Source organism: Bos mutus, chromosome 5 (genome assembly GCF_027580195.1).
Source record: "Bos mutus isolate GX-2022 chromosome 5, NWIPB_WYAK_1.1, whole genome shotgun sequence".
In the NCBI taxonomy this organism is placed as follows: Eukaryota; Metazoa; Chordata; class Mammalia; order Artiodactyla; family Bovidae; genus Bos; species Bos mutus.
In genome coordinates, this window is record NC_091621.1 from 74,059,048 (window position 1) to 74,129,892 (window position 70,845).

At 42.5% G+C, this 70,845-nt stretch overlaps 3 protein-coding genes and 1 pseudogene across 9 annotated transcripts in view; 2 read left to right on the top strand and 2 right to left on the bottom strand.

The window, feature by feature from the left end:
- The first annotated feature begins 2,098 nt into the window (after positions 1 to 2,098).
- Positions 2,099 to 21,885, top strand: PHC1 (polyhomeotic homolog 1). Of its 6 annotated transcripts, none has more exons than XM_070371039.1 (15): positions 2,099 to 2,451; positions 5,245 to 5,402; positions 6,547 to 6,657; positions 7,751 to 7,831; positions 8,410 to 8,559; positions 9,456 to 9,611; positions 13,526 to 14,021; positions 15,703 to 16,472; positions 17,016 to 17,163; positions 17,412 to 17,623; positions 18,373 to 18,487; positions 19,175 to 19,283; positions 19,485 to 19,635; positions 20,075 to 20,306; positions 20,914 to 21,885. In XM_070371039.1, the coding sequence occupies exons 2-15, from the start codon at positions 5,289 to 5,291 to the stop codon at positions 21,066 to 21,068; spliced, it is 3,000 nt and encodes a 999-aa protein (XP_070227140.1). In that variant the 5' UTR covers positions 2,099 to 2,451; positions 5,245 to 5,288; the 3' UTR covers positions 21,069 to 21,885. The 6 variants fall into 6 exon arrangements, with proteins under 6 accessions (XP_070227140.1, XP_070227145.1, XP_070227143.1 ...); XM_070371042.1 differs by having other exon boundaries at positions 2,100 to 2,451; positions 9,480 to 9,611; XM_070371041.1 differs by lacking the exon at positions 2,099 to 2,451 and adding an exon at positions 2,532 to 2,548.
- Positions 21,886 to 21,947: 62 nt separating this feature from the next.
- Positions 21,948 to 34,748, bottom strand: M6PR (mannose-6-phosphate receptor, cation dependent). 2 transcript variants are annotated; one of them, XM_070371046.1, is made up of 7 exons: positions 34,731 to 34,748; positions 27,669 to 27,848; positions 26,270 to 26,436; positions 25,154 to 25,263; positions 24,597 to 24,727; positions 23,932 to 24,058; positions 21,948 to 23,503 (listed from the first exon to the last, which is right to left on the bottom strand). In XM_070371046.1, the coding sequence occupies exons 2-7, from the start codon at positions 27,845 to 27,847 to the stop codon at positions 23,381 to 23,383; spliced, it is 837 nt and encodes a 278-aa protein (XP_070227147.1). In that variant the 5' UTR covers position 27,848; positions 34,731 to 34,748; the 3' UTR covers positions 21,948 to 23,380. The 2 variants fall into 2 exon arrangements, with proteins under 2 accessions (XP_070227147.1, XP_005898520.1); XM_005898458.3 differs by lacking the exon at positions 34,731 to 34,748 and adding an exon at positions 34,317 to 34,498.
- LOC138987955 (small ribosomal subunit protein eS6-like) lies at positions 27,855 to 34,303 on the bottom strand (annotated as a pseudogene).
- Positions 34,749 to 54,957: 20,209 nt separating the features above from the next.
- Positions 54,958 to 70,845, top strand: part of KLRG1 (killer cell lectin like receptor G1) — a 17,666-nt gene continuing 1,778 nt past the window's right edge. The window contains exons 1-3 of the mRNA XM_005898465.2: positions 54,958 to 55,107; positions 58,083 to 58,187; positions 60,187 to 60,347. Of these exons, the coding sequence (XP_005898527.2) occupies positions 55,026 to 55,107; positions 58,083 to 58,187; positions 60,187 to 60,347 (348 nt within the window). The 5' untranslated portion in view covers positions 54,958 to 55,025. The remainder of the gene's footprint in view (positions 55,108 to 58,082; positions 58,188 to 60,186; positions 60,348 to 70,845) is intronic.

Here is a 70,845-nt window from a genome sequence, read left to right on the forward strand (position 1 = left end):
GACTTATACCAGAGATTCAACAAAATTATGTAACATCACTACCTTATTCCCTAACATCATCTAAACGTATAACTTTTAAATGTATAACTTATACAGAGGGGTCCAGGAAAAAGAAAAAAAATGTTTAGGGATGGAATAAAATTATATGCAAAGGTAGTGCTTCTGTTCTACTTCTGTGTGTGCGTGCTAAGTCGCTTCAGTCATGTTCAACTCTGTGCGACCCCACGGACTGTAGCCTGCCAGGCTCCTCTGTCCATGGGAATCTCCTGGCAAGAACTACTGGAGTGGATTGCCATGCCCTCCTCCAGGGGATCTAATGGCTTTGGAATAGCCAGGTACCCTCTAAGTACGAAATCCCACAGGTTATTGGAAAAATGAGTGCATGCACTCTGGCATCTGCATTCGTCTCCTTGGGATATATTACAGGCCTTCTTTAAACACTTCACAGTGATAAAACTGCCATGGAAACATGAATAACGTTTCTCGACCTGAATGTCTTAGAATCTAAAAACTGTCTATAGATAGAACTTTTTCATTGGTGCCAGGAAATTCAGCTTAGGCTCAATCTATTCATTCTAAGCCTCCGCAAGAGACCTTTAAACTTCTCAGGCATGCCAAAAATCTAGGTTTGAATTAAATGACTAACGCTTTACCTAGTTTCTACCACCAGTTCTTTGCCAGAATCTTTTCGATTCATCCTCAGCCAAAGCTGTTACCCATCCTGACAACATAGCCTTTCACCTCCTCACACCTCATGTCTTTGCTTTTCCAGTCCTTTGGCTGCCCTCCTTTTTCTTCCCTCACATACTTGTCTGACTGGTTTCTAGAAGCTTGGCTGAGATTTCTCTCTGACATAAATCTGGCTACCACAAATTAAGCACCACCCCCCCCAAAAACACACTTCTCAATGCAAATCTAAATAGATCTAATTTATAAACAAAGAGAATACTTCTATTTTCTTTACAAAAATAAATCACGTCTTGGCTTTTAAAGGAGAGAATGAAGAGCTAGTTGACAGAAAAATAACTGACTAGAACGGTGATTAGGAAAAGATAGAAGGTTAAAAAAAATAGCTACTCAACTATGATAACATCAGAAAAAGCATAAATTTCGTTATGTATCCGCAAGGCAGCCCTGGCTCGATCCGTACAGGTTAATGAGTTATCTTTGTTCTGTGCTCTGATGTAATTTAAGCCTCCAAAACCGGACTGCACTTAGTAGGTGCTCTAGAAATATGTGTTGAGTGTTCAAAGGCTAAGAGAATTAAAAACTGATTTTTAAAAAAGTGACAAAAGCCACAGCTTCATCAAATGTTTAGCCTTCCCAAACAGCCCCATTGTTCTACTCTCTTTATACTCCTGCCTTCTCCCTTGTTTTTGTCGTTCTTTCACATACACATTTAAATCTAAGAATAGAGACGAACACCAAACCCTGAAATAACAGACTTAAACACGTTATTCAAAGCAAGTTATATTAGGCGGAAGCTTTTGAAGGAATGTCAACTCCTAACGGGTTCACTGTTTGCCGTACAGCTTTTCCCGCCTTCTCCGAGTGGAGGTGAGGGGTGCGGAATTAAACCATCAACATTCTCTCCCCTTTGCCTCAATTTTTTTTTTTCCTGTCCTTTTCTCTCCTTTCCTCGGCTTTATTTCCTTCCCCCGTCTACCGTTTCTCTAGGGTCCTTGCTTGGCTTTCTCCCGCTCAGCCTGTTGGTCCCTTTGATCCTTTCTTTCTATCCCTTATTCCCAGAAGCTCCAGAAAATACCTTCTTTTTCCCTCTTCTTCACGTCACTTCCCTCCCTTCTCCCATCTCCCTCTCCTTTTCTGAGAGGTGAGTTTCCCCCGCTAGAGGCCACCACTTTCTCGGTTTCTTCCCTCCCACCGACGAGCAGCGCTCGGAGAGAAAGAAGGGAAAAAAAGAGGAGAAAGAGCGAGAGAGGGGGAAAAAAAACCCCGAGGCCTAGAGCGCGGAGGCCCGGCAGCGGCGTCGTCATGGCAACGGGCGCCGGCAGGAAACGAGGGACGCGCGGGAGGGAGGGGGGAGGCCACGGAGGGGAGGGGGAGGGACGGGGGAGGGGTCCGGCTGCCCCGGAAGCACCTCCCCGCCAGCCCCCTCCTCCAGCCGGGCCCGCAGCCCCCGGCCTGCCGCCCCCACCCTCTCCGCCCGGCAGGAAGTGACAGGCCCCGGAGCGAGCCCCGGAGGCCTGGCGGAGCCGCGGCCGGCCCGCACCCGGAGCGGCGGGAGGGGCGGGGAGCCGCGGCCGCGCCGGGCGCCTCCCACCCCGCCCTCGGCGCCCCCGCCCCTCCAGGAAGGGGAGGAGGCGAGGGGAGCCCGCCGCGGAGGCCGAGCGCGCCCCCCACCCGGCCCGGCGCCCGGGGACCCCGGCACGTGAGGTGGACGCCCCCCACCCCCTATCCCGGGAGCGCCCGGGTGCGGAGCCAGGCGCGGAGGTAAGCGGGCGGCCGCGGCGGGGCAGGGGCAGGACCTCCGGGGGCTTGGCCGCGCGGGGATGTTTCTGCAGCCGCCGCGGGCTGTGGAACGCCCCAGGTACCTCCCCCGGCGTCTTTCCCTGCCTACCTCTGGCGCTCGCCCTGCGGTCCTTCGCTCTGCTGCCCGAGCCTCTCGCTCCTCTATTCATTTTCACACTGTGAGCTGTGCTCACTGCTGTCCGTCCGTCACCCTAGTTGCTCCTGACCGCTCCTTGTCTCATTCATTTTCCCTCCTCTGACTTTGGCTTTCCCATCCAAGCGTGCCGTCTACTTCTCTCCCTGCTTTTTTCTGGTCCCCTGGGTTCCTCAGCCTCCCAGTTCCTCGATTTCTGTCTCCCTCCTGCCTGTCTCCCCGCTACCAGTAAGCACACTTCTCCGCTCACTTGGGGTCGGTTCACTCCTGGCACCACCGCTCCGTGAGCCCCCTTCTCCCGGTGGGGTTGACTCCTCTTGGGAACTCGTTCTCATCAAGGTTCTAGATACAAGGACCCCTGGGGGCGTCTACTCCTATTCTTCAGATGGCTTCGATTTCTGTGGCACAGTCTCCCCCGAACCCACCCCCTTCTCCTTCCCCCCTTCCTATCTATGCCCCATCTTTCCTGGGAGGCAAGAGTTTCATGCTTGGGGAAATTGATTTTCTCCAACTCTTGGCTCAGGAGGCCCGGAACCTGGTCCACTTCATTATCTTCCTCTAGCTCCTTGCCAAAGATCTACTCCAGCCCAGCCCCACAACCCCCAAATACTATATTTCAGGATGACCCCAGTTTCGTGATTCAGGGGACCTCTATGGTTCAGCTTTTCATGCTTTCTCTTCCAGTTAAATTCTGAAAATTTAAATTGACTGTGCCTCCCAGACTTTCTGTTGTCTTCATTTTCTGTATTTGATTTTACAGCCCCGAAGCTGAGCACAAATGAATAGACTTATGTGCCTGGGATCCAGGAATCCTGGTTTTGATGACAGTTTCTCCTGGTTTTGTTTAAGACTTTAAACTGGTCTCTTTCCACCTCTTTTCTGTTTCACAACCTGAAAAATTATTAAGACTTCCATTTTGGGGGGAGATGGGGATCATATAGTTTATTAGCCTTTTCATCTACGAAGGGAATTCATGTCTCCTCTAGCTAGTAAAGGGGGTCTCCTCCCTCTGAGTCCAGTGAACTAGGTCCCATCTTCTATACAACTATGCCGTGCTGCCTCTAATGCTTACCCACTTTTTTTCCTCCGCATGCTGATAATGAGGATTCATGGGTCTGTATCTGTTTAGTGCTTTGATATTTTGGCAAAAGATGTGGGGTGAAGATAGGCTAGACTTGAAGCCAGTGTGATTTCTCCTGTATACTTCATGGGTTATATCCATGTTTGCAATGACATTTGCTCTTACTGGACAACTGAATTCTTGGAGGATAAGGATGCAATCAGATTATAACTGGGAATGGACCCATAAGAAATCTCCCCAACTCTAATTTCCAAGGCCAAGCAGTTTGATTTTATTTAGTTTCTTTGTTTTGGATGGTATCATTAAAATGGATTCACCTGAGTGAAACTATCGGCACACCTTAGCAGATATTCTAATTTGTTGTTTACATTCCTAAACCAAATTGTGCTGTGCTGACCTGATATTTCCAATGGCTCCTCCATGCCTCAAAAGTAGAGAAAAAATAGCAAAAGAAGGGGACAAAGAAAAGAAAGAACCAAAGAAACTTATTGTCATTTAACGCTGCTTTGATGGCATGTTTCTTCTTCCTTCTCATCTGTTTCTTTGCTGTGTTCTTAGCAATGTTTTCATGTGTTCTTTGCAAATTTTAGAGTAGACCCCAGAGGATAAATTCTGGTTACTTTAGTGGGCGAAAACATTGAATCTTACTTTCTTGAAGCTTTGATTGCTGTCTTTACTATGTTTAATACCTGTAAGTCGTTTGTTACAATGATGTGTTATATTTACTTGGGAATTCTCTGCATCCAGGGGAACTGAGGTGGAAGAAGATAAAGTACCATGGCCAAGGTGTTACTAGTAGCCCCAGCTCCAGCCAGGCAGCTCTTTGGGTGAGATGGGCTATAGTCTAGCTCTTCTACCTCCCAGTTTTATGACTTTTTATGTTGCTTTGGTCCTTTCTGTACCATAAGCCCCTCCTCCATAAAATGAAGACAATGGGTACTCGAAGTGAGTGACACGGCCTTAACCACAGATTGTTTTTGGTTTGAAGACCTGTGTCCTAGCGTAAAGATTTGATACTTAACTAGGACTACTTGCTTAACCTCTGACAACCTCATTTCCACAATTGTAAAGTGAAGATAATTATATTTACCGTAAAGCACTGATAAATAATGGCGGTGAAGGCCTAGCCCAGTGAGAGGAGGCGCCCAGTGACTTCTCGGTACATGGTGCCATTGTTAAGGTGAGGCTGATAGTGGTGTTGCATGTTTAAATGGGATGATTTTAAACTGTTCAAAGGTGTGATGGGGATATAAAATAGCCTTACTCTTATAAGGAACCATCTTACATTCAGGCCATTTTCTATTTAATGACAGCCAGGAGGAAATAGGTTAAAGTTGTGTTTTTTGAGACATCGCTTAGTTTCAAAAGATGGTGGGGAAGATATGGTTATAAGTGTATTGAAGATTTGGTCATTATTAAAACAGAGCAATCATGGCTTCTGGAAGAAAAGGAAGGTTCTTAGGTAACTTGAATAAATAATAACATGAAATAGTCACTGGAGATCAGGTGTACATTTTAACCCGTTGCTTCTTCCATCTAGGTCTGGAGTCAGAGCGCCAGCCGTGGGGACCCTGGACCTCTATCATGGAGACTGAGAGTGAACAGAACTCCAACTCCACCAATGGGAGTTCTGGCTCTGGGGGCAGCTCTCGGCCCCAGATCGCTCAAATGTCACTGTATGAACGGCAGGCTGTGCAGGTGAGGCTCAGCACTGAGGGGCTGTGAGCATTGGCTTGGGGTGGGCAAGGATGCAGGAAGATAATCACCCTTGGTTTCTTTCCAGCAGACTGGGCAAGTACGATCAGGTGATGACAAAGGTCACTTGCAGGTCTGAGAACCTTTGGGGTTTACAACAGTTTGAGCAAGCAGGCAGAACGAGATATCAGTCTTTAAGGTTTTTATATCATTTAGTTCATGTTGCTAGATCTCACTAACCATTTCTCTTCAAGGATTGTCAGGTTTTTATTTTTGGGTCTTTCTTGAAAATCACCCTGGGTAGTGGAAGTTAAGAACCTCAACTATTTCGGCTCCTGGAAAGAAAAAAAAGGAATGTAGTTTTGGCTTTGAAGTTAACGCCAAAACTGAATTACTGATACTGTCTTTATAAACACCTGTTAGCATTATACTGTAGATGTTTAAAAATTCCAGTTACTTGAAAATTTTACCTGATACAGACTTTCATAGTCACTGTTTATTTTATTTTTCATCATTTTCAACCCTTTAGAGCCCTGTCGGGCTTCCTAGGTGGCTCAGTGGTAAAGAATCAGCCTTCCAGTGCAGGAGATGCAAGAGGCGCGGGTTTGATCCCTGGGTTGATCCCCTGGAGAAGGCAATAGCAGCCCACTCCAGTATTCTTGCCTGGAGAATTCCATGGACAGGGGAGCCTGGCAGGGTGTAATTCATGGGGTCGAAAAGAGTTGGACACGACTGAGCACGCACACAGGCAGGGCTCTATCACCTTTACTGTGTCCCTAGAATATGGTCTTTTATTTTCTTCTCTTTACATTAATCAACATTCCATTTATTTTCAGCCAGTTTAGTCCTAATTCGTTGTTATATCAGATATTTCCAGATTCCATTTTGGGAAATACAAGTTCATGTGAGATTATACTGCTGTATTTTTCAATTAATTGTGTCCCTACTTTTTAAGGACTACATGAACTCACTGGTTCTAATATAAAAATGGACATATCAGATGTTGACAGGCTAACCAGATACCTATCTTTTCCTTTGTTTCTCTCCTCCCCATGTGTCCCTTTCCCAGGATCCCAGTGATTTCCACAGTATAGGTGTTAGGAGTGGTTCATCCCAAGTGGAATGATTCCCTTCTGTTTCTCCCTAGGCTCTGCAGGCACTGCAGCGTCAGCCCAACGCGGCTCAGTATTTCCACCAGTTCATGCTCCAGCAGCAGCTCAGCAATGCCCAGCTGCATAGCCTGGCTGCCGTCCAGCAGGTGAGAGGTCAGCAGCCAGCTGGCCCAGGAGGGAGGGGAAAGGCAGTACAGGTGGGTCGGAACACACCACACCCGCCACTGAGCCAGGCTGGGAACAGTGTCCCGTGCCTCCTGTCCTTTTGCAGGAGGATGAGTGGACCTCGGCGTGTGGGCTCACAGTAAGAACCGTGGGAGAACTGTCTTTTAGAGGTAGCACGGCTGTGTGCTAGCCCTGCACTGTCCAGTGTAGTAGCCGTTAGCCACAGGCAGCTGTTGAGCACTTAAAATACAGCTAGTCTCTAGGACTTCCCTGGTGGTCTAGTGGTTGAGAATCTGCCTTGTAGTGCAAGAGACGAGGGTTCAACCCCTGGTCAGGGAAGTAAGATATCATACACCTTGCAGCAGCTAAGCCCATGCTGTAGTTCACTGATACCACACGCCACCACGAGAGAGTCTGGGCTGCAATGAAAGATCCCACGGGACGCAATGAGGACTATGAGTACCGCAACTAAGACGGGACCCAGCCAAATATTTTAGAAAATCTGTCTCCTTAAAAAAAAAAAAAAAACCAACAAATGCAGCTAGTCCAGATGGAGATATGGGAGAAGATTTTGGATCTCAGAGACTTTTTAGTTCGAAAAAGCTCAGAAGTTCGTTTATGTTGGTATGTGTTAAAATGAGACAGATCAGCTTAAATAAAGTAAATTTTTAAAGTTTATTTCTGTTTCTTTTTACTCTTTGAAAAATGTTCATATTAGAAAATGATATAGGTGGCTCACCTTACATTTGTATTGATCAGGCAGCTCTGGGCTGGACTTAGCAGTGACTTCTGATGTGACCTGACCAAAGGTTCTTCCAACTAAAAGAAAGCAGGAGAAAGAGCAAGGGCTGCCAACTGCTCAGGGCGGGTTATGTGGGAGTCGTGGGGTTAGCATATGCAGTAATATGAGGGTGATTGACATAGTGAACATACTTGTCCTTGCTCCACAGTAGAGGCTCACTGCTCTTACCTGAAATCTCAGTTATATTTTGTGCCTGTGATTTGTTCCTGGAAGATTCAGAGCCTTTGCCTTTGTTGTCTCTGTTCTCTCTTGTCGTCTTTGCCCTCTAACAGGCTACAATTGCTGCCAGTCGGCAGGCCAGCTCCCCAAACACCAGCACTGCACAGCAGCAGACCACCACCACCCAGGCCTCCGTGAGTACTGCCTGTCCCCACCAAGGGGCTTTCCTCCCTGGGTCTGTGTCTTTCAGTTAAATTCTTGGGTTTGCCAACATTCAGATTTTTCTGTAAGATATTTCAGGAAACCTGAGTGCACTTTTTGGCCAACCCAATACTTTGTGCCACTGATCTGAGAGTGTTTATTTCACCATTGATGGTATTTACTGATCGTGCGTAGAGAATATCAGTAAAAGGGAGAGTAACCAGTATGGATCTGTAGAGGTGTCTTAAGGAGGAAGAAAATCCTGGGCAGGAGGAATCAAAGGGTCCCAAGGGCTAATCGTTGGATTCTTGACTGAGAAGTAGAATCTATTCCATTTCGTCCTTTGCTCCTCAGCTCTTACACTGGTGATTAGGGCCTGGTTTCTGTACTTTGCTGATAGCCTTTAGAGGCCAGGATAACAGGTGTGGATGGTAAGGTGTTCATTTCCTCCTGACTCTGTGAAAGTGAGATACTCTGCTTTTGCTGGTGTCACTCTGAGTTTGTCAGTCATGTGTATTTCCTTGTGTCTCTTCCCCCATCCTTAGTCCTGGTTCCCTTCTGTACCACACAGATCAATCTGGCCACCACATCGGCTGCCCAGCTCATCAGCCGGTCCCAGAGTGTGAGCTCTCCCAGTGCTACCACTTTGACCCAGTCTGTGCTACTGGGGAACACCACCTCCCCACCCCTCAACCAGTCCCAGGCCCAGATGTATCTACGGGTAAGCCACAGCCACCATTGTCCCAGGGACATAATTGTTCTCTGACTTGTTGAGTGAAAGCCTTTTTTTTTCTGGCTGCACTGTGCACCTTTTGGGATGTTAGTTCCCCAACTAGGGATTGAACCCAGGCTCAAGTCTTAACCACTGGACCATCAGGGAATTTCCCAGAGTGAAAGCTCTTTTATGTCATCATGGTTGAAAGTGAAAGTTGCTCAGTCGTATCCAACTTTTAGTGATCCCATGGGCTATACAGTCCATGGAATTCTCCAGGCCAGAATACTGGAGTGGGTAGCCTTTCCCTTCTCCAGGGGATCTTCCAACCCAGGGATCAAACCCAGGTCTCCCGCACTGCAGGCGGATTCTTTACCAGCTGACCCACAAGGGAAGTCCGTGTCATCATGGTTACCCAGATGTTTTAGGACAAGTGGATCTGCTTCCTATGCCTGACTTACCTCTAGATGTGACGCTCAGTGTTCACAGGTAGCTTACAAACAATTGAGATCCTAAGTTAGAAGATTTCACCTCAGTTTTAAAGAAATTTGCACCAGATATAGTCTAATCTTTAAAGCCATGGCTCACTTGCACAAATCCTAAGTGTTACCTCTTGGCCTGTCTGCTTAGTATATATAAACCCTTGTTCCCGACTCATTGTCTCAGCCTTTTTGATGTTTGATTCTTTGTTGTCAGTGTATAGTTTATACACGTTCCAGGTTTTCTTCGGACGATTCATCACACGTGGAGGATGAGGGTCTCCTGGGTTGGTGTGGAAAGGGGCAGGGCCTAGCGGTTTCGTATCTTCTGTTTATTTTGTCTTGTGGTCCTTCCCTTCCGTTTCTTCTGTCTCTCTCCCCTTTCTCTTGTTCTGTTTCCTCTGCTCTTCATCCTCTCCTTGCCAGCCACAGCTGGGAAACCTATTGCAGGTAAACCGGACCCTGGGCCGGAATGTGCCTCTAGCCTCCCAACTCATCCTGATGCCTAACGGGGCAGTGGCTGCAGTCCAGCAGGAGGCGCCATCTGCTCAGTCTCCTGGAGTCCACACAGATGCTGATCAGGTCAGTGGTGACCACTTGACCTGCGGACGGGCCCTGGGGAGGGCGAATGGAGTGGCCTTGGACCAGGGATCACCCTTCCACCCCATTACAACTTTTCAGAATTCTTCCCCCTACCCCACCCTCAATTTCTGTAGAACTTGAATCCCTTACACCTTTTTAGTTATTTGAATTAGGAAGGGAAGTAGGCTTAACTGAAAACAGCCCTGGGGATATGGGAAGCCACCTCCTTTTTTTTAAAAAAACTTTTTATTTTATATTAGAGTATAGCTGATAATGGTGTGGTAATTTCAGGTGGACGGCAGAGGGACTCAGCCATACATATATGTGTATCCATTTTCCCTCCAAACTCCCCTTATCCAGGGAAGCTTTATTCTTAATATAGGACCGGTGTCCCTGCCCTCCTTTTAGCTCTCCATAGCTGTTTTATTCAGAAAGTCCTAGTTCCTTGTCCTTGCAGTACTCTCTGGAAGATAAGGGGTGGTGGAGGGAATTCTGGTAAGACAGACATCAAGCTGAGTTGCTGGCAGAACACTTGATTTCTTCTCTATGAGTTACTATAGCTTTCAACCTTTAGCAGTCTGTTTCACTCAAAGGTGTTTCCAGTATAATCTTCCTCACCAGTGTGTTTTCTGTGCCTTATCTCAAACAAAAATATATATAGAGAGAGAGCAGTGTTTTAGCTTCTTTTGCATGGCATACAAACTGGGGTCTTATGGTACTTATTTCATTCTTTTAGTTTTTATCAGTCAGCAAGTAAACACTGAGCTCTCCATTTCAGTAAACTTGAGCAGATTCTGAAAGGATGGGTGGCATTTGATTTGGAGTAGCATGAACACTAGAGAGAGAGAATAGCATGTGTCAAAGCCTGACTACTCAGATATGTGACTGTGAGTTGGAGATGAGTGAATAAAGTGGAGACAATAAGCTTGTGGCAGGAAAGGGCATTGTTAAGGACAAATCTGAAAGCCACGTGACTTTGTAGGTAGGAGTGGCACTGCTGACTTGAGCAGCAGATTAAGAGAGTCAGGAAACTACTTGAGAAAGACTGATTTCGGAGCCTGTGCCTGGAGAAGGAAGAGAAATGAGGGAACCTGCTGAGAAACTGTTGGGGTCAGTTACAGATACAGCCTTTGGTTTAGACTACAGCAGTAGTGGTGGCGTCAGGATGAGGTAGAACCTGCTTCCATAGCAGTTCTTTCACTTAAACATCTGTTCATCAGATGTTTGTGTGTTGGTCTGTGGATGGACAGAGTAGTGGTTGAAAGTGTAAATCTTCGTTAGGGTCAGTTCCAACTCTGACTTACTGTGACCCCTGCAAATGGCCCAACATCTTCTTGCCACAATTTCTTTGTCTATTAAATAGCCGTTATAAAATACTTGTCCCAGGGTATGTTGTGAGGACTCAGTGAGTTGATGTGTCTGAGTGTTTGAACAGTGCCTGGACACAGTGAGTGTTTAAGAGTTTGGCTCTCTTTGTGATCACACAGGCGACATTCCTCAGCCTTGAATGTAGGAACAGGAGAGGAGGGTGAAGCTGGGCTTGGGGAGGGGGTTCAGGCTTGCCGGTGGGAGGGAGCCAGCAGAGGAGAGGTGAGTGAAGGGACAGGAAAGAATTGAGGAGGAGGGAATGAGATCCTGAGCCTAGTGAGCCTTTGATAGGAGGAAGGAGAGAAGGTGGCCGGGGTGAGGGGAGAATGATGGGGGCTGACGGAGGTACAGGGCCAGGTTTGGCGGTGGGACCAGAGGTGGTGGTATCATCTCTGTGGGAGTGAACAGTGAGAGGGGAAAGAGGAAGTGGTTCAGAGGCAGGGAGAGGAGGAAAGTTTTAAATAGCCATGACGGGAAGGAAGCTGATGAGAAGAATCTTCGTAATTGCCAGGTAATATGTACGTGGCCCAGTACCCAGTCCTGATGATTTTTGTAAATCTCTCTCGAAAGCTGTTATTTCTCTACTTTACTATTGTCTGAATTCGGGTTCTTTTTATTTTTCACCTGAATTACTCTACTAGTTTCCTAACTGGCCTCAATTTCAGCCTTATTTGCTTCCGTCTCTAATCCTCTCCCATATTACTATCAGGATAAGTTTTTTTAATAAGATATACATTGTTACTTTTTAAAAAAAAACTTTATATTTTGTATCGGAGTACAGCTTATTAACATTTGTTGTGATAATTTCAGGTGAGCAGCAGAGGGACTCAGCCATTCACATACATATATCCATTCTCTCACAAACTTCCCTAACATTTTTAATTGTACCTCTGGCCTACAGAATTTGATGAATCATAATAATCCTTGACTCGTGGCATCCTCTCATCAATGGTTCATTCATGGTCCACTTTTTAAAACATTTACTCTGTAAGTTTTAATCATGTAATAAGCCAGCCCCAGCTCCAGATGGAGCTCCACTGCCTGCCCCTACTCATCCATGGTGACGTTCATTCTGATTCATCCTTCCCTGTAACCCTTTTTGTATATAGCTTTACTGCCTTTACTATATTTCTAAAATGTTCTTTTTAATATGGAACATTTCAAACATTTATAAAAACAAAGAAATACGAATCTGTATGTGCTTAATCATCCAACTTCAGCATTTATTGACATGTGGTCAATTTCTCCAGGCCCTTTCCCTTCATCTGTGGATTATTTAGAAGCAAGTTCCAGATACCATGTGGATATATATATATATAAAAATATAAATTTGTATTTAAATCTATAAGGTACTTACCTTGTATATAATCCTTTGGGGAATACCTTCATTAAATGACTTATTGTCAAAATCCATCTGTATTGTTGCATGTCATTGTACTTTGTTTTGATTTCCATGTAATATTCCACTGTGTGAATATACTAGAGTTCATTCATCCTCTCTTCTGATGGTGGCCATTTGGTTGGTTTTTAGGCTTTTGTTAGGATGACTCGTGCTGCTGTGACCATTCTTACACATGCCTCCCATTGTCTACAGTGAGCCCTTCTCTTGTGGGACTCCTGGGTTAGAGCATGTGTGAATATTTCAACTTTAGGACAAAATGCCAAACTGTTTTCCAGAGTGGCTGTGCTCAAAGAATGGTTTTGACAATAGAGTTGATCGTGGTCTTTCTGATGAGTATTCTTCAGTGGCTTCCTGTGATTCATTAAGAGCTTGTCATCCCTTCTCTCCGTTGATACACTGGACCACTTGCGGTCTGTCAGGCACTGTGCTCGGTGCTGGGAATTTCTCATTTTAACATTCCAAGCCCTTCAAGATCTGGCCTCTTTCTAGCCTCAGCCTACCTGCATAGCTTCATTTCTTGCCACTCCCTGCAGCCTTCCCCAAACATAATGAAATATTTATCATTTCCAAAAACACGGTGCTCTTTCTTGGCTCAGTGGTCTTGCATTGTTGTTACCTGTGTCTTCAAACCCTGTTGGTTCTCAGCTCAGACATCGCCTGTGTTAGCATGTCTTCCCTCATGCGCTTTGTCTGAGTTACTACTCTTCCTCCTCTGCACTCCCCTAGCACTGGGTGCATATCTGTGCATGGTGTAACTTGGTTTTCTTGTCTTCTCGAGTAGAAAGTACTCATTAAAAGCAGGGGCTTGTGTCTTTGATCTCTGCATTCCCAGTATCCAGTGCAGTAGTTGGTAGATGTTGAATGAATGGGGAAGAAAGGGAAAGTCTGAGACATCTTGAAGGAATAAAATAACTGAACTTGATGACAGATTTTGTAGAGAATGAAGGAGACTGAGAATCAGATATGACTTGAGAGCCCCTCTCTGGGAAGACCTTCTCTGTGTGTACAGGTGAGGGTACAGCTGAGGGGGCCGTGGAATATCTGTAGCTGTCGTCACTGCTTCTGACTCAGTCATGGTAGTCTTTCACTTTAGTGCCCTTGCTCCCCAAGTTTCTCAATCTGCCTTTTGCTTCCTGTCTTTCAGGTGCAGAACTTGGCCGTCAGGAACCAGCAGGCCTCTGCCCAAGGACCCCAAATGCAAGGCTCTGCCCAGAAGGCCATCCCTCCTGGGGCCTCCCCTGTCTCCAGCCTCTCCCAGGCCTCTAGCCAGGCCCTTGCGGTGGCTCAGGCTTCCTCTGGGGCCTCAGGCCAGTCCCTCAACCTCAGTCAAGCTGGTGGAGGCAGTGGGACTAGCATCCCAGGGTCCATGGGTCCTGGAGGAGGCGGCCAGGCTCCTGGGGGCTTGGGGCAGTTACCTTCCTCAGGAATGGGTGGTGGTGGGAGCTGCCCCAGGAAGGGCACTGGAGTGGTGCAGCCCTTGCCTGCAGCCCAGGCAGTGACTGTGAGTCAGGGCAGCCAGACAGAAGCAGAAAGCGCAGCAGCCAAGAAAGCAGAAGCAGACGGAACTGGTCAGCAGAACGTGGGCATGAACCTCACCCGGACCGCCACTCCTGCTCCCAGCCAGACCCTCATTAGCTCAGGTACTCTGTCTCTTCCCATAATGTTCTTATTCCCTCGGGGCTAGCTTGAAGTCTTCAGGGTCCGTGTCTTTGCCCTTCTTGCTCGTTTTGGTCCTGAAATAGTGAAAGGAAAGAATCACATCAGCCTTGTTTGTATTAGTCCAGGAGACAGGATGACAGGTAGCAGAGAGGGATCTTGTCTGTTTCTGCCGGGCAGCAGTCAGTTTACAAGTTGCCTTGTCCTCTCCTTCTTAGGTCCTGACTTCTTCAATTTACTCCCTCTACCCTTTCATTCACTAGGGTCTTTTCTTTCTTTTTTTAAAATTTGGTTGTTCTGAGTCTTAGTTGTAGCACGCAACTAAGTGCTTCAGTCTTCATTGTAGCATTTGGTTCTTCATTGCTGTGCACAGGCTTCTCTGTAGTTGTGGTGCACAGTCTTAATTGTCCCAAGCATGTGGGATCGATCAGACCCCTGTTCCCTGCATTGGAAGGTGGAATCTTAACTACTAGACCACTGGGGAAGTTCCCACTCAGTTCTTTTTGAATAGCTTGCTGTGTTCTAGGGAGGGTACTGGAATACATCATTGAAAAACAGACTCTTCTGCCCATGGAGCTTGCAATTTATCGTAAGGGATGAGTTCTCTTCCTCACACATTTACTGTTGGTCAGTTGGCAGTGTAGAGCAAAGACTGTGTGCCTTCGAGTACTTAGGGTGAGCAGATAGAGCCCTGCTTTAATACAGTCCAACTGGTGATCATCTGTATTGATGGTAAGGATGGTAAGGATTAAAAAGAATAAATAATAGTAATAACCCAGGGTAGTGCTTGCTTTCAGGCTGTGGATAGAGTTAGATGTGGATACCCTATCTGGTAGTGTTTATTTTTGCTTCCTTGTTTCTAGTACTTTAAGTGTTGTATATTTGAGTAATGTACTCCCCAAATTTAAGAGTTACTTATCATTTGTTTTCCTAACACCTAGTATGGCACTTTACAAACTATGGCACTTGTAATATCAAAGTGCTTTCATGTCACATATAGTTTCTGGGCACTCTGGTAGGGTGTGAAGCAGGGGAGATCCCATCTCCAGTTTACAGTGGAGGGAACTGGGTCAAGTCCGAGCCCACAGCGGCTGACTCTTAAAACTTCTCATGGGTGGTGACCTAAACTGATGAATCGTGGAGACCCGAGGCAATCATGGGAAGATGTTGGTAGCTTTACCTCTGTGGATATTTATTCTTTCAGTGACTGTTAAGTGTTTCTTGTGTATCAGGACCTGGGCTGGGTTCTAGGGATGTAAAAACAAATGAAATGTGGACTTGGCGCTTGAGGAGAAGAATCTAACCATGAAGATTAGATTGGGCCCGCCATTGTCCTTGCTGAGTGCCAAGTAATAGGATTTAAATAAAGCAAAAAAAGAGAAAAAAGAGTTAGATAAATGCAGGAAATTAGTGAGGACTGTTACATGCTTGAGCAAAGGTGGTCTTTCCCTGACATCTTTAAGGCTGGAGATGGTTGGTAACGTCCGACTCAGAGGAAAGAGTGTAAACCAGGTGGCCTGTCAGGCCCCTCCAGCTCGCTTTCCATTCGTAGTTTGAGTCTACAACTAGGTTCACCTTGGAAAGCTGCTTTGACTGGCGCCTTTGATGATGTTGCTCATGTCTGCTCTCCCTTCCTTTTGTGTCTCTGGGGGCTCGTTCCCGCAGCCACCTACACGCAGATCCAGCCCCACTCCCTGATTCAGCAGCAGCAGCAGATCCACCTCCAGCAGAAGCAGGTGGTGATCCAGCAGCAGATCGCCATCCACCACCAGCAGCAGTTCCCGCACCGCCAGTCCCAGCTTCTGCACACAGCCACGCACCTCCAGCTGGCCCAGCAGCAGCAGCAGCAGCAGCAGCAACAGCAGGCCACCACCCTCACTGCCCCGCAGCCTCCGCCGGGTCCCCCGACCCAGCCGGTCCCGCCGTCCCCATCCCAGCAGCCAGCCCAGACCCTGGTCGTCCAGCCCATGCTGCAGTCTTCACCGCTGTCCCTGCCGCCGGACCCCGCCCCCAAGCCCCCTATTCCCATCCAGTCCAAACCGCCGGCAGCCCCCCTCAAGCCCCCTCAGCTAGGGGCTGCCAAGATGTCTGCCGCCCAGCAGCCCCCACCCCACATCCCTGTGCAGGTGGTGGGCACCCGGCAGCCGGGTACAGCCCAGGCCCAGGCTTTGGGGCTGGCCCAGCTGGCAGCTGCAGTCCCCACTTCCCGGGGGATGCCAGGCACAGTGCCGCCAGGCCAGGCCCACTTGGCCTCCTCGCCGCCTTCATCCCAGGCCCCCGGTGCGCTGCAGGAGTGCCCACCCACGTTGGCCTCAGGGATGACCCTGGCCCCTGTGCAGGGGACGGCGCATGTGGTGAAGGGAGGGGCGACCACCTCCTCACCGGTGGTCGCGCAGGTCCCTGCCGCCTTCTACATGCAGTCTGTGCACCTGCCGGTGAGTGTTGCCCCGTGATTGTGAGCACATGTCATCCTCAAGGGGACCTGAGCTTAATTTCGGAAGGGAATAAAGGGTTGAGGAGGTTAGGATATTAGTGCTTCTTTTGTAAGAGAGAGTTTTAATGGAAGGTTAAGATCCTGGCATGTATTCAGTCTTTCATAAGAGACATCAACGTATATAATACCTGAATGTCGTACTCCTACATGAAATTCTGTATTTTTGGATCTATACTAAGTTATATTAAGATACAGCTTTAACCACCAAAATCAATCTTTAAAGAAACAGCAATTCTCAGTTGGGCTGTGATGAACCCGGGTCTCCAGGTCTAGGTCAGGACTAAATAATGTTGTATGTTCTTTTGTCTTGATGTAGAAATTACACTTGTTGGGAATGACCAGAAATTTTACTGTACCATGGGACATACACACACTGGGGAATCTAGAACTAAGAAAATTTTCTTGGACAGTATGGGAGTAATTGCGTTTCATCATTATCCTTTGCTCATAAATCTTGTTTTCCTTCCTGTTCTTCACTTTATAGGGCAAACCCCAGACACTGGCTGTAAAGCGCAAGGCTGAGTCTGAGGAGGAGCGAGATGATGTCTCCACACTGAGTTCAATGATTCCCGCGAAGACATCGCCAGTGGTAGAGAGCCCAAAGGCCATGGAGGAGAAGGGTGGTCTTGGAGGTGAGGAATGGACTTCTGCAGGACTGCCGAGTGCACAGAAATGAGAGGAAAGCTATGAGTGAGTTAAGAGTTTAGTCTGATTCATTAGAATGTGGGCCTGAACTTGGTGGAGAGCTGGACACAGGGAAGCCAGGATGATTGATCAAAGAGGAAGATGTGCTACTGTGGACGATCAGGCTGGCTTGGCTCATCATTGGATCATTTAGGTCATCCCCTCCCTGTTCCTTAATCTCGTGTTTATTTTCTAGAGAAAGCTGAGCCAGTGACCAGCGCGAACACTAACACCCTGAGCAGTGACATTGTAGCTTTGGCTCCTGCCCCATCAGCGCCCCCTCCTTCGCTGGCCATGGTGTCCAGACAGATGGGTGACTCCAAGCCCCCCCAGGCCATTGTGAAGCCCCAGATCCTCACTCACATCATTGAAGGCTTCGTTATCCAGGAAGGAGCAGAGCCTTTCCCGGTGAGGGCAGGGCCAGAAGGTGGGGCTTTCACATGGGGACTTGGTCTGTTGGGCTGTCTTTTCAAACTCCAGAGACTCAGAAGGCTCAGAACTATTTAATTATTAGAGAACGGTTCAGTTCTGTTGTTTGTAGGATTAGCTATGAAGAAGGAAGGGAAAAGAAGAAGAAAGACTATGTAGACCAGGAACTGAAAATAGTGGGGAGAGGAGAAGCAAAGGAAAAAAGTGACCTTTAAGGCTGTCATGGTTGTTTTTTATTTGTTTGTTTTTGGGCCCCTTTGTATAGCATTTGGGCATTGTACAGCATTTGGGATCCTAGTTCCCTGACCAGGTACTAACCTGGGCCCCCTGCATTGGGAGCTTGGAGTCTCAACCACTAGACCACCAGGGAAGTCTCTAATTAGGTTGTTCCATAGTGAAGAAAATTGTGGTGGAGAAGTTGAGAGACTTTTCTGGATACCATGAGTTGCAGAAGCAGGACTTAGAACACAGGTCTCTTGCTTCCAAGTGTGTTCCCTGCAGTTTAGGAAGGAAAAGGACAAGATAGGGAGCTGGGGTAGGAGCCCCTTCTCCAGCAGCTAATCTGAAAAAAGCCAGTTAGAGACTCTAGATTGCTATATTGAAAATGGTTCTGTCTGCGTGACTTCGCCATTAACTCTGAGATCGAGGCAAAGACATGGTGGTGAGAAGTGGTGGGGAAAGCTATAGAAAGGAGTTAGGCTAATATAACTCACCTTTTTCTGGAACAGGTGGGCTGTTCTCAGTTATTGAAAGAGTCTGAGAAGCCCCTGCAGACTGGCCTCACCACAGGACTGAATGAGAATCAGTCGGGTGGTCCCTTGGGTGGGGACAGTCCATCTGCTGGTGAGTATTCATTTAGAGACCCATCTAGGAACGAGGCTGATGGAGATGTGTTTGAGGACTTAGCGTAAAATAGCAATTAGCTCTTTCAAGTGGGAATTATGTGAAGTCCATCTACATCAGTATACCTAGAATCACACAGAAGTTGTTCCCATAGGGTTAAGGGGAATTTTATCAAGCTGATCTGTTGGATTATTTACTATAAGGATATATTTTTCAAAGGATAATATGAAATAGGCTGTTTCTTAATTTCCAGTTCTCCTTATTTTAGATTCTGTGATATATGTTAAGGAGTCTTGTTTACATTTCCCCTCTCCTGCTTTTGAAAACTTCTGTGTCTGTGTGTGTGGGGAGGTGGGGTGGGGAGGGAGAAATCTCATATCTTTCCAGGCATTAGTAATTAGTTCCTCTCTCCTGTGGAAAAGTGCAGTCAAATCTGAGACTACGAATTATGAAGAAATTAGTCATTTAAAATGGAGATCATCTGGCTTAAGGTTAGGAAGACTGTGATGTCTTGAGGGACAGGTCTTTATGGTTTTGGATTTTGAACTTTGTTTTCGGGGTTCTCAGTTAGGCTGAGTAGGTCTTTGAGGGGAACGCTGAGAGTAATTAGAGTCCAGTGCTGGGCCTGAGGGTGGCCTGAGCGGCAGCAGGAACCCATGCAGCCCTGCAGCGCTGCCTTGTTTTCAGAGCTAGATAAGAAGGCAAACCTCCTGAAGTGCGAGTACTGTGGGAAGTACGCCCCCGCCGAGCAATTCCGCGGCTCCAAGAGATTCTGCTCCATGACTTGCGCTAAGAGGTACAGTAGGCTCCCGTCTCGCCCTCCTCCCTCGGACACCCCTTCCCCAGGATCCGCTCGAGACTCAGAGCTAACGTCTCCTTCACCTTCATTCTCTTCTCCAAATTGGCCCCTAAAATCCTAGTTCACATGTAGAGCAGAAGAGCAAGGTGGTCTTGCATAGCAGCACCCCTGACCTCGTGTATGTTCCCTGACCCACAGGTATAATGTGAGCTGTAGCCACCAATTCCGGCTGAAGAGGAAAAAAATGAAAGAATTTCAGGAAGCCAACTATGCCCGTGTTCGCAGGCGCGGACCCCGCCGCAGCTCCTCGGACATCGCCCGTGCCAAGATCCAGGGCAAGCGCCACCGAGTGAGCCATCATTGTGGGGCGCGATGCTGCAAACTGGGCCTGTTTCCTTCTCTCCCCCGCAGAGCAGCTCCTTTCCCCTGGGAAAAAAAAAGTGTGAGACCAGAACTCTGGTTTCACATGGATCACATCGCTCCAGATTCCGAAATCCTTATCTTTTTGTCTCTTCTCATCTGATTTACCTGTTGTTTCTGTTAATCCTTACCTCTTGTTAGAGGAGGGAAATCTAGGGGAGTTGTTGGCAGAAGAAGGGAACCAAGAGAGGGACACAGTTCACACTTGAAAGGCACTTGAGAGCAGACTAGTGACTTTGGGCATTTGCATATGAAGTACAGAGTACTTTACTTGTGCTGGGATTAGTTTTTCCTCTGTGCCTCAAACCTAGGATGGGGGGAGAGAGGGAGACCTCATGACACTTATGATCTCACTGTTTTTCCTGTAGGGTCAAGAGGACTCTAGCCGGGGTTCAGATAATTCCAGTTACGATGAAGCACTCTCTCCAACATCTCCTGGGCCTTTATCCGTGAGAGCAGGGCATGGAGAACGTGATCTGGGGAATCCCAACACAGCTCCACCCACCCCAGAATTACATGGCATCAACCCTGTGTTCCTATCCAGTAATCCTAGCCGCTGGAGCGTAGAGGAAGTCTATGAGTTCATTGCTTCTCTACAAGGTATCAAGGGCCTGTCCGCCAGAACCTGGGTCATCTGTATTGCTTTGTTTTCCTATGGTTTTTTTGAGGCCATCCCACAGGGCTTTGTAGATGGAAATGTAGAGGCCCAAGTATGGTATGATGAAGGTCCCCCAGAGAAGGAAATGGCAACGTACTCCACTGTTCTTGCCTGGAGAATCCCGTGGACAGAGGAGCCTGGTGGGCTATGGTCCATGGGGTCAGATGGGACTGAGCATGTATACACGCACGCACTTGACAAGGGATAGTTTTCTCCAGAAAGGAAAACCATCCTACCCTTCTCGCTATTTTGTCTGAATTTTGGGCCCTTAGAGATGGCATGAACGCTGATTTTCTTGGCAGTGTCAAAGAAAACACTGTATTTTGCTCTCTCCTTTCCCTTCCTCAAGTTATCTGAGTTGAACAGCTTAGTTGGTGGAACACCTTAGTTCTTTTATCTTGGCTCTTTTTAAAAAAAAATAGCTAGTTGCTCTGGTTTCATTTTGCTTCCATATCTTGACATCTTGGGCCACTGTATCACTGGATTTAGGACAAGTACTTTTGGTGCTACCATGTAGCTTCTCATACATACCCCACGGTTTCCTCCTAGGCTGCCAAGAGATTGCAGAAGAGTTTCGTTCCCAGGAGATCGATGGACAGGCCCTCTTATTACTTAAAGAGGAACATCTCATGAGTGCCATGAACATCAAGCTGGGTCCTGCCCTCAAGATCTGTGCTAAGATAAATGTCCTCAAGGAGACCTAAGGTGGCCCTCTTGCACAAACCAGCCTAAGGCAGACACTCCCCACCGTCCAGGTTATAACCTGGTGCCAGCAGAGACTCCATGAGGAAGACAGAGCTGTGCTGTCTTCTGCAGGAGGGGATCACCGAGACAGGGAAGAACCGTGCAAGAACTGGTCGCTGGTGCTACATGGTGGCAGCTTTGACGTTTCTCTGGGTTTTATTTTTTAAATCTTCACAATTCTCACCTACCCTAATCCAATCTTTGTGAAAGAGGCAGTCTAGAGAACTAGGACTGCTCAGCCTTATCCCGGAGTGGAGTGTCTAGCCAGGGTCTGAATTCTCCAGGAGGAGGAGGAGGAATGTACAGTGTGGTGAGACAAGAAAATGGGTGGACTGTAGGTGTGCCTCGGCAGTGGTGGCGGGGCTTGTGTGACACAAGTAGGAAAACCTGGTCCTCCCTCTTCCCTCCGGCTCCTCCCGACTGTAGCTGTGGCCCAGACTTCTGTTGTCACTCCCTTAGTGTTGGGTATTTTCTCCTGCATCCTCACTGGCCAGTGTAGGGACTGGGTTGCCATCATTCTGATTTGCTGCAGAAACTAAAAGTATTGGGTACATATGTGGCTGTCGTCATTCTTTTTGCACCCCCCTGCTCCCTTCCAGTTTGTTGTCTTCTACTCTACTTTTCTTTCCATTCCAACTCTGCTCTGTCCTATAGCTTTATAAAGCAGGAGCGTGTGGGGCTGAGGTCAGGAGTAGAAGGACCTGCCTTGGGCGCTATTCCTTATACAACAAAAATATTAAATATTTTTTTTCCTCCTCAGTAAAAGGATGAAAATTGGTCTCGGTTGTCTCTTAATTCATCATTCCAGTGTAGCTACTGGCTTCTTCCACACAAATGACTAGGCCGACATTTTTTTTTTAATCTTTTAAGTTTTTGTACAAAAAAATGTATATATATTTTTCGCATTTTTAAAACAGAGTATGGGGGAGGGATGCAAACAAGTAACAGAAAAATGCTTTTATAATATCATTTCCCCTGCTTAGAAAAGAAAAAATACCATTCCAATAGTATCTAAAAGTCCAAAGATGAAATAATTTCATTTTCTTTCCTAAAGGCTAAAAAAGCCCCCTGCTTATTGATTCCGTCCTCATGTGGCCAGGGAAGCCACGTTCCTCTTCAGTGGCCCAGGCTCCCTGTCACACAAAGATCAGGCCAGGTTTCTGGGCACATGGCCTAAATGGAAGGGCGGAAGCATCAGAGGTTTAAGCCCCTCTCCCCATGGAGACAGGCTGGGCAAGAAGACACATCCCTGAGCCAGAAGCAAGGACAGGTGTGGCAGGAGCCTGCACCCAGGGCCGAAGATGGCAGAGCCCTGCATGTCCCACTTCTGCTTCCATTCCCTTTCCAGGAGATAGGAGGGCACCAAAAAAACCCCAAATGCCTGTGAAGGAAAGTGCAACATGTTTAGAAATACTGGTAGAGGGAACATTTTAGGAGTTAGAAAAGCTCTGCCAGCTTTGACTGCAAGTGGGAGAAGCAAGCCGCCAAGGATATCCCACTACAAGGTAAACAGACTTCGCGCTTCTGGAACCCTGGTGGCACAGGAGGTCCATTTCAGTGTCCCTTCCAATGGACGGCACTTCTGGATTAGGTATATTAGCTGCAGATGGACCAGTAACCAAGATGACGACCCAGGGCCCAGTTCCAGCTGTGAGGTCACTCCAGTGCCAGCCAATGTTTGGTACCTTGTAATCCTGGGAAATTTCACAGTTTCCATCCTGACCCGAGGTGGGAGAAGTAAGTGTACAACCTCTCCAGGCTGAGACCAAATGGCAGTCCTTGTGACCAAATAATCACTGCAGAACAGTTCCCAGCAGCAAGTTCCATCCAGACTCTCATGGAGACTACTGTAGGGCAGAGTAACAGCATGAAAGCAATCAAACCTATAAATAATGTTTCTTGGTTTGTTTTTTTAATTAAATCCAGTGTCTCAAAAACTTATGAAAATGTGTTTAAAAAAGAGAGGGAGCCTGCCGCACCCTTTTGCTCACAGTAACTCCTCTACTTGTACTTTCTGGTATGAAGACAGTGCAACAGCCTCTACTGTGATTGGCCCTATTATATTATCTCTGTCCTGCAGCTGTATCTCTGAGGAGGGAAAACCAAACAGGGAACAAAGAGAAAGGCATTTCTTCTACTGACAGGTGGATGCAAACCAAAAGCAAACCAGAAAGCAAGAGTAAGACTGAGGGTGAGATGAGAGACTGCTTCAGAAATCTGCCGGAGGACGCTTTGGTTTGGGGGCTGAAGAAGCTGGACATCTAAAGTGCAATCACATTGGTAACAAGTGATCATCCCTTTCTTCTGACTCCTCCCCCAGCTGATCATCCCCCACACCACGATAGGCAGCAGGCACATTTCGGGGTTTAGAGCGGCATACAAAGTCACAGCCATCCTATAGAGAGAAGAGCAAAAGTGATCATGTGAAATCAGCAACTTTCAGGTGGGCACAGTGTTTATGGTCTGAGAAGGTGGCAAGAACTAGTTTTCTCCAGGGATAATGAAGAGAAAACCCCAAAGCTCCAGTGATTGGCCTAAACTGAATTTGGGGAAACACGCTCTCCTCATGTAGGCCCCCAAATAGCTGGATCAGATTCATAAATCTAAGCAACAGTACCGTTCTTCCAGTCAGTCTGGAAGGTCAGACATTAAGGTGCTATGTTGCTTATTACCCTGTATTGGGGCAACCAGTTGTCTTGGTTTGCTGGAAGTTGGGGTGGTTTTAGCACCCAAAAGTCCTGTGTCTCAGGAAACCCTCGGTCTGGGCAAACCAGGACGGATGGTCGGTCATCTGCTTTGTCTCCCAGCTGCCCTGTTACTTACTGCTACCAGGTTTCCAAGATCCTGCCAGAAGGCCAAGTGAGGAAACTGCTCCATTCCTTTGGCTCCTACCACCAGTCGCTGGTACAGGAACCCCCCGATGATATAGACTGCGACCAGTGATGCAAGCCTGTGAGGGAGAAAGACATCCATACTCAAAAACTGAGAATCAGTAAAGCTCATTGTTACCTGTTTCCTAAGCTCTGTTCCATAAAAATGGAAAAACAAAAAAGGAGAGGTCAGTTAAAAAAAAGGGGCCGGTAGAGCCTGAGAAAACCAGTTAGAGTGCTGCCTGCCTGAGAAAACCTTTGGATCAGAAAAAAGCAAGACAGTGTGTGACTCATTTAGGGTTGAGAACAGTCACCATTAGATAAACAGTCCAATTTCTTTAAAAGTTCTAATAATCTAATAATGGGAGAGTAATAAAAACTGTCTAGTCTTCCAGTAGGGAAAAAACCCCATCTCCAAATGCATATATTTATTGGGGATAAAACATTAAGTCTCATTTTTTTAAACTTGCAGAGTTTAAAGAGGATATTCACAGACTTCTTTCCCCTCCAATTATAATATAGCATACAAATGCACACACGCTATTTGGACCCATATACTTCCAAGTGATTGATGAGTTAAAAAAAAAGGCTTGGACTGATAAAGGAAGAAGGACTCACGTGACAAGTAAGATAGAACCCACGCTAAGGTGGGAGATCTCTGGGGAACACGCCAGGCTGCTGTCCATCTCAAAGAGGTAGAAACAATCTTGGACTTTGCCTCGCTCCTCAGACACAGGGTTAAAGTTGTCCTGACGGTAAGAGGACAGACACAACATTTATGTGGTAAGGTGTTTGCTTCTGACGCTTGTCTGAAAAGGAGCACAAACCCACAAAACCCCCCTAAACATTTGCTTCCTCCTGGTTTAAGAACTTATTTTCCATGTATGATGGAAGATGGACGCCTATGACTCAGGGAAAAACTGAACTTCTGGTTTTTTAAATTTTTTGGCTGCTACCAAATGGCATGTGGGATCTTAGTTCCCCAACCAGGGGTCGAACTCATGTCCCCTGTACTGGAAGTGGGGAGTCTTAACCACCGGACTGCCAGGGAAGTCCCTGGATGTCTGGTTTTCTCTCATCCACCCCAGTTATCTCATTCCCTCTGGACATTCTGTCCCACCTCAGGTCAGTCCTTTCATCTCCTCTCTAGGCTCCCAGGCCCCGGGGTGCCTCACCGCTAGGGTGTGTCGATTGCAGGAGATCATCACCACTGCCCGCCGCTGCTCCCTGCCACAGTGGTTGTCATATTCATCACCCCCTTTATAGATCAGCATGATCCAATTACCTGAGGATGGACAAGGGAAAAGGAGCTTTGGGGTGGGGGAAAAGCAGAGACAGACCTGGGCACTGTGGAAGCATGGAACCAAGTTCAGTGAAGTTGGTTTTAGTTAACCCCGCAGGATGAGCTCTGGTATACCAGAAATACCAACTAAAACCCACCCCTTTATAACAGCTTGTGTTCCCTTGTTAGGACAACTAAGAACCACATATGCATACAAGAATAATCTTGATTTCCCACACTAAAGGTAGGCAACCGATAGTGCAAACACAATTATGATCCGTACTTAGTCATGACTCACATTTTCTGAACACCTGCTAACATCAAGAGGCTCCATTCAATTACTGGGTGGCAAGGGAAAGCCTAAGATCTTAACCACAGATAAATTCAAAGTGGATGACTTTGAAGACTGGGGACACTTTTCCTTCTTCAGTATTTACTTGTTCAAATTTCTTTTGCAAAATATCATTTGATTAATAATCATGCGAGGTGACCAAGGTAAGGATTCTGCTTCCAATTTTGCATATGAGAAAACAAAAAGTCAAATGATTTTTCAAAGTCACAGGATAAGTAAATATGAGCTGGATCAAAAATCTAGTCTTCTGACTCCAGCCCCAAACTCTTGACCTTGTTTTTTATTATGTTATTTACAGCAACAACAATCTGCACTTATTTACCTACTTAAGGGTACAAAATAAACCATAGTTGTTCACATAGTCCTTTCCAGCAATGATTTTATGATTTTTGAGAAATATTATCAACATAACTCAAGTTGGTGGGGAGACTTTTATAGACTGACTGGCTTTCAAAAAAGCTTAATCTCACTTTAACACAAACATATAAATGTCCTGAGCCTTGGTTGTGGAGTGGTGGTGGAGCTGGGTGTTCTGTGGTTTGCAGGTATCTCAGGTGAGCTGAACCACACACACCCATATGATACAGCCTGGTTAGGGCTGAGACATACAGGGTTATCAGAGGGATTCAGTAAGCTGATCAACAGTGAGACTCTTACTTCCATTGAAGATCTGAGTCTCGTTGAATCTCCCAACTACCGTCTCCTTCCCGTTACTTTTGTTGATCTGCACCAGGCCTGCCCCAGAGGAGTGGTTGCCAGCTTCTCGGCACACCCGGAACACATAGCTGTACATGTCTGGGCTCTGGCCCACGGTGCTCTCAAAGCTGAAAGCAGAAATGCAGAGAGGAGGAAGAGGACAGTTAGAGCTGTCAGCCTTAGAAAGAGCAGCCTCTGTTCAAACAACAGTGTGTTCAACTTATTTATCAAACATCATGGCTAAACATCCTAGTGAATAATATCTTTTGCATTGTGAGGTTAACTGTGACCCAGACAGACTAACTGTTGATGATGACTGATGAAAATACAGCCTCCAAGACAGCTAGTATTCTAGATATTTCTAGAATAATTGTTCTAGACTACGCTAAAGTATTAGTTAGTACCTCCCTGTGAATAAGGGTGTACGTTTATGATATATATCCTAGTTCCTTAAAGATTATCTTCAGATTTATATATCTGAAGATTATTGACACTTATGGTGATATGTTATTGTTGTTGTTTAGTCATGTTTAACCCAGGGATCAAACTCAGGTTTCTTGCATTGCAGGCAGATTCTTGACCATCTGGGCCACCAGGAAAGCCCCCTTCACTTTCATTTTCAGTGTTCGACTCTTTGTGACCCCATGGACTGTATTCTTCAGGCTCCTCTGTCCATAAGATTCTCCAGGCAGGAATACTGGAGTAGGTTGCCATTTCCTTCTCCAGAGGTTCTTGCCAACCCAGGGGCTGAACCTGCATCTTCTGCTTGGCAGGCAGATTCTTTACCATTGAACCATCTTGGGAAGCCCTTACGATGATATACTGAAGTCACTCAGTCGTGTCCGACTCTTTGCGACCCCATGGACTGTAGCCTACCAGGCTCCTCCATCCATGGTATTTTCCAGGCAAGAATACTGGAGTGGGTCGCCATTTCCTTCTCCAGGATCTTCCTGACCCAGGGATTAAACCCAGGTCTCCCGCATTGTAGGCAGACGCTTTACCGTCTGAGCCACGATGATGTAGTAGTAGGCCTAAATATGTTCATCTTATACTTCTGAATATCAAGCTGGTCTCTTGGGTCCAATCTTACAAACAGCTACTCTTCTGCATAAAGTACCTGCACATCCCTGCTGAACACTGGGCTAAGCACGTGCTCTCCATCATAGAGGAACGTGAGACAGCATGGCCAAATAAGGCCAATATTGTTAAAGTACAGATTAGAACCATCTCTCAGAGGAGGTTATGATACATGTATCCCCTCTATATTCAATAGTAATATAAAAAAAATTAATACAGTTAGTAAGAGGAGATTCTTTAATAAAGTTGTTTTCTCAAGGCCTTTAAGTTTCTTCTCATTTACCTTTTGTTAAATAGCGGTGTCAGCCTCTTCAGGAGAGCCAACTCTTTCTCTGATTCTTTACCCTTTTCTCCCACCAGGTCGCATGTTTTCTCTTCTGTCTGCCAAGATTCTCTGACTGCCACAGAGAAGAGCAGCAGCAGCAGAAGGCCAGTCCTCCAGGAGCTGTGGAGGGGGGACATCCTTTTGGGACAAGGAGTGTGTGTTTCGGGGAAAGAGGGAGAGGATCGGGGAAAGAAATAGAGCACATGAATGTGTAATAAATGAATAACACTTTTTTTTTAAACCTGTTAATCTTCCACCCACCACCTATTACTTTATACTAGCCAGTTTTCTTCATTATGATGATGCTGGGCTTTATTTTCTTGTCTCTATTTCAAGTTTTTTTCCCCATTATCTAATATACAGGATTGGATGCTTAAGTCAGGTTTCTTTTTCTTTTCAAAACTTTTATTATCTTTTAAAAAATAATTTCATTTATTTTTGGCTGTGCTGGGTTTTCACTGCTGCATGGACTTCTCTCTAGTTGCAGCAAGCAGGGGTTATTCTCTAGTTGTGGTGCGTAGGCTTCTCATTGCAGTGGCTTCTCTTGTTGAGGAGCACATGTTCTAGGGCTTGTGGGGTTCAGTAGTTGCACCTCCTGGCCTCTAGAGCACAGGCTCAGCTGTCGTGGCACATGGGATCAGTTGCTCCAGGGCATGGGGGAATCTTCCTGGACCACAAATAGAACCTGTGTCTCCTGCACTGGCAAGTGGATTCTTTATCACTGAGCAACTAGGGAAGTCTTAGGACATATTTTAAAAGACTCTTCCTATGTGACTCCCTCACCTGACACCACTCTCATTTCCTGTCCTTACTGTGCTCCTTTCATGTGCAATCAACAAAGTGGACAGCAGAGTTAGTGTAGACAGGCAGTTGTTGAGATTTCTGCAATGTGTGCATAAAACAAGAATATATTTTTGGTCCTAGAAATTGTCAGAAGAATCAATCAATGGCTTAGAAAATACTTAAGTGTCACCAATGAAGAGTATTTTGATCTTGTTGAACAGTAAGATTCTTTGGCACCCGCAACAAATAGTACCTTTCAATATTTCTGTGCCAAAGCACCTGCGTCAGGAAACCCATACATCTACACACACATACACACACATACACACATATAAATATAATATATATAATAATAATATCTACCTATCACCTGTGTCAGGAAACCCATACATCTATACATATACACACACACACATACATACACACACACATTATCTATCACTTGTATCAGGAAACCCAAACACACACACACACTAATATCTACCTATCACCTGTGTCAGGAAACCCATACAACTACACACACACACACACACACACACACACAGATATTAGTATCTACCTATCACCTGTGTCAGGAAACCCATACATCTATACATAAACACATACACACACACACATTAATATCTGTGTCAGAAAACCCATACATCTGTATATATATATACACACACATATACTAATAGTTATCTATCACCTGTGTCAAGAAACTATATAAATCAGTCACTTTCAGTCTAATTCATAGGTAAGTCCTTCAGAACATAACTGTAGGGCTGAGAAAAGGGAAAGCAGAGAACATAAAAGAATTACTTATGACAGCCTGATGGAGATATCCTTGTCTCCACCATTTGGTGAGAAGTTAGGTTGAAATGTCTCATTATTTAAAGTTTAATACTAGTTCATTAATACTATTTAAATCCTCCCCTTGAGATAATACTTGAATTACAATGAACACTTGATAAGTGTTTCAACTTCCTAGTTGAAAGTTATTAAGTTATTAAGAAAGATGTAAAACAGAGAAAGAGACCTGACTACTTTGGGCCCTAAGTCCTTGTTTTAATATTCAGAAGCATCTAACAATCTTTGTTCATACTTATCACAAAAATGATAAAGAGATTAACATAACCACAGCACCTAAGATTTGACATCTATCTGTTGTGTCTCATCTCTAAAAAAAATCATTCAACCATTTATAAATGATAGGATGAACAAACTTCATGAGGTCCAGATCAGTGGTCTGAGTAAGTATTCTAAACCCACTTCAAGCCATGAAATTCAAGAGTTTCTTGATTTCTAGTAAGTATAACTGTCTTCCTACATTCCAGTTGCTGATAACTCTTGAGAATCACCAAGTCACTTTACAATTAACACACCCAATTCATACGATGCTTGAACTGTTTTAGGCATGGAAACATGTGGCTCTGTTTTCCAAACTCATTTTCTTTTCTCTAATCTCATCTGTACACCTATGCACGGACTGTAGTGAAAGTCGCTCAGTCACGGCCGACTCTTTGCGACCCCACGGACTATAGCCTGCCAGACTCCTCTTTCTATGGAATTCTCCAGGCCAGAATACTGGAGTGGGTAGTCTTTCCCTTCTCCAGGGGATCTTCTCAACCCAGGAATTGAATGGGGGTCTCCTGCATTGCAGGTGGATTCTTTACCAGCTGAGCTACCAGGGAAGCCCGTCAGGCTACTGTGTCCACAGGATTCTCCAACTAAGAATACTGGAATGGGTTGCCACAACCTCCTCCTGGGGAATCTTCCTGACCCAGGGATCGAACCCACGTCTCTTATATCTCCTGCACAAGCAGGCAGGTTCTTTACCACAAGCGCCACCTGGGAAGCCCCTTTATATACCCAGGATACACTGATTTACTTTGGTAAGAATTCACTTTGGTATTCATTAATCATCCCTCAGGCCATTGCTGCGTGTTACTTTTATAAAGTATCACCAATTTTCCTGATACAAAGATTCAATTCTTCCAACTTTTTCTCACTTACAATAAAATATTTTCATACTACAAGTCTATAGACTTTGGCTTAAATACTCTTTCAGTTCAGTTGCTCAGTCGTGTCTGACTCTTTGAGACCCCATGAATGGCAGCACGCCAGGCCTTCCTGTCCATCACCAACTCCCGGAGTTCACTCAAACTCATGTCCATCGAGTCGGTGATGCCATCCAGCCATCTCATCCTCTGTTGTCCCCTTCTCCTCCTGCCCCCAATCCCTCCCAGCATCAGGGTCTTTTCCAATGAGTCAACTCTTCCCATGAGGTGGCCAAAGTACTGGAGTTGCAGCTTTAGCATCAGTCCTTCCAAAGAACACCCAGGACTGATCTCCTTCAGAATGGACTGGTTGGATCTCCTTGCAGTCCAAGGGACTCTCAAGAGTCTTCTCCAACACCACAGTTCAAAAGCATAAATTCTTTGGCAAGTCCTCTAATTCTTCTTCATGCTGGTCCACTGATTCCATTGATTCTATTTAAAACTTAAAATAAGCAGAATTTAATAGGTACCTGAATAAATTTTCTCCACTATCCTAAACATACTTTTTTTTTTTGATGTCTGATCTTACTTATTTGTTACCCTGAGACCATCTCATTTTTTTTTTTTTAATAGAACATCTGATTTTTGACTGGACTCAAGACTCAGAGGTAAGAAGCTCTGAGAAAGGACAGCTTTCATCTCTTAGCAATCTGTTCCTGGAGTCTTTCTTTGGCCCACTTCATTCTCTTGGCCAAAAGTTGAGCATCTTCTGGAGCCTGTTCTTCATTTTTCTTAGTATGCTATTTCTTCTGACAATACACTGACATTCGTGTTGCACAATACTGGAATAACAAGATGCTGAATCTTGGGTGCTCTGGTGCTAGGTTTCTCACCTTCTTTGTTTAGGGGCTATCTCACAGCATACTGGCGGCCACACAGAGAGACCACAGTGGATTCTGCTAGCTCTTCTGCTAACCCCAAGTGATGAGCCACAGTTGTATCAGTGAGGCCAGGAATATTCTTCTCTCTCTTTTACGATGACCAAATTGAGAACACTCAGACTGGCATCCATGTACAGATTTGCACTTTCTCCAATCCTCCTTGGTCTGTAACAGGAATGCCCCTTACTCAGTAGGAGGTGCAGGCTCTGACATGGGTCCAGACACCTCCTTCACGGGGAAACCTTGTTTGCTGGTCCCACCACTGATTCGGACCACACAACTCTTCCATTTTTCACCCAGAGCGTCAACAGCAACTTCTGTGTCCATACGCTTCTCAGAAAAGATACGAAGTTTTTGTTCATCATCCATTTCAATAAGTTTCTGACAACCAGTGGCTGGGAAAGAGATGTTCAGCTTCATCCTGAAGTGGGTCACCATACCTCCAAGGCACCACAAAAACAAAATTACACTTGATGTTCTGTTTCCCACATTCACTAGGGCAACCAATACTTGGGAAGTCATCTCCCTGACTTGGTGTTATCCAAACATCAATTCATTGTAGTAACATTAAGGTATCTGCAGAGAGTAAGTATAGCCAACCCCAAAGTCTGAGCATGCATGTGTCCTAAGTTGCTTCAGTCTTGTTCAACTCTGTGACCCTATGGATGGTGGCCCACCAGGCTCCTCTGTCCATGGAAGTCTCTGGGCAAGAGTACTGGAGTCGTTGCCATGCCCTTCTCCAGGGGATCTTCCCAACCCAGCAATCAAACCCAAGCCTCTTATTAAGTCTCCTGCATTGGTAGGCAGGTTCTCTACCACTAGTACCACCTGAGAAGCCCCCCAAATTTGAGACTCTCTCCCATAAACACATTTAAAGGATCAACAGAAAATACTTAACAGAGCACTTGCTTTTTGCTAGGAATTTAACATACATTAACCAGTTAAGCCTTACCAAACCCTATGAAGCAAATACAATTATTCTTATTCTACAGATGAGAAAACTAGACATAGTAAGTGAGCAGTGTGAACCAGGTAGTCAGGCTCTGAGCTCACTGTCTACACTTAACCACTATATGTACATCTTCTTTCACATTAATTTTTTGGGATGATCAGAGCAGGCTGCCAAAGTTTTGCTTTCTTTTTGACAAAGCAAGAAGGGGAAGTGACCTCTCACAGTTCACAGAACAGAAGGCAGAATGAAGAACCCAGACCTCCAATTCCTGTCTTCCCTAAATTAACTCACTGCTCAACACACAATGCGACCAACTGACTAAAATGAAATGAGGCTCCTTTTATTAGATTGATATTCTTTTTTCCAGGACCAGTTTTCTGGAGGGATGCTCGCACAGAAGGCTGTGTCCTCTGGCTTCAAAGTTAGTTCCTTATCTGTTGACAGTTGAGGATTTCTTTTCCCAAATTAGAACAGACTCTCACACAACTAGGAAAAGAAGAACAGCTAAACACCCTGCAGTAAGCATTAGTTGACTTGAGCTATCTTTTATTTGCTCATTGGTTCAAAAAGATAGGATAAGAATAAACTTATAGTCTTCTCTTTCTTGCTTAAGGTTTGGCTGCATTTGAGCTGCTTCTCTTTGATTCCGTGGTGTATGCGCTAAGAGCTTTATCCAGATTATGTTCATTAATCTTCACAACCCAGAAAAGCAGGTATAATTTCCCCCACTTCACAGATGAGGAAACTGATTCTTATAGAGCTGAAGTTACTTGCTTTAGGTTATACAAGTATTAAAAGGTGTATGAAGTTATTAGTAAGGCAACTGGAATGAATCATGGCATAAAGATATTTTCTGAAAACTTTCTGATAAAAAAAGGAGTGCAACAATGTATCAGTAATGGGATGAATTGGAGAAGGAAATGGCAAGCCACTCCAGTATTCCTGCCAGGAAAACCCCATGGAGAGAGGAGCCTGGCAGGCTACAGCCCAAAGGGTCGGACAAGACTGAGCATCTAAGCAAGCACACACAAAGGAATGAAATCCAAGGGCTGGGGAGTCTCTTTTTAATGTGCTACAATTAAGATTCTCAAGGTGCAAGTTTAAGCAGCAAGGCTTAAAGATTTTGAAGCATCCCTTTCAATTTTCTTGTTCTATAATGATAGATTCATTTAGGTTAATGCTAAAAAACTCTCCTTCAATGGGATGACCAATGATGGAGCCAGGAACTGGAAAGAACTTTACATCGCTGGGCCCCTGTACCACTCACTTTCCCCAGTCCTTAAGACTAGCCATGAACATTTTCCGTTTGTCAGTGCAATTTCTACTTTCTTCTCTCTGGCTCATTTTTGATACGGCGGTCCTTATCTCCAGTCTCTAGTAGCTCACACTTCCGGAAGAGTAGCCCTAACTAGCTGACCGCTCAACGTTGAAAGCCTTAGGAAATCAGCTCTATGGACCAAGGGCGGAAGCTCCCTACAAAGAGGAACACAAATCCCTCTATGAGGACTCTTTACACACATTCATCTCCCTCAAACTTCTTCGAGGGCTCCAGACAATCGCGTTGCGTCTAGTCTCCCGACTTTCCAACTACTAAGGGCCATACTCTTTACAAATGATGCCCCTTGACCTCCCTCCACGATGCGGGCCAAAACCCAGTCTACGGGTATGCGAACACCTAGAGCGGACTCCAGACTTAGCGATCTTCCTTTCCGTGCCTTCCAAACACTTAAATCCCTTCTCCAGTCTTGGAGATCCTTTCTCCCTCACTCCCTTGGGGATTCTGTGACTCCCCAACCTCACACCTTCGTTTTTCTGCCCTCGGCCTCCTTATGTGGAGTTTTGGGCTAAAACCCGGGTCAAGCGAGACTTAAAAAGATCCCGGACCCCGTCACAGCCACGAGGGGGGAGCACTCTCCAGCCCCTCCTCCTCCACGCCCCTCATACTCACATGTCACGTGCAAAGAGAGCAGGCAAAGCTCAGAATCCCCGGCCCAGTAGCTGCCCGTCGCTGGGAGACAGGGCCAGCGAGGGGCCGGCCACAGACCCGGGTCCCAGAGCTCGTGGCGGAGCCAGCGTCCCTCCTAGCGACTAGCTGAGCGCCACTCTGGGAACCGGAAACAGGAAGCTCTGGGCGGCCTCTAGGCAACTGCTCCTCCCACTAGACCCCGCGGCATGTGACCGCAGAACCATTTGGCCCCTTTCCCCTTTCCGGCCTTTCAGATCATCCCGGACGCTGATTGGCCAGGGTCGTGGGCGTTAGGCTCCTCCTCTACCGTAACAACTCCAATCCCTATCGAGAGTTGCAAGTTTAGTTCCACCTTTTCGGGTTGCCTTTCTACTAACGGGGGTCCCAGAGTCCCACCTCCTGGCCTCTTCGGCTCCGGCCCCCAGTCACGCGGGGTCACGCGCGGTCACGCTCCCTGGTAGGTTGGACGGAGGGGGCACGTGAGAGCGGTGGCGGCCCGAGAGGGCGGTGGCGGAAGCGGAAGTGCGGGGCGGAGCCTGCCCCCCAGGCCGCGGCGGGAGTTGTAGTTCTCGCGCGCGACCGCGTCTGTCTTGTGCTGGCTCAGAACGTTTACCGCCTGAGGGGGACGCTGATTCGCCGTGTGCAGGCTGCGAGTTGCTTGGTGTCCCACGTCGGCACTTAGACGATAGTGGAGAGCGATGACTGGGTCGTCATCCTGACTTTGTTAACGTCACTTTACGTCCTGTCTACGGTTTAGTACCCTAAAGTGTGATATATTCGACTTGTTTATTCGAAGTGTTACTTCGACTTAACCTTGTCACCCCTGTGGCATTTTGTGTGATGAACACTGTAACCAATTCTGACCCGAGCAACTCCGTTTCGGTCTTTGCGTCTTGGCCGAGAGCCTTTGCGGTGTCCCTCAGGTCTGACGTCTTAGCCGCGTGTTGAAGCCCTACCCGTAGTGAGAACTCGGTTCAGATCACCAGTGACTCTGGGACTCACCCTCTTGAGAAGGAATTCCTTCGTCCTTCGAGTGCCCGCTGGTTGCTCCTATCATCTTCAGGCTGGCTTCCTTCTGCTCGGATTCCTCCGTTGCATTTGCCTCCCTCCGTCTTGGCGGATGGGGACTAGATTTTGAGTTATACTCGGCGGAGCTTGAACAGCGTTTTGAATGAAATAAAAGAAGCCAACACTTGCGTAGCCCCGCGGTGCCTGGCACTGTTGGAAGTGCTTTAGACGAGAATGAATTCACCTCCAAGCTCACCTTAATGAGGAAGTACCTTATCCCAATCTTACAGATGAATAAATTAAAGGCGATGGAGGTTAATTGACTTAACCTTGGGCTCCCCAGCTCTTGTGGAGTTAGCATTCAGTTTTCATCGTTTAGGGGTAAATTAGTTGTGTGCTGCTGCTGCTAAGTCGCTTCAGTCGTGTCCGACTCTGTGCGACCCCATAGACGGCAGCCCACCAGGCTCCCCTGTCTCTGGGATTCTCCAGGCAAGAACACTGGAGTGGGTTGCCATTTCCTTCTCCAAATTAGTTGTATACGTGTATAGAATCCATCCTGAGTTTGTTTTTAATTAACTGGGGCATTCAGTTCAGGCTAGGTGGCATATTTGGGTTGGGTTTGGATGTGTCTTTTAAAAAAAATTGAAAGATGAGTTGCTTTCTGGTAATAAAAGTAACTTGTAATCAGAAAACACAGTACTATTAATCAAAAATCCATAAAGTTACCACGAGGTTGTGTATTTCCTTCATGAGGGTTATTCCTTTCCTCTTTAAAAAAAAAAAAAAACCTTAAGTATTTCTCCATATCATGAAATTTACAAATACATTTTTAAATGGTTGTATAATTAGCTGCATGGATTGCCAGTCATTTAAGTCATTTCTATTGATTTGACCTTTTCAATTTATTCAAGTTTGGGGGATACAGCAGGGAAAAAAAGCAAAAATCCCCTTTACAATGAACTTTAATTCTAAAATTGATGTTCATTTGTTGGTCATTTCAGAAGTCTTCCTCTTGGTCATTTCCCAGAGTAGTGTTGGGCTGGAGGGAGAGAAGTGTACATGTGGGAGGTGGAGAAAGGTACTGAAATGCAACTGAGTAGGGCTTCCAAGTCCCCACTCCAGTACTCTTGCCTGGAAAATCCCATGGATGGAGGAGCCTGGTGGGCTGCAGTCCATGGGGTCGCTGAGAGTCGGACAGGACTGAGCGACTTCACTTTGACTTTTCACTTTCATGCATTGGAGAAGGAAATGGCAACCCACTCCAGTGTTCTTGCCTGGAGAATCCCAGGAACGGCGGAGCCTGGTGGGCTGCCGTCTATCGGGTCACACAGAGTCGGACATAACTGAAGTGACTTAGCAGTAGTGGCGGCAGCAGTGGCAGCACCATCAGCAGCAGCAGGGCTTCCCAGTAAAGAATCCGCCTGCCAATGCAGAGGACATGGGTTCAATCCCCAGTCGGTAAGATCCTCTGAGAAGGAAATGGCAACCCACTCTGATATTCTTACCTGGGAAATCCCATGGACAGAGGAGCCTGGCAGACTACAGTCTATGGGATTGCAAAAGAGCTGGACAGAACTTAGAAACTAAACAACAACAAAAGTGGAATAATTTCTTCTTCAGGAGTGGGGGCAAGGGATAACTTCCTTTTCCATCCAGTTGCAAATGACCTGGGTCACTCCCTGCTTCTTGGGCTCAGGGGCCTTTCTGGGAGCCATCTGTCAGAACTGATCTCAAGGATCTTGTCAGAGGTACAAGTTGAAGTTAGAGGTTATTTTTTGCCTTCCTGCTCTGGGCCTGTAGCTCTTCATTAGCAAGGATGCTCCCCACACTGCACCACATCCATCCTCTCCTCCCACACGCAAAGTAATGGGGTCTACTGATGGGATCTAATAAACTAGTTTACTTTGTTTAGAAAGTGGTTTTATTCACATATACACATGACTATACATAGAATAGATTACTAATAATAACCTACTTAATAGCACAGGAAGCTCTATTCAGCACTCTGTAATTACCTATATATGCAGATGACAACACCCTTATGGCAGAAAGGGAAGAATGACTAAAGAGCCTCTTGAAAGTTGAAAGAGGAGAGTGAAAAAGTTGGCTTAAAGCTCAACATTCAGAAAACTGAGATCATGGCATCCGGTCGCATCACTTCATGGCAAATAGATGGGGAAACAATGGAAACAGTGGCTGACTTTATTTTTTGGGCTCCAAAATCACTGCAGGTGGTGAGTGCAGCCATGAAATTAAAAGACGCTTATGAAGCAACTGACAGACAACTAATCTCAAAAATATACAAGCAACTCCTACAGCTCAATTCCAGAAAAATAAATGACCCAATCAAAAAATGGGCCAAAGAACTAAATAGACATTTCTCCAAAGAAGACATACAGATGGCTAACAAACACATGAAAAGATGCTCAACATCACTCATTATCAGAGAAATGCAAATCAAAACTACTATGAGGTACCATTTCACGCCAGTCAGAATGGCTGTGATCCAAAAGTCTACAAGCAATAAATGCTGGAGAGGGTGTGGAGAAAAGGGAACCCTCTTACACTGTTGATGGGAATGCAAACTAGCACAGCCACTATGGAGAACAGTGTGGAGATTCCTTAAAAAACTGGAAATAGAACTGCCTTATGATCCAGCAATCCCACTGCTGGGCATACACACTGAGGAAACCAGAAGGGAAAGAGACACGTGTACCCCAATGTTCATCACAGCACTGTTTATAATAGCCAGGACGTGGAAGCAACCTAGATGTCCATCAGCAGATGAATGGATAAGAAAGCTGTGGTACATATACACAATGGAGTATTACTCAGCCACTAAAAAGAATTCATTTGAATCAGTTCTAATGAGATGGATGAAACTGGAGCCTATTACACAGAGTGAAGTAAGCCAGAAAGAAAGACACCAATACAGTATACTAACATATATATATGGAATTTAGAAAGATGGTAACAATAACCCTGTATACGAAATAGCAAAAGAGACACTGATGTATAGAACAGTCTTATGGACTCTGTGGGAGAGGGAGAGGGTGGGAAAATTTGGGAGAATGGCATTGAAACATGTATACTATCATGTATGAGATGAGTCGCCAGTCCAGGTTTGATGCACGATACTGGGTGCTTGGGGCTGGTGCACTGGGACGACCCAGAGGGATGGTATGAGGAGAGAGGAGGGTTCAGGATGGGGAACACATGTATACCTGTGGCGGATTCATTTCGATATTTGGCAAAACCAATACAATATTGTAAAGTTTAAAAATAAAATTAAAAAATAAGTAAATAAATAAATATACTGTGGCAGGAAAATAAATAAATAAATAAAAGACGCTTGTTCCTTGGAAGGAAAGTTATGACCAACCTAGACAGCATATGAAAAAGCAGAGACATTACTTTGCCAACAAAGGTCCGTCTAGTCAAGGCTATGGTTTTTCCAGTGGTCATGTATGGATGTGAGAGTTGGACTATAAACAAAGCTGAGCACCAAAAAATTGATGCTTTTGAATTGTGGTGTTGGAGAAGACTCTTGAGAGTCCCTTGGACTGCAAGGAGATCCAAGCAGTCCATCCTAAAGGAGATCAGTGCTGGGTGTTCATTGGAAGGACTGATGTCAAAGCTGAAACTCCAATACTTTGGCCACCTGATGCTGACTCATTTGAAAAGACCCTGATGCTGGGAAAGACTGAAGGCAGGAGGGGAAGGGGACAACAGAAGATGAGATGGTTGGATGGCATCACTGACTCTATGGACATGAGTTTGGGTGAACTCCGGGAGTTGGTGATGTACAGGGAGGCCTGGCGTGCTGTGGTTCACGGGGTCGCAAAGAGTCGGACACGACTGAGCGACTGAACTAAAGTGAACTGATCTGAATGACCTATATGGGAAAAGAATCTAAAAAAAAGTGGATATATGTGTATGTATAACTGACACTTTGCTATACAGCCGAAACTAACACAACATTGTAAATCAACAATACTCTGGTAAAAAGTATTAAGAAAGTGATTCCAGGAGGTTCTTAAAATCAAATGCTAAGGATGCCTCTTCTTTCCTATATGCAGAAAAGGGAAGGATGCTTGAAAGAGCTAGGTATTCTGAATCCTTCCTTCAATTCATTGCTTTGAGGTCGTGTGTATATGTCAATAGAACTGCTTTCTAAACAAAGTAAATTGAGATGGGAACTTCATTGGGAATGCCTTTTTTTAAGCTCTCAACAGGTTTGTTCTGTATGAATTCTGTGTAATGGATTTTTCTATGGTTTCACTATCAAATATACTCTATTATATTTTCTGATCTGTTCAGTGATCTTTCAAAATTTGTTTGGTAGCTTCTTAGTCCCATTATACATCATGTATTTAATTTGCCCTCTTGAACCAGATTTCGATCTTGAACTTTTATTGGTGCTATCCTTTTAAAAATGATCATATTTAACATATTTCAAGAACTAAATATATAATTTTCAATTTTAATATAACTTAAAATTTTTAGAAGAGATGCAAGAATAGTACAAAGAACTCTTGCATAGACTACCAGATTCACCAAGTGTTTACATGTTGCCCCATTTGCTTTGTTAGTCTCTTTCGTGCTTTTCCATCCTCCCTACACACACAGGCATACACGTTTATTTTGAACAATATGAGGGTAGGTTCCCCTTTACCACTAAGTATTACTGCTAAGTACATCAGTGTGTATTTCCTAAGAATAAAGACATTCTTATATTAGTACAGTATAATTATCAAAATTAGGATCTATAGCACTTTTTTCCCTTTCCCAACCATGGAAACCAAGTCAGAGTGACACATTGCAATTAGTTGTCATTTTTCTTTATCATATTTGACCTTGACATTTTGAAAAGTACAGGCCATTTATTTTGTAGAATGTCTCTCATTTTGGTTTGGTCTGATGTTGCCTCATGATTTAGGTATGCATTGCTTGATAGGACTAAGAGAGAAATATTGTGTCACACTCAGGATCCCATCAGAAGACAGACACCACATAAGGGATTTTTAAGGAAAAATTTTGTGTAAAGAATTGTTTCTTAGTAAAAAATAATTACTAAAAGGGGTAAGAGAGGACTGTAATAGTTGTGCAGAAGTCGGAACTACAAAATATAGCTACAGCCTTGAGGGCTGAAATTGAGTTAACAAGAAAGCGACTTAGAAACCTAAGGTAAGTGCTACCTTGCCAACCACATGGGAGAGATTCAGACCTTTGAAAAAAGAGTGTGGTTCCTGCCACAGGAATTTGCAGGTGACTGATGATATGACAGAAAAATTGCCAGAGGGCTTGGGTCACTAGGTGAACTGTCAGTGGGAGCCTCTTTATGATGGCTTCTTTGTCCTTTTGACTGGTCCCTGTAATTTTTTGAGCAGTTTTTTTACTTTTGGGTACATAGATGTTCCATGTGGGTCTTGAACTTTTCTTACCCTAGTATCAGTCATATCTCAAAGGGGGCCTGGTTCCTTTTAGTGTAGAAGGGTATTGAGAAACTGAGATCTGATTACAGTGCATGTTTATTGTTACTTGTGATCATTGCTTTTGCCTTTCTCAGCAGACAGGAAATCTATATATCTTGCCAAAGGTGAGACATCATCACCAATTATATTCAGTATATTTATATGTTTGCTCATACATGAGAAAAATACAGGAAGTAGTTTTATAGCTGGTAAAGAAAGTCTACTAATTAGAGTTCAATATTTGTTTAAAGCTTTATTTTTTGTTGTTGCAGTAAAATGTATAAATCATGAAATTCACAACTGTTAAGTATATAATTCAGTGAATCTTGGTAAGTGCATCACAACTATCAGTTCAATTCAGTTGCTCAGTTGTGTCTGACTCTTTGAGATCCCATGAATTGCAGCACGCCAGGCCTCCCTGTCCGTCACCAACTCCCGGAGTTTACTCAAACTCACATCCATCGAGTCGGTGATGCCATCCAGCCATCTCATCCTCTGTCATCCCCTTCTTGTCCTGCCCCCTATCCCTCCCAGCATCAGAGTCTTTTCCAATGAGTCAACTCTTCACATGAGGTGGCCAAAGTATTGAAGTTCCAGCTTTAGCATCAGTCCTTCCAAAGAACACCCAGGACTGATCTCCTTCAGAATGGACTGGTTGGATCTCCTTGCAGTCCAAGGGACTCTCAAGAGTCTTCTCCAACACCACAGTCCAAAAGCATCAATTCTTCGGCGCTCAGCTTTCTTCACAGTCCAACTCTCATATCCATACATGACTACTAGAAAAACTATAACACCCTCTAATCCAGATTTAGAAAAATTTCATCACCCAAGATAATTTCTTCATGCCCCTTTCCAGTCATTTCTCCTAGCCCTAGAGGCTCTGAAATTTTTACCATGGATTAATTTTGTCTATTCCAGAATTTCATATAAAATTGAATTATATATTGGGTTGGCCGAAAGGTTCATTTGTTTTTTTCTGTAAGATGGCTCTAGTAGCACTTCAGTTCAGTTGCTCAGTCGTGTCCGACTCTTTGTGACCCCATGAATTACACCATGCCAGGCCTCCCTGTCCATCACCAACTCCTGGAGTTCACCCAAACTCATGTGCATCGAGTTGGTGATGCCATCCAGCCAACTCATCCTCTGTCGTCCCCTTCTCCTCTTGCCCGCAATCTCTCCCAGCATCAGGGTCTTTTCCAATGAGTCAGCTCTTCACATGAGGTGGCCAAAGTATTGGAGTTTCAGCCTGAGCATCAGTCCTTCCAATGAACACCCAGGACTGGTCTCCTTTAGGATGGACTGGCTGGATCTGCTTGCAGTTCAATGGACTTGCAAGAGTCTTCTCCAGCACCACAGTTGAAAAGCATCAATTCTTCAGCGCTAAGCTTTCTTCACAGTCCAACTCTCACATCCATACATGACCACTGGAAAAACCATAGCCTTGACTAGACAGACCTGTGTTCTCAAAGTAATACCTCTGCTTTTTAATATGCTATCTAGGTCATAACTCGGAGAAGGCAATGGTACCCCACTCCAGCACTCTTGCCTGGAAAATCCCATGGATGGAGGAGCCTGGTGGGCTGCAGTCCATGGGGTCGCTAGGAGTCGGACATGACTGAGCAACTTCACTTTCACTCTTTACTTTCATGCACTGGAGAAGGAAATGGCAACCCACTCCAGTGTTCTTGCCTGGAGAATACCAGGGACGGGGGAGCCTGGTGGGCTGCTGTCTCTGGGGTCGCACAGAGTCAGACACGACTGAATCGACTTAGCAGCAGCAGCAGCAGTAGCAGGTCATAACTTTCCTTCCAAGCAGTAAGCGTCTTTTAATTTCATGGCTGCAGTCACCATCTGCAGTGATTTTGGAGCCCCCAAAAATAAAGTCTGACGCTGTTTCCACCGTTTCCCCATCTATTTCCCATGCAGTGATGGGACCAGATGCCATGATCTTTGTTTTCTGAATGTTGAACTTTAAGCCAACTTTTTCACGCTCCTCTTTAACTTTCATCAAGAGGCTTTTTAGTTCCTCTTCACTTTTTGCCATAAGAGTGGTGTCATCTGCATATCTGAGGTTATTGATATTTCTCCCGGCAATCTTGATTCCGGCTTGTGCTTCTTACAGCCCAGCGTTTCTCATGATGTACTCTGCATAGAAGTTAAATAAACAGGCTGACAATATACAGCCTTGATGTACTCCTTTTCCTATTTGGAACCAGTCTGTTGTTCCATGTCCAGTTCTAACTGTTGCTTCCTGACCTGCATATAGGTTTATCAAGAGGCAGATCAGGTGGTCTGGTATTCTCATCTCTTTCAGAATTTTCCAGTTTATTGTGATCCACACAGTCAAAGGCTTTGGCATAGTCAATAAAACAGAAATAGATGTTTTTCTGGAACTCTCTTGCTTTTTCCATGATCCAGCAGATATTGGCAATTTGATCTCTGGTTCCTCTGCCTTTTCTAAAACCAGCTTGAACATCTGGAAGTTTACAGTTCACTTATTGCTGAAGCCTGGCTTGGAGAATTTTGAGCATTACTTTGCTAGCATGTGAGATGAGTGCAATTGTATGGTAGTCTGAGCATTCTTTGGCATTGCCTTTCTTTGGGATTGGGATGAAAACTGACCTTTTCCAATCCTGTGGCCACTGCTGAGTTTTCCAAATTTGCTGGCATATTGAGTGCAGCACTTTCACAGCATCATCTTTTAGGATTTGAAATAACTGGAATTCCATCACCTCCACTAGTTTTGTTTATAATGATGCTTCCTAAGGCCCACTTGACTTCACATTCCAGGGTGTCTGGCTCTAGGTGAGTGATCACACCATCATGGTTATCTGGGTCATGAAGATATTTTTTGTATAGTTCTTCTGTGTATTCTTGCCACCTCTTCTTAATATCTTCTGCTTCTGTTAGGTGCCTACCATTTCTGTCCTTTATTGAGCCCATCTTTGCATGAAATGTTCCCTTGGTATCTCTAATTTTCTTGAAGAGATCTTTGGTCTTTCCCATTCTATTGTTTCCCTCTATTTCTTTGCATTGATCACTGGTGGAGGCTTTCTTATCTCTCCTTGCTATTCTTTGGAAGTCTGCATTCAAATGGGTATATCTTTCTTTTTCTCCTTTGGCTTTAGTTTCTCTTCTTTTCTCAGCTATTTGTAAGGCCTTGTCAGAAAACCACTTTGCCTTTTTGCATTTCTTTTTCTTGGGGATGATCTTGATCAGTGCCTTCTGTACAATATCATGAACCTCCGTGTCTATCAGATCTCTTCCTTTGAATCTGTCCCTTCCACTGTATAATCATAAGGGATTTGATTTAGGTCATACCTGAATGGTCTAGTGGTTTTCCCTACTTTCTTCAATTTAAGCCAATTTTAAATTAATTTTTTTTTTGTATAATTGAGTCAAGGTCAGTTTTTTTCCCATGTTGATATATAGGTCTTCCAGTAACATTTGTTGACTTTTCTTTCTCCTTAAGTTGCTTTGTACATTTGTTGAAAATCAGTTGACTGTATAAATGTGGTTCTATTGCTAGACTTAATTCTGTTCCATTGATCTTCTTGTTTATTATTATGCCAAAAATACGCTGTCTTGATTCTTCTAATTTTATAAGTCTTGAAGTAAGCTAGTGTAAATCTTCCTTTTATTTCAAGATACAGAAATATAATAGAATTCTATATCACCAAACTACTATTTAATAGAAAAATCTGTAATCACTTTTAAAAATCCAGATGTATATCAGAATTATCTTGGAATTTTTTTGAAAAATACAAATGCCCAGGTATTACAGCTTTTTCCCTCCAAAACTCCAGATATGTTTCTAACGAGCAGCCATGTTTAAAAACAACAGGACTATATGATGATCTTTATTTTTATCTAGCTTGTTTCACTTTTTTTATTTCATATTCAGTAATCCCATTTTAGTTTATGTTTTCCAGTTTCTCCATCTATTTTTTTTTATGTTCTTTCTCAAGACTTTATGAAGCATAGTAGAAAAGCTTTTGTATACATATATATAAATAGTATGTATAAGATATATTTTAGAAAATTTATGAATTTTTGCCTAACTAAAAAATTTATGATATTTTGATTCCACTTACTTGACTTAGTATGAATAGAATGGTAGATGTCTAATTAAAAAAATATATGCAAGAAGCAACAAAGGTTTACTGTATAGTACAGGGAACTATAGTCAATCTCTTGTAATAAGCTGTAGTGGAAAGTAATCTTAAAAATCATATATGTGTATATGTTTAATTGAATCACCTTGCTCTGCACCTGAAGCATTATAAGTCAACTATACTTCAATAAAATATATATATTAAGGAAAAAAAGTTTATCAGTCAATAATCTTATCAAAGAACCAAATTTTGGTTTTGTTAATTTTTCTATTGATTGGTTTTTAAAATTTCTATTGCTTGGTTTCTATTGCTGCTTGATTTCAGATTTTAAAATTCTGACCTTTCTTCTGCTTACTTTGGTTTTAATTTGCCCTTCTTTTTCTATTTTCTTAAACTTGATTATTTAAAGTCTTTCTGCTTCTGTATTCACTTATAGCTTTAGAATTCCCTCTAAGCCTCTGTTTTAGCTGTGTTCTACAAATTTTCCTATTGTGTTTTTATAATAATTAATATTTTCAAAATTTGACCCATGTATTATTTAGAAATGTGTGCATTTTTTTTTTAGATGTACAAAAAGTCACCTTAATTACTCTGTGCTGTGGATAGTTGCTCAGTTGTGTCTGGCTCTTTTTGACTCCATGGACTGTAGCCCTCTGTCCATGGGGATTCTCCAGGCAAGAATACTGGAGTGGATAGCCATTCCCTTCTCCAGGGGATCTTCCCAACTCAGGGACTGAACCCAGGTCTCCCACATTGCAAGCAGATCCTTTGCTGTCTGAGCCACTAGGGAAGCCCAAGAATACTGGGGTGCCTATTCCTTCTCCAGGGGACCTTCCTGACCCAGGAATTGAACTGGGGTCTTTTGCATTACAGGCGGATTTTTTTTACCAGCTGAGCTATCCAGGAAGCCCATGATTGGCATATATCATTGTGTAAATTTAAGGTGTGCAACCTGATGATTTGATACATATTTATGTTGTGAAATGATTACCACAGTAAAGTTAATTTCTAAATCAGTCAGCTCACATACTTACCTTTATTTTTTTATGACAGGAATAACATTTAAGATTTACTCTCAGCAAATTTGAAGTATACAATACAGTGTTGTTAGGTATAGCCACTATATTGTACTTTAAATCTCTAGAATTTATTCATCTTGTAACTGGAAGCTTGTACCTTTTGACCAACATCTCTCCATTTCTCCTTCCCTGGTCCCTGACAGCCACTGTTATACTTTCTCTTTCTATGAGTTCGGGGTCTATCCATGTTGTCACAAGTAGCAGAATTTCCTTCTCTTCTGTTTTATGGCTGAATGATATAAAGATCTTCATGACCCAGATAACCATGATGGTGTGATCACTCACCTAGAGCCAGACATCCTGGAATGTGAAGTCAAGTGGGCCTTAGGAAGCATCACTATGAACAAAGCTAGTGGAGGTGATGGAATTCCAGTTGAGTTATTTCAAATCCTAAAAGATGATGCTGTGAAAGTGCTGCACTCAATATGCCAGCACATTTGGAAAACTCAGCAGTGGCCACAGGACTGGAAAAGGTCAGTTTTCATCCCAATCCCAAAGAAAAGCAATGCCAAAGAATGCTCAGACTACCATACAATTGCACTCATCTCACATGCTAGCAAAGTAATGCTCAAAATTCTCCAAGCCAGGCTTCAGCAATAAGTGAACTGTAAACTTCCAGATGTTCAAGCTGGTTTTAGAAAAGGCAGAGGAACCAGAGATCAAATTGCCAATATCTGCTGGATCATGGAAAAAGCAAGAGAGTTCCAGAAAAACATCTATTTCTGTTTTATTGACTATGCCAAAGCCTTTGACTGTGTGGATCACAATAAACTGGAAAATTCTGAAAGAGATGGGAATACGAGACCACCTAACCTGCCTCTTAAGAAACCTGTATGCAGATCAGGAAGCAACAGTTAGAACAGTTAGAACAGACTGGTTCCAAATAGGAAAAGGAGTACGTCAAGGCTGTATATTGTCAGCCTGTTTATTTAACTTCTATGCAGAGTACATCATGAGAAACGCTGGGCTGGAGGAAGCACAAGCTGGAATCAAGATTGCCAGGAGAAATATCAATAACCTCAGATATGCAGATGACACCACCCTTATGGCAGAAAGGGAAGAAGAACTAAAGAGCATCTTGATGAAAGTGAAAGAGGAGAGTGAAAAAGTTGGCTTAAATTCAACATTCAGAAAAGTAAGATCATGGCATCTAGTCCTATCACTTCATGGCAAATAGATGGGGAAACAGTGGAAACAGTTTAGTCAATTGAACTGAACTGAACATACATGCATACAAACGTATATGTATATATAAATGTGAGACAGATATATGTCTTACATTTTCTTTAACCATTCATTAATTGATGGACACATGTTATTGCCATGTCTTAACTATGAAAAATGATGCTGCAGTGAACATGGAGGCACAGTATCTCTTTGAGAATGTGACTTAATTTCCCTTGGATATGTCCCCAGAAATGGAATTTCTGGATCATATGGTAGTTTTATTTTTAAGTTTTTGAGGAACCTCCATACTGTTTTTCGTAGTGGCTGAACCAATAGTGTTATTCTGTTACCTTACTAAAAATATCATTCTGTTGTCTTTCTCTTTTTTGGTTTCTGATGAAAATTCAGCTACCATTCATGTCATTGTTATCCTTTGTTAATGTGTTATTTTAGTCTGACTGCTTGCAACCTTTTCTCTTTATCCTTGGTTTTCAGCAGTTTTATCACATTATTCTTTATGTGTGATATTCCTTTTATCCTCATTGGGATTCATTTTCTCATAGCTGTTAAGTTTTGCACTATATTTGGGGATTATTTGACCATTAATTCTTCAAATTCTTGTGCTTCTCTATTATATTTCTCCTGTATTTCTAGAACCTTATAAATATAGTACTTACATTACACTACTTGACATTATCCTACAGGTCACTAAAACTCTGGGAACTCAAGAGAAGTTCATTTCTTCCTCTTTTTTTCATATTAGATAATTCTTAGCAATAGATCTTCACATTCACTGACTTTTTCTTTTGTTCTCTCAAATTTGCTGTTAATCTCATTTTAAAAAAAATGTTAAAGTAAAAATTTGTGGATTTTTTTTCTGTTTTAGAATATTCACTTGGTTCTATTTTATAGTTTCTACTTCTCTGCTGAACTTCTTCAAAGTTTCAAAGATAGTAGAAAGCATTCCTTTATACCCTTCACCCCACTCCCCCAATGTCAACATTTAAATAATCATGGTACATTTGTCAAAGCCAAGAAATAAACATTGCTACATTATTATTAACTAACTCCAGGTTTTCTTTGAATCTCACCAGTTTTCCACTATTATTTTTTTTCCTACTCCAGGATGTAACCCATTTACATTTAGTTTTTTACATTTGCATTTAGTTTTCCTTATTTTGTAGTTTTCTCTGGTGTTTTATGTGTTATGACCTTGATGAATTTGAAGAGTAGTGATTAGATATTCAGAATACTTCTCTTCATGGGAAATAGATGGGGAAAGAGTGGAAACAGTGTCAACAGTGTCAGACTTTATTTTTTTGGGCTCCAAAAATCACTGCAGATGGTGATTGCAGCCATGAAATTAAAAGACACCTACTCCTCGGAAGGAAAGTTATGACCAACCTAGATAGCATATTCAAAAGCAGAGACATTACTTTGCCAACAAAGGTCCATCTAGTCAAGGCTATGGTTTTTCCAGTGGTCATGTATGGATGTGAGAGTTGGACTGTGAAGAAGGCTGAGTGCTGAAGAATTGATGCTTTTGAACTGTGGTGTTAGGGAAGACTCTTGAGAGTTCCTTGGACTGCAAGGAGATCCAACCAGTCCATTCTAAAGGAGATCAGTCCTGGGTGTTCATTGGAAGGACTGATGCTAAAGCTGAAACTCCAGTGCTTTGGCCACCTGATGCGAAGAGCTGACTCATTGGAAAAGACCCTGATGCTGGGAGGGATTGGGGGCGGGAGGAGAAGGGGACGGCAGAGGATGAGATGGCTGGATGGCATCACGACTCGATGGACGTGAGTTTGAGTAAACTCTAGGAGTTGGTGATGGACAGGGAGGCCTGGTGTGCTGCGATTCATGCGGTTGCAAAGAGTCGGACATGACTGAGCGACTGAACTGAACTGAACTGAGAATACTTCTCAGACTGTAGTGATTTGATTATTTTTCATGTTTGTCTGATGTTAAGGGTTTTGGTGAAATATACTTTAGTGATTAGGTGTCTTTCTCATTGCATCATGTTCAGGTGCATGATATCAACAAGACATCTCTAATGGTTCACACTTTTAACCCTGTTCATGGGTTTCAGTTGTATATGCCAGGTTTCTCTGACATAAAATTACTGTATTTCACATCCATACCTTATTATTCAGAAGTGAGTCGCTAAGTCTTGCCAATGCTCAAGGGGAGAAGGAATAAATTACACATCATGAGGCAGGAATATCTCCATATATTGTTTGGAATCTCTGTAAGGAAAGTTTTAACTTCTCCCCCATTTATGTATTTATTCAGTTATTTATTTAAATCAGTACAGATTTAGAGGAGTGACATCAGCATGATGGCAGAGAAGGAGAGTCCAACCTCTGTCCTTCCCACAAAGAACAACAATTAGACAGGTATCTACTAACAAAAATTGCTCTGGGTGACCTCAGGAGTTCACTTAAGAAGCATTAGCAACACAACAGAGCCAAAAACTTGAGAATAACCATGAAAAAAAAATGGTAGGAAAAGTTTCATTTTGCCTGCATCATTCCTTCTTTATGTATATGAAGGAAGTCAACTTCATGTTTATTAATCAGCTAATTTCTGACAAAGGAATCAAGTCTGTACAATGGAGAAAGGATAGTCTCTTAAATAAATGATATTGGGAAAACTGGATTGTTTTTGTTGTTAGCTGCTAAGTCATGTCTGACTCTTTACAACCCCATGGACTATAACCTATCAGGCTTCTCTGTCCATGGGATTTCTACATGCAAAGGAATGAAATTGCCCCCCCCCTACACACACACCTTTTTTTTTTTTACACCATGCACAAAAATGACTCAAAATGGATTAAAAAATTAAAAGTAAGATCTGAAACCGTGGAACCCCTAGTAGGAAACATAGGGGGAAACCTCCTTGACCTTGGTCTTGGCAATGAGTTTTTTGGAATATACACCAAAAGCACAGGCAACTAAGCCAAAATAAATATGTAGGACTATAGCAAATCTACCTGGAGAGGGAAATGGCAACCCACTCCAGTACTCTTGCCTGGAAAATTCCATGGATGGGTGAGCCTGGGAGGCTACAGTCCATGGGGTCGCAAAGAGTCGGACATGACTGAGTGACTTCACTTTCTTTCTTTCTATAGTTCCTTTTGGAGGAGGAAATGGTAACCCACTCCAGTGTTCTTGCCTGGAGAATCCCATGGACAGAGGGGCCTGGTGGGGCTGTGGTTTATGGCGTTGCAGAGTCGGACACGACTAAGCAACTAACACACACACACACACAAAATCAAACTGTTTCTGCAGGGCAAAGAAAAATCAAAATGAATGGAAGTGTAAATTTGTATAATCACTATGAGAAAGAACATTGAGGCCCCTCAAAAAATGAAAAATAGAGCCACCATATGATGCAGCAATCCCACTTCTGGGTATGTATCCAAGAAAAAATCACTATTTCAAAGAGATACCCGCACTATTATGTTCTTTGCAGCATTACTCAAAATGACTGTGATATGGAAACAGCCTTTGTGTCTGGTGATAGATGAATGAATAAAGAAAATGTGAGATGTATGTATAAAAAGGAAAATTATTCAACTTTTAGAAAGAAGGGAATTCTGCCATTCTGCCACAGCATAGATAAACCCAGAGGATATTATCTAAGTGAAACTGTCTGCAGAAAGACCAATCTCACATGATCTCACTATTTGAAACTAAAAAGGTTGAACTCATAGTAACACAGGGTAGAAAGGTTACCAGGGATTGGTGGGTGGAGGAAAATGGGAAATATTGATCAAGGGTATAAACTTTCAGTTATAAGATGAGTAAGTTCTTGAGACCTAATGTATATCATAGTGATGACCGTTTACTTGAAATTTTCTAAGAGAGCAGATTTCAAGTGTTACCACCACTACATAACACACACACACACACACACACACGTTAACTATTGGAGGTGATGGATATTTTTATTAATTTTATTGTAATTATTTCACAATGAATACTTATATCAAAACTTTCACATTGTATATCTTAAATGTATACAATCTTTATTTGTTGAGAATAAATAAAAATAAGTTGCTGTGGATTCATAAATTCTTTTTTTTTTAATTCCTGGGTTATAATGCAATACATCCAATACTTACAATATAATCCAATTAATTTTATTGCTCTTAATTGTTTCATTTTGGATTTCAGGAGCTTTTCCAGCACTAAAAGACTGAAAGATGCTCCAGGTTCATCTTGTGTATTTTCCATCCTGGGCCTAGAATTAGTCATTTCCTCAAGGAGCCCTGGTTCTTAGGTTGCCTTCCTTTTTTCCTTCTTCCTTTTTTTTTTTTTTTTTAAAAACATCTTAACCATTTTAAAGTTTGTCGGTTCAGTAGTGTTAAGTATTGTTATGGACTGAATATTTGTGTCGCCTCCCACCCCCAAGTTCATATGCTGAAGGCTTAACCTCCAGTGTGGCTCTATTGGAGAAGGGCCTGTAAGGAAGTAATAATTAAGGTTAATGACTTCATAACAGTGGGGTCCTAATCTGAGCAGCTTAGTGTCCTTATCAGAAGAGACAATACAGAGCTCCCTTGCTCTCTCTCTTTTGTATACCTGCACAGAGCAAAGGCCATGTGAGACCATAGTGAGAAGGTAGCTGCTGCAACCCAAGGTGGGTGGTCTCACTAGACCCCAGTTCTTCAGGCCTGTTAATTGTGGATTTCCAGTGTCTGTAACAGTGAGAAAATAAATTTCGATTGTTTAAGTCTATGGCATTTTGCCATGACAGCCTAGGCAGACTAATACAAGTATATTCACATTGTTATGTAGCCAATCTCCAGAAGTTTTTCGTGTTGCAAAACTGAAACTCTTAAGCCATTAAACAACAACCCATTTTCCCCCTCCCCAGTTCCTGGCCACCACCAATCTATTTTCTGTTTGTATGAATTTGAATGTTTTGGATACTTCATACAAGTGGAAAGAATCACAAAGTGTTTGTCTTTTTGCAATCAGTGTATTTCCTTTCTGCCTGCAATGCAGGAGAGGCAGGAGATGTGGGTTCCATCTCTGGGTCAGGAAGATCCTCCCGAGGAGGAAATGGCAACACACTTTTCTTGCCTGGAAAATTCCATGGACAGAGGAGCCTGGCAGGCTATAGTCCCTGAGGTTGCAAAGAGTTGGACAAGAGTGAAGCAGAAACTAAACTAAGGCCTTCAAGGTTTATCCATGTTATGGGATGTGACAGGATTTTCTTCATTTTAAAGACTGAATATTATTTCACTGTATGTGTTTGTTGGGGCCCAGGGTAGACTACCCCCAAATGTGCCTCAGTGGCACATTGATTATTCTCAATTAAAGTTACTTAAGAAATGGCCTATTCAAGAGTGACTCTGTGGCCTTCCTCTCTGTCTCCCTGAAAGCAGGAAGTAAGCCTCTTCTGTGAAAGGAGTGCTTCCCACCTCTGGAGGTACTGATAGAAGTCCACCCTTATCACCAAAGACAGAATTTGGGGCCAAGAATCTCGTATAAACAAACTTGTTACTTCTTTTATTTATTACCCCAGTGCCCAACTCTGTCTATATTCTTCACTGATTGGTCACTCAAAACCCAAGTTTCTTTGCCTTGTCAGCTCCTCACAAATTTATTGTTTCTTTGTCTGCGAAATATAAAAGCTGCCTGCTTTGGTCACCTCTTAGGTCCCATTTCTATGACTCCTCCATGTTCATGAATTAAAATGTTTTTCTTTCTCCTGTTAATCTGTCGTGTCAATTTTATTATTAGTCCAGCCACAAGTACTCTAGAGGGGTGTGTGTGGGGGATTTCCTCCTCCCCAACATATATATAGACCACATTTTGTTTATGTTGTCTTCCTTTTAAGGGCATCAACATTCATTCTCAAAGGCAGCTCAATTATTGGTGAATCTTTTTGTCCGGTTGTGCTTTGTTTCTTTGTTTGCCCTGGTCAGCACTGCACCACCACTGGTGCACGACCACAGAAGTTCATCTCAGCAGGGACCACAGAGTCTTGTTCTATCTGTGCATCTGGCTCTCGGCCAGGGACTTAGAGGATGAGCTCACATGATGGCTTTTGGACACCTTTCTCTGTGCCACTTTCTCATGTCAGTCACCCTGATCTGCAAATTCCAGGTATGTGAAAGACTGAAGGCAGGAGGAGAAGGGGACGACAGAGGATGAGATGGTTGGATGGCATCACTGACTCAATGGACACTGACTCAATGGACATTGAGTATGAGCAAACTCCAGGAGATGGTGAAGGACCAGAAGCCTGGCGTGCTACAGTCCATGGGGTCGCAAAGAATCAAACATGACTGAGTGACTGAACAACAACAAGCAGCTCAAGACTTGGATCTCTGCCTCCTCAGCTTCATGAGACTCCTGCTCTATTTTAGGATTCATTTTCCTGTTTTGGGCCGGAAAGTGGTCCTAGGCAGAATACCAGAGTGACCTTAGCGCTTACCTTTGTGCGTTGTGTTCTCTCAAGGGTCACAGTGCTGCCTGATCCATCCCTGAAAACAGCTGCCTCATGTATTTTGTCATGTAGAGTGTTTTGGCTGAAGGCCAAGTCCAGTATCACTCTGTCCCGGCCGGAAATAGAATTTTATTAGTTTTTAATTACTATGCTCTCCCTGTTTCTCTTCCCTCGCTTCTGTCTTTATACATTCTGACTTGGTGACCTTATCTATTCCTGGAATTTAAGTTCCCTTTTATTGTCTTTAACTTTTTATTTCAATTTCACCTATTTGAAATAAATTATCGACACCAGTCAATCCTAAAGGAAATCAACACTGAATATTCATCGGAAGGACTGATGCCGAAGCTGAAGCTCCAATACTTTGGCCACCTGATGCAAAGAGCAGACTCTTTGGAAAAGACCCTGATTTGGGGAAAGATTGAAGGCAGGAGGAGAAGAGGGTGACAGAGGATGAGGTTGTTGAATGGCATCACTGACTCAGTGGACATGAGTTTAAGCAAACTCTGTGAGATAGTGAAGGACAGGGAAGGCTGGCGTGCTGCAGTCCATGGGGTCGCAAAGAGTTGAACACGACTGGGCAACTGAACAATAGCAGCTGACACCTTACTATGTAGTTACTTAATTTATTCCTCTTTGTGGTTGTCTCAGCATATAAAAATAAGAGAACAAGGAGAGAAAATTAAATGAAATTTCTTGCCTGTGAAGGGTAAAGATTAAATCATAATTGGGAGAACGTTTTGGGGAACACAGAGGTATAACACACTCACAGAACATATATCTGGGCAAGAGCCCATTTCTCCTATAATTCCAGCCACATGCAAACCAACCTCCCATTTCTCTATCTTATACCACTACCCAAAGCTCCAAGGAACAATGAGATCAGTCCCATTTGGCATGCATCTGTTTTCCTTTTATTTATTTATTTATTTTTTCATCTGTTTTCTTAAAAGGGAACGAGCAAATATAAAATCTGAAATAAATTCATAGCTAGGAACCACTCTCATATTTTTATTCCAGTTTCCATAATTGAATTACTGAATTTAAGGGCAACGTTTCCTTGGTCAATAGAATTAGATGAGATAGGGAGTCAATTTAATTTGTACTTAATGAGGATCTAGAGAGTATGGTGAGATTAAATAAATAAAACATAAAAAAATCAGAGTTTAGAATATTAATTTCTATAGGCAGCCCCAGAGTTTGAATCATTTCCTGAAAAATTACTTCTGCTTTTGTCATGCTGGCCCATTTTTTTTTTTTTTTTTATAAAACCTTCAAGTTTCCTGCTAGCAGTTTAGAGATTGGGCTGTTTCCTCACTTACCCCTGTCTCTTCACGCTTGTATAATTTTATTCTCTCAACTGAATGTGAAAGATATTAGACGAAGATGACTGACAATGTTACTTATTCCATAATTAAGTCTTCTGCTGCACGCCAAGCTCTGAAGGACGACCGACAGCAGCAAGAAGGTGAGTTAACCGATCAAGTGTGGAAAACTGTCCATAGTCACCGTAGGCTAGGTGAATAAATGAGATGGAGAATACATTTGGAGTAGAGAATGCAGAAAAATAGAGGGTCATTTGGAGAAATGCCTTCAGTTCATTTTGAAGTCCAGAGTTGGAATATGAAAATTTTGTATGTGGTTGAGGATCTGATCTTAGGTTTCAGGTAAATTGTTTTCTAACCCTTCACTTCTATCATCTTATCTATGAAACACAAGCTGGGGCAATTTTGTCTTTATTGCTCCTGAACTAAAGCAAGAAATTTGTTGGGAGAACTTTATCTCTTTGTGAATGTTTGGGGCAACTGTGGACCAGCTGTGCAAATTCTAGGCATCTCTGTTTTTCTGGCTATGAAATGAAGAGAAGGACACCAATAATTTTGCCACAGGGTTATATTAAGATTTTGTCAGAAAAGAAGTTAATTCATATAACTAGGTCTTCCCCACACCCCCGGTGTTGCACCAGAAAGGTGCCAAGTGTAGAAAGAAGGTATTAAGAGCGTTACAGATACTAGACCCTGTGACTCTGGGAATTTGAAGATGAAACAAACCATTCTTACATGGAACCCCGAGAAAACACTTGCTGAGACAGGCAGATAACTGTGCAAGTGCCAAAATTAATATTTGATTTCATATCTTGGGGAGCAAACTCCCATGAAGTGCATTCTTTAGTGTAGCTCCATAAGGTTTCTCTCTTTTTTGCCTCCTAGTCTTACTATTACAAGTTTTAGTGTTGTCCCTTGAAATCACTGCTATAATTTGCTAAATCATTCCACTATACTTAGACATTTAGATTTATTTCTATTACTGTAAATTATAGAGCATTTAATGTTTTATTTGTACTTATTTTTCCTTGTTTGGGGTTATATCTGTGCTAATTTCTAAGGAATAGAAATGTTAAATAAGAAAGAATGTGCATTTTAAAGTTTGTGTATATGATCACACAATTCGTGATAAGTTGAAACTTGACTATAATTTTAATTTCTAGGCAAGTGGTTTTTGTTTGTATCCAGTGGACACTGCACATTCTTATTTATTGCCAGTATGCTTATTCCTACACCAGCTTTCTGGGGTGTTCTGCTTGGTAATGGGAAAATAGGTCAGGAGCATTAAAACAATATTAAAAATCTCTTTACAAAAGTATTGGTGGTGGTTTAGTTGCTAAGACATGTCTGACTCTTGTGACCCCACAGACTGTAGCCCGCCAGGCTCCTCTGTCCATAGGATTCTCCAGGCAAGAATACTGGAGTGGGTTGCCATTTCCTTCTCCAGGAGAAATTAAAAAATCAGTACATGCTTATTATAAGAATTAGAGAAACTATGAGAGCAGATATAATAAAATAAAATCACTAATAATTTTACAACATGGTGATCATCACTATTACTATTTTGACATATTTTTGCTTTTTTATACAGACTTTACTACAAGTACTTCACTAAGAGTCTTTTAATATAAAGTACAATAAAATATTAAATTTCAGTTAATTTTTTTAACTGAATTGTGGTTGCACATATACAATTTATGCAATTATGTTTTGAACTTTTTTTACACTTAGTGTAATATCTAAAATCAACATTTATTTCATTAAATATTGTTCTATAGTGCAAATGCATTTTTTGTATCACTAAAAAATCAAATGCTTTTGGATTTATCAGTCAAAATAGTTAAAATACACAACTCTCTCATTTTAAGCTATTTTCACTATGAATTTCTTTAAGAAGTTCAAAATACATCCTAGATACCTACATCTACAGTATCATTTACCTAAAATTTAAATTTGAAAGTGAGGCCCAAATAAGCAGAATTATTTTCTCAATTTACAAATTAAAGGCTATCAAATAAAGGAGTCAAAACTAGAACTTAAATGCCTTACTTTATAAATTTCTGCCTTTCACACTATCAGTCCTACACAATCAGACTATGGGATTGCTACCATTTTAAAATAAAAAATTGGTGTGAAAAATCTGTTATTTTCCAAATGAAAAAAATACCATTCTTAGGTATACATTGTATACAACAGAGTTAATATGAAGTAATGTCCTATCCTTAAACAAATTATCAACCTAAACTGATCACTCTTCCAATTATGACAGGTTCTAAAGCACTTGTGAGGTGTCAGTTATTTTATTTTCATTTAAGTTTTATTTATATCAATTTTGAATAAATAATACATCATATGGTTCAAAATTTAAAAAGTATAGAAGAAAATAAAAAGTCTTCCTCCTATCTCTGTCCCCATTGACCTGTTTCCCCTCCCCAAGGCAAGCAACCTTATCAGATGCATGTGTCTATTTTCAGAAATGCCTATTAGCTACACTGTTTCACAAACAGACTGTTTTGTTAACTGTTTCCCTTTATATTCCTTGAAAAATCACTCCATATATATAAAAAAAGCTTGTCTTTGTTTTTTTGTTAGAAATTGCATATTGACTTTATGGCTACGTCAGAATGTATTTGACTCATCTTTTATTGATAGGTTGAATTTAGTCTTTTTCTCCTACAAATATTGTTGCTGAGTGGCCTTAAAAAAATGACATTTTATACATGTGTGAATGTCTGCAGGAAAAATTTCTTGAAGACAAATTGCTGAGTCAAAAGGTAAATTAATGCCTTTGTGATTTGGGGACACAGCCAAACTGCCATCCAAAGAAGTTGTTCCAATTTATATTCTCACCACTAAAGCATGAGACTGTGCAAGCCACAGTTTCAAACAAAATGTATGTTTCACTGGATAAGTAAAATATATTCCTTGATAAAGTTAATGGTGGCCACCCTCAACTTCAGAGCGTGGCCCTGACAGATCCAGGAAAGGAAACTTTAAGGCCTGGATTGCAGTTCCAACCAGGCCAAATTGCTTCCAGATCCCAGCTATCCTTCCCTGACCTTTTCTCCTTCAACTTTTATTCTGACTCAGGATGTTTTTTTGGATTCTATTCTTGCAGCTTCTTCCTCGAGATCCCCTCGCTCTTACCATGTGGCGATAGCTCTGGGGCTTCTGTCCACCATTCTAGCAAGTATGCTGCTATTGCAGTGGATTCTGTACCGGGGTAAGTGCTAACTTAAACCAAAATTTGTGTATAAAAGCAATATAACATAACAGAAAACTTGAAAAATAGTCCCAGCAAAATAAACCAACATACACAAGAGTATCTCCCAGGCATAGTCTTCTAGTTTTTGAGTACATGCATTTGTGTTAAGTATTTATTCTTTTAACAGGATTTCAGTTAAGTCCTCTAAAATCCCCCTCACCTCACTTTTTTTTTTTTTTCAATAAGGCTGGATATAGTTCTGATCACAATATGCTTATAATTTTGTGTATTGCTTTTTGGTTTGATATTGTGTCATAAACATTTTCCTACCTACTACCATATTTAGCATGAAAATCAAATTATAATTTTAGTATTGTGTTTAACTTTTCACATGAGATATACTATAATTTAATTAAGCATATTCTAATTTTTCCCATTTAGTGAGCTTTCCCATTTTCTAAAATGAATTTTTCTAGATTTAGTTCTACATCCTTACATATGATGATCCAGAGAGCCTTCGGTTTTTGTTTCACAATCCAGAGTTCTAACTTAGGTTTTTGTTATCTGAGCATGATTGTTAGTGACAGGCTATTGCTATTGTTGTTTTGTGGCTAAGTTGTGTTTGACTCTTTCTGAGACCCTGTGGGCTGTAGCCTGCCAGGTTCCTTTGTCCATGGGATTTCCCAGGCAAGAATACTAGAGTGGATAACCATTTCCTTCTCCAGGGGATCTTCCAAATCCAGGGATCGAACCCAGGTCTCCTGCATTTCAGGTAGATTCTTTACTGAGCCACTAGGGAAGCCCCAAATGACTGGTTGGACGGACTTTATTAATTGGGGTACTAAGGGTTCAGTCTTAGGACCTCTACGTTAGATACAAGTTCAACTTTTGACAGAAGGAGACTCCTAGGCAAGTCAGGAATTTTTCCTTCAGGCTGGATACCATCACAGTTGTATGGAAAAAGCACAAATTATAAGGTGTCGACTTCATAGCTTGATCTCCAGAACCCTATGCTGTTCCCATGCCAGGCCTTCCTACAGAAAGGTTGTCTAAAGGTTGACTACTTTCTCTACTTTTTAACTTCAAATCTGGAATAGATATAAAATCTGCTCTTCAATTATGTATCCACACGTATGCTCACTCGATATAATGGTTCACACTTGCCTATTGTGAGATTGTGTTTATGGTGGGTTTATACAAATATGTCTTGTGGAAATAGAAAATCAATAGAATTTTGGAATTTTCATTGAAATTACCTCGAAAGCGTTTTCATTTCCCTTTCATTTTCACAAATCTATAGCACAACCATTTTAAAGGAATGAGAGTGTCTGTATATAAAAGAGCTCAGTGAGGAGAATGGCATGACTTTTTGCTTTAGCAGCTGATATCCTTCTCTGTCAGAAAATCTTTTTTTTTTTAAATATCTAGAAAGAATTCTTTCTGATGAAGTATGTCTTTTATCCAATTTTCAGTGAATTTTTAATGCATTTGTGATTGAAAAAAAAAACCCAAACAGCCTTTGATTCTAGATAAGTTTGCTCTTTCTCATTTCTGTCCTTTTCTTTTGCACTATTATGGAGTGTCAGACTGAAGTTGCATATTCTGAAAGATTCTACCTGAGTGAAGCAATGTGCATTATGCAGTTACACAATGTATGCTCTGAGCCTATATAAATAATACAGCAATACATTCATGCAGATACACTGTTATATTACCTGTTTTGTATATGTCACACGTGCATACTAATGTCTAGCACAAACAAGGGACTCTCTTCCCAGTCCTCAGCCAGCTTGTATCCATTTCCTTCCCTGCCCCTTCACATCCTTGCTTAATAGAATGTTCAGTAGTAGTAATAGACTTGGACATTGTCAGATATTTAATTTGAGACTGTGCATTGTTGTACATTTCTCTAAACCTTAATCTGAAAGGTAGAGGGCAGGAAAGACAGTTTATCCCCCATTTCATTGCCAAGATCAAGTGATCCATAAAGATGTGACCCAAACCTCTTCTTTTCCAGGTTCCAAGTGTGCTGGCTGTCCTCACTGCCCAGACCACTGGATGGGGTATGGTGACCACTGTTATTACTTTTCAGTGGAAAAAAAGAGCTGGAATTCTAGCCTCGAATTCTGCTTAGCCAAAGACGCGCATCTCCTTATGTTTACAGACAGCAAGGAAATGGTAAGTGCAAACATTTAGTAAATGTAGGAGGTTTTGTTGGAGAATGCTGTTCAAATGTATCATGTATCCTCTTTTGAGGAGCAAAAGAAATGTTCTTTCCTTTTCCTCCCCCAACAACCCTCATTTATATACCTAGATGCTCCAATTGGTATGTATGCATGTGTGTGTGTGTGTGTTGGAGGTGGCAGGATGGTGAGTATTATGGGGAAGAATTAGACCATAAATACAAGTCTTCTGTTGTGGCTCAGTGGGTAAAGAATCCGCCTGCAATGCCGGAGACCTGGGTTCGATCCCTGGGTTGGGAAGATCCCCTGGATAAGGGAAAGGCTAATTACATAGGGTCTCAAAGATTCAGACATGACTGAGCGACTTTCACTTTCACTTCACTTTCACAAATCTAATAAAAGAAAGCATTAGATCCAGACACATATGAGTCTAACAGTAAAGAGGCACTTTACTCACTTTACAAGTTTCACCAGCTCTCTCTCACCAGTAAGAGCTGGGGGAACTTGGGATGGAGGGAAAGAGAGGTAGCCTGGGGACTTAGTGCCTTCTTCATAATATTTTGCCTTCATTCATTTGAATTCAATAAGTCTAGACTAGGAATCAGTTGGGGTTGTGCTGAGGGCATGAGGAAGAAGCAGTTTCAGAAACTTGAGAAAGAAGGAAGGAAAGTGTGTGTGTGTGTGTGTGTGTGTGTGTGTGTGTGACTTTACACTCCTTGCAGAGTTGAACTGCTGGGCTCCACTTCCTACTGGCATCTCAGATCCTTCCTGTCCACCTAACTGTCAGGAAGTGAGTTCTTTATGAATCCTGGAGCATCTCAAAGTAACACAAGGAGTTGACATCCTGAGGTTACCTGGTACGAAAATCAATCAAATTCTAACCTGTCAACTTAAATAACATATGCAAAGAAAATAAGGAATCCTCCTTAGGTTTTTGTGCTAATTTCATGCTGAGTTTTCTGTTTTGATATTGTTTTACACCTTCCTTTTGGGGTAGATTCACAGAGAAGAGTTTATTAAGAACTCAACTATATTAAACATCCCTTGGGGTAATTCTGAGAAGCAATGAATTACTCTGAAGCAGTTGGAGAGAACATACGGTCTATAAAGTCTGTAACTTCCTATTTTAAGAGAAGACTCAAGCATCTGGATTCGTGTTATCTCATTCTTTTGAAATTCTGCATTAACTCTAACTTCAAATCAGTGCACTTGTGTGATTTACTTTTCCTTTATCCTTCCATGAACTAGGTGACAGAATGCACTGGGGTGTATTCTTTAGACCTACTGAATCATGGTTTTATGGCACTTTCTGGACCTTTTTGCAGCAACTCCTATTCTCATTCTGATACAACTCCATCTGAGTTCTTAGGCTGAGTGAAATCAATAGCAGAAGTGAGCAGACAGCTTGAAAGACTGTTGAGGAAACACTGATAAACAGAGTAGTGAATCATAATACAAGACAGTGCCCAGGAGAATTGCAGAGAGGCAGCTACCATAATTGCAGTGTGATAATGACGGCTGCAACCCAGGATAGCTGGGAGGTGGGCGTGGCTCTGTTTCTCTGAGGTCCCCTGGAGGAATGTATGAGTGTTAAAGGATTTCATCTTTCCATTCTTTCTCTACTTACTGTAAATCCTGATCTACCATTGAGTAAGCTGAACAGAGTTACGCTGGCTGCATTTCCAAAACTGGTTTATTTCCTTTTAAGGACCCTTGATTCAAATCAGTCCTGGAAAGGATATTCTATGCTCTCAGTAGAATATCCCTGAGAGATTGCATAGCAACTAGAGATAAGTCTTATATCTGATTTTCCTGTGGAATTTTGCTTGGTTCTCTGGCCTGATTCTTTTTCTTTCCCTCAGCTTTTGTAAGATCCTGTAAAACCAACTTGACTTATGTCTAGTCTGTTGATTTTGTTGTACCAGTGTTGTTATTCTTTTATTCTCACGGCAATATTTATATACTAATTTAAGATAAATGCTTGCTTTTCCTAGTATTGCACATGACAAGTTGCTTCAGTTGTGTCCTACTTTTTGTGACCGTAGGGACTGTAGCCCGCCAGGCTCCATTACCCATGGAATTCTTTGGGCAAGAATACTGCAGTGGGTTGCCATGGCCCTCCTCCAAGGGATCTTCCCAACCCAGGGATTGAACCTGCATCTCTTGGGTCTCTTGGATTGGCAGGCAGATTCTTTACTGCTAGCACTACTTAGGTCTAAACAGCTACCAAAACAGCATAAAAATCTATGAAAACCAAAGTTTTCTGACATTCCAGTGGTGGAGAATACTGCTAGGGAATTAGTTTGCTCTATGCTAGAGGCTCCAAGGCTATCAGAAGTGTCCCTCTTACACTGTTAAATAGTTATCTTTCAGTAAGATATATAACAATAGTCCCCCTCTTAGATCAGTTATAGATAGCCAAGCTTATAAGGAAAATAATAAAAATAGAAACTACCGTGTGTTGAGCACCTGCTATGTGATAGGAATTCAATTCTATTTTATTATTCTTAATCTTCACAGCATATTCTATGAAGTAGAATTCAACCACTCTATTTCATTGAGTGAATAAAATTCAGAAGAGTTAGTGAGCAAGTCCAAGGCTACAAATCTGACAGAGCCAAACTTTCTTTTCAGAGCCAGATTTTAAACTCCATACCAACCCACCTTTTAAATTCTTGCAGAAATACTGTGTTTAACAGCTTTCAGAATCCATCTTGTGCACGCTGAAAAATGAAATCACTTTTTCAGTTGTTTGTCTTCTGGTTCCTTTGCTGTACAAATAATGTTTAAAATATTATTTGAATTTGAATCTGGGATGTATATTTTATGGCCCTTGGGATTTAAATATTTTTAAATAGTGAGGTGTTCACTTATTTTTCTTTTTTACTATCCTTAAAATTTATTTACATGAAAATTATATGCTGACGTGTTCACTTATTATCTCTTTTTTGTGCTTGGACTTCAAGATTTATTTTATTTTTGAGAAAATGAAAAAAATTGAAGTTGAATTGTTCTGTTATTTCCTCAATGTTCTGTTTACCTTATGGCAACTACTCTTTCTTGCTCTTCCTGTTCTTTGAATTTATCTTTCAGTTCAGTCAGTTCAGTCCCTCAGTCATGTCCGACTCTTTGCAACCCCATGAATCGCAGCACGCTAGGCCTCCCTGTCCATCACCAACTCCCAGAGTTCACTCAGACTCATGTCCATCGAGTCAGTGATGCCATCCAGCCATCTCATCCTCTGTCGTCCTCTTCGCCTCCTGCCCCCAATCCCTTCCAGCATCAGAGTCTTTTCCAATGAGTTAACTCTTCGCATGAGGTGGCCAAAGTACTGGAGATGCATCTTTAGCATCGTTCCTTCCAAAGAAATCCCAGGGCTGATGTCCTTCAAAATGGACGGGTTGGATCTCCTTGCAGTCCAAGGGACTCTGAAGAGTCTTCTCCAACACCACAGTTCAAAAGCATCAATTCTTCGGCACTCAGCCTTCTTCACAGTCCAACTCTCACATCCATACATGACTACTGGAAAAACCATAGCCTTGACTAGACGGACGTTTGTTGGCAAAGTAATGTCTCTGCTTTTCAATATGCTGTCTAGGTTGGTCGTAACTTTTCTTCCAAGGAGTAAGCGTCTTTTAATTTCATGGCTGCAATCACCATCTGTAGAATTTATCTTTAGATATGTTCAAATTCTTGATTTTTGTTTTTGTTTTTTTCTCCATATAGATAAGTTTATTTTGATTGTTAACTTTTGTTTCTTATAGTTGTTGGTGTGTTATTTTAAAATATATGCTGACTAAAGAGTTCCCTGTGGAAATACTTTGGTTTCTTTACACCTATCCTGATGCTCCTCCCAGTATAACATCTTTCTTCCTCATTATCATAATTTGAGATTATATCTTCAGACTTTATTGCTTTAACAATCTCTCGTTCAACTTGAACCATCATCCCTGTTAGAGTTTATGACTTTGGGATTGTCCCTATCTTCTCCCTGAAGTTTCAGTATTGACTTTTCTTGTATTTAAGGTTTGAAAGTGAAAGTGAAGTCGCTCAGTCGTGTCCGACTCTTTGCGACCCCATGGACTGTAGCCTACCAGGCTTCTCCGTCCATGGGGTTTTCCAGGCAAGAGTACCAGAGTGGGTTGCCATTTCCTTCTCCAGGGGATGTTCCCAACCCAGGGATCGAACCCAGGTCTCCCACATTGCGGGCAGACTCTTTACCCTCTGAGCCACCAGAGAAGCCATCTAATTATATCGAAGGTTTCCTTCTGTGACTATAAAGACTATGATAACATGGTCACTTATCCCCATAATGTAAAGTAGATTCAGGTTATTAAACAGCTTCATTTCTTTCAGAGAGACATGAGTTTGTTTTTACTAAATTGCTTACTAGCTATGTGAGCTTCAGCAAGTTTCTTAACCTCGTTGACTCTCAATTTCCTCATGTACCAAGTGGAGAAGTTTTTTTCCAGAATCATTACAAGTATTAAGTGAGAAAAATCTATGTGAAATTTTTTTTTTAACATAGGAGGAATCACTTCATTTTAGTTTTCCTTCTTTCCATTTTAATTTCCTTGACACTTGAAATAAAGCCCAGATTTGAAATAACTTTTGTTTTTCTTTTCTGTCTCCCAGAGTGTGAAATTTCAGTAAAATATGTATCACAAAGTAAATTATGATTTGTTGAATTGAGTTTTTCCCTTTTGAGGAAATCTGAAATGATATGTTCGAAGATAGAACTAAATGGCTGGAAGCAGATGGTAGATGATAGGAGAATTGTTTTACTTGAGGTCTTTGTAGTCTGGTAATGTGTGTGTGTTTATCACCCTTTCTTCATAACCAAATAAAGCAACCATTATGAACTTCAAGCCAAAGCATATCTTTGGTAGGTAGGTTAGGATACTTCTCACTCCTTTTTTTTTAACTTAAAAAGTGTGGTAAAGCATCAATAACATACAACTTACTATTTTGACAATTTTCAAGTATATAATTAAGTGGAATTACGTATATTCACATCATTGTGCAACTGTGACCACTGTTCATTTCCAGAACCTTTTATATCACCCCAAACAGAAACTCCACACCCAGTAAACAGTAACTCCCCATAACCCCACCCCCCAGACCCTGGTGACTACTAGTCTAATCTTTTTCTCTCTGAATTTTCCTCTTATGTCCTTTTGTATCTGGCTTATATTATTTCATTGGCTTCTTTTGTTTGGCATGTTTCCAAGGTACATCTGTGCTGTAGCAGGTATCAGAATTTCATTCCTTTTAAAGGCTGAATAATATTCCATTGTATGGATAGGACCACATTTTGTTTATCCATTCATCTGTTGATGGACAGTGTTTTACTATTTTTTTTTCTTTCATAATTGAAATTGTACTGATGGTTTTGAAGATCAGTATTTTGTTGTGTTGTTCAGTCACGTCTGACTCTTTGTGACCCCATGGACTGTAGCCTGCCAACCTTCCCTGTCCTTTACTATCTCCCAGAGCTTGCTCAAACTCATGTCCATTGAGTCAGTGATGCTATCCAACCATCTCATCCTCTGTCATCCCCTTCTCCTGCCTTCAGTCTTTCCCAGCATCAGGGTCTTTTCCACTGAGTCAGCTCTTTGCATCAGGTGGCCAAAGTATTGGAGCTTCAGCTTCAGCACCAGTCCTTCCAATGAATATTCAGTGTTGATTTCCTTTAGGATTTACCAGTATACAGAAGTTTAAATTTGTGTATAATTCTTAACATTTGTACCAAAAATCTAAAAAAAACCCATGTAATTGTGATTCATTTCTGAACAATTATCCAAGTTATTCTCCAGTTTAAAATGTGAAGGCAAACTTGTTTTAACAGTATGTTAAGTATGAATGCCTTCAAGTGTTCATACACTGTTATATCATATGTCCCACGGATTCACAATTTGAAAATTCATTAGTAGTGTATATGATATTAATCTTTCACAGCAGATGAAGAAAGTTACTAGGAAAACTGGACTACCTGAACAAAGATGTTACAGAGTACACAAAATTCTGACAGGGAGAGCGGAGATCAAGGCGTGATTTTTCTTTTAAGAAACAATTTCACCAAAACCAACTTGGGAATAAAAGTAATTCAAAGTGTCCAAGACATGTTAAACACACAACTGACTCCAGTTTGCCATTTAGTGTGCTTTGTATTGGAGGATATAAAATCTAGTCCATCTATGCAATGTTAAGCTGATACCCAAGACAATCAAAGCCTCTGTATTCAATATCCCTCTATTTTCTGGTTGTACCAAAAAAAAAAAAAAAAAAAACAAACCACTAAATGATTTCACCTCTTAAGGAAAAGCAGTTAGCACTTAAAAAATGGAATAATGTTGAATTTCCTCCTTCTTAAAAATGTTTCCAGAGCTACTCACAATTTTGCATTTACAAAATAGTTGATAAACATATTGCCCTGTATTGTACAAGAAGGGAGACAGGGACCACTAAGACTGGGCGGTGATTTGAATCAGATTTGGCTTCTTTTGTCTCCTGCTTCATCAGAGGCTGGGTTCTCCTCGCTCTTAGTTTCTGTTTTCTGCAGGTAAATCTTGTGTCTTGGTTAGCCTGTTTTCCTCGTGTTCTTTTTTCCCCTTTTGTTTGTGGGTTTTTGTGGTTTTTTTGGTCTGAAGATTTATCCTTTCCTTCCACCATTTTTTGGTTTCCACTCTGATTTCCTCTTTTTTGCAGGAGCAGGTTAGCAGAGAACCATATCTCTTGGGCTCTCCCTTTGTTGCTCCCTGGGTGGAGCCGACCTCCTTCCTGGGCACTGCAGGAGCAAGAACGTGCCACGTGCCTGTGGGCAGGTGCGCCGTGGAGACTTAGTGAAGAGGGAGTGCGGGTCCTCCTGCCACCCCAATTGGTGGGACCCCAGCGTTTCACTCTTTTAAAGAGAGTGCTCGGTTTACACAGCAAGGCTTACTAACTTTTAGTATTGTGCACATACACAAAATTATAGAGGAAATTCTTATCAATATTAAATTCTAGTAATTTTGTACCCTGTCCAGTTTCCCTTAAATCTCTTTATGTATCTGCATGTTTTTATATGCTAGTAGTCAATGGAGACGGAGAAGGCAATGGCACCCCACTCCAGCATTCTTGCCTGGAAAATCCCATGGACGGAGGAGCCTGGTGGGCTGCAGTCCATGAGGTCGCGAAGAGTCGGACACGACTGAGCGACTTCGCTTTCACTTTTCACTTTCCTGCATTGGAGAAGAAAATGGCAACCCACTCCAGTGTTCTTGCCTGGAGAATCCTAGGGACGGTGGAACCTAGTGGGCTGCCATCTATGGGGTTGCACAGAGTCGGACACGACTGAAGCGACTTAGCAGCAGCAGCAGCAGTCAATGGAGAAGGCGATGGCACCCTATTCTAGTACTCTTGCCTGGAAAATCCCATGGGCGGAGGAGCCTGGTTGGCTGCAGTCCATGGGGTCGCTAACAGTCGGACGTGACTGAGCGACTTCACTTTCACTTTTCACTTTCATGCATTGGAGAAGGAAATGGCAACCCACTCCAGTGTTCTTGGATGGAGAATCCCAGGGACGGGGGAGCCTGGTGGGCTGCTGTTATGGGGTCGTACAGAGTCGGACACGACTGAAGCGACTTAGCAGCAGCAGCAGCAGCAGCAACAGCAGTCAGTGCTTACATTCTATAGGATATATTTGAAAAGTCTGAAAACAGAGGATAAAGTTATTTTTAAATAGTATATTTGTTAAACTTTCACGTAATATGCTCAATGTGTGTTTATTCAGCTTTCCAGACACATTTTCAAGTGAAATAACTCTAAATTGAAAACAATAGATCTAAATAATTTTAGACTTTATGGGTGCTCCGTATTGTACTTTTTTTTTTTCAAATTAATAACTACATGTATTGTGATAAGTACTTCACCCGAAAAAGTGTCTGGAGATTGAAGAAAAAATGTAAGTTATTTTATTTGAAAACATAACATACCTATTATTTAAAATTACATATTTACCCTATGTAAATATCTAGGCTTTTTGGATACCATATGTTCATGTTTTGCTTTTGTAACGTAGCATAATTTCATTCCTTTTTCCACACGTTAAATGATTACAGATACTTATCTTTTAAAATTCTGTATTATTCTATTTTTGCTTAACTGTTTTCGTATTTCTAGAAAAAAATCTGATTTCCAATTTTTAAGCAGCTACAAGCATATTTATATGAATTATTTCCTTGAGGTTAGTTATTTAGTATATAGTCCCTGAAATTAAGTTAGCCAATCAAAGATATGTCCAATTTAGTAGCTTTGGTATTTTAGTAGTTTATCTCCATATGGACTGAAATATCTTAGCTATATCCTGTAAACCATGTTCATTTTGGCAGTGTAAGGAGTATGTTCTATACCTTAGCAGTATTTTAATTACAATTTAAAAATATTGCCTGCAAAAACATATGTGTGCATGTGTAAGACATAAATATTGACCTTAAAAATAAAATGCAAAGGAAAGAAAAAAATGTATCTGATTTCACTTGTTTGTGTTCTGTCTTCATCTTGCTTTTAGGTTTTATACTTTTTCCTCTCTAAGGTATAACCAAACATTACTAGTTCTAAAGTGACATAGCACCTCATTGCCTAGTTCACACCTTCTCTGCAAGATAAGCCTTCTGAGGTCACACCCTTGCAATAAACACTCTTGTTTATGCTTTTATGTTGCTTCTACGGTAACGCACACACATCATTCATGAGTCCGTAGAACCCTATAGATAATCGCACTCTGGTTCTAAAAGCTTCTTTCAAGTGGGATGTTGATTTTCAAGTGAAAGTGATCCAGTAAACATTTGCCCTGTCCAGCCTCATCAGGGAGAAGTAGTAAGCTGGCAGAATCATGTGACTTAGAATTGTATGGATCTTGAGAGTAGTGATCAAGTGTAGGATTGGAGTTTGTGAGTATTATCGAATCCCAGCTCTTCAGACTCTAATTGAGGTCTGTGTTTATATCTATTTATTTATTTAATGAATGAAGTCTATTCATTTCTGTGTTTCATTAGCTGTCATTCCTCCCACTGAAATGCAAGGAAGAAAGAAATGGACAGTTTTTCTTATAATCTTATTGGAAGAATGAGGATAAACTCACTTTTTTCCTAATTTAAGTAATCATTTTAAGCAAATTGTTTAAGTACTACACAAAAGGTTTCCAGCTAATCTGGAAATTAGGATGTCATTTCATTTATCCTACCCTTCCTTTACACTTCAGACCCTGTCCCCCCACCAGCATACACAATTAAGTACTTGCTGGGAATATAGGGCCATATCCAAGGTGGTAGTTTACTTGTTGCTAAATATATTTATTACACTAGCACCAAATCCTATACAAAATTAGTCTTCTGGGATTTAACCTTTATTTTATTTCATTGTGTTTCTAGAGACACTTCCATTAGGATATAAACTCTTTCATTTGCCGGTCAGACTCAACAGAGCAAAGAATCTTATTTCTGTTCTAGTGGGTAGCTTGGGACATGTAAAGAGTATAACCAACTTAACCTTACCATCATCTTTTTCCTTAAAAACTGTGTTTATTTTTTCTTGCCATATGGAAGATTGATGAGGACTTGGAGAATGAGAGTTTAGTGGGGAAAAAACAACAATGCAAATACATTGTTGCAAGTTTAATAATAACATAAGTGTTAAATGATGATGTGAAATATGAGTGTGTTCACAGCAGTATTTAGCTTTTTTTTTTTTCAAAGTTATTTGAATATATATTTATCTGGTATTTATCTGAATACCTATTTGGTGCTCCATCTAATCAAGGAAGAAGTTGCAGTGGAAGGTAGAGATGTAATAGTTATCTTATCTGTCATGATCTAAGAGTGTAATTATAGGCATGAAGTTCAATTCTAGGAAGTATTGCACTCTGCAACCGACACATCTCTAGAATGAAGGTTTGAAAGAGAGAGTAGTTATTTGGAGTAGGTGGTTGTTTCAGTCTGCTACGACTGCTATAAACCATAGACAGGGTGGGGGAGCTTAGGCCGCAGACATTTCTTTCTCAGAGTTCTGGAGGCCAAGTCCAAGATCAAGATGCTGGTAGACTTGGTTTCTGGTGAGAAACTTCTTCCTGGCTTGCAGACAGCTGCCTCTCATGTGGTGGTGAGAGACTGCATGCTAAGTTGCTTTAGTCGTGTCTGACTTTTTGTAACCCTATGGACTATAGCCCGCCAAGCCCCTCTGTCCATGGGATTCTCCAGACAAGAATACTGAAATGGGTTGCCGTGCCCTCCTCCAGGGGATCTTCCTGATCCAGGGATCAAACCCACGTCTCTTGTATCTGCTGCATTGGCAGGTGGATTCTTTACCACTAAGCCACCTGGGAAGCCTTTTCCTCTTCCTTAAGAGCACTAATCCCATTTTTAGTGTGGGGGCCACCCTGAAGACCTCATCTAAACCTAATTACTGCCCAAAGGCTACTTCCAAATGCCATCACTTTGTGATATCAGAGCTTCAAC

Excerpts from the sequence above, each read along its gene's own strand:
- PHC1 (XM_070371039.1), top strand. The coding sequence starts at position 5,289 with ATGGAGACTGAGAGTGAACAGAACTCCAACTCCACCAATGGGAGTTCT. Across the intron at positions 5,403-6,546 it reads ATGAACGGCAGGCTGTGCAG|GCTCTGCAGGCACTGCAGCG; the intron begins GTGAGGCTCAGC and ends GTTTCTCCCTAG. Across the intron at positions 17,164-17,411 it reads GGAGAAGGGTGGTCTTGGAG|AGAAAGCTGAGCCAGTGACC; the intron begins GTGAGGAATGGA and ends TTTATTTTCTAG.
- M6PR (XM_005898458.3), bottom strand. Across the intron at positions 24,059-24,596 it reads GGTTCTATCTTACTTGTCAC|GCTTGCATCACTGGTCGCAG; the intron begins GTGAGTCCTTCT and ends TCTCCCTCACAG. Across the intron at positions 23,504-23,931 it reads ATCTTGGAAACCTGGTAGCA|GATGGCTGTGACTTTGTATG; the intron begins GTAAGTAACAGG and ends TTCTCTCTATAG.